General features: G+C 39.8%; 1 protein-coding gene and 1 long non-coding RNA gene across 2 annotated transcripts; one reads left to right on the top strand and one right to left on the bottom strand.

Moving 5' to 3' along the window:
* Positions 1-28344: 28344 nt before the first annotated feature.
* Positions 28345-32058, bottom strand: CUNH11orf87 (chromosome unknown C11orf87 homolog). The gene is made up of 2 exons (XM_089666096.1): positions 31861-32058; positions 28345-30632 (listed from the first exon to the last, which is right to left on the bottom strand). The coding sequence occupies exon 2, from the start codon at positions 30529-30531 to the stop codon at positions 30073-30075; it is 459 nt and encodes a 152-aa protein (XP_089522222.1). The 5' UTR covers positions 30532-30632; positions 31861-32058; the 3' UTR covers positions 28345-30072.
* Positions 30968-49218, top strand: LOC149470219 (uncharacterized). The gene is made up of 2 exons (XR_016309475.1): positions 30968-31682; positions 49083-49218. It is a non-coding gene; the product is annotated as an uncharacterized LOC149470219 (long non-coding RNA).
* Positions 49219-72089: the final 22871 nt, after the last annotated feature.

Genomic DNA, 72089 nt, shown 5'->3' with positions numbered 1-72089 from the left:
TTTCCATCCAGCCTCCCTTGGGGCAACAGAGATTTATGCTTGGATATTGCACATTCTCCAATTATTCATCTGACCCTCTGGATTCGTTTCTTAATTGTAAATTCCAATGATTTTGCTCTGGCCTGTTTTTGACCGACCTCTGTTCTCTGATTTTACTCAGGTGTTGACTAGCCTATCTTTGCCTTTGTCATCTGGTTTGAGTCCCACTTAAATCTTGGAAGCACACGAGTAAGAGTTAATGGCTAACATTTGCCTCAGACAGTGGCTTAGACAAGCCACTGTCTGAGGAAAATGGTAGCCATTGGTAGCCATTGAATAGCAGAATAGACATTAGTCAGTGAGATATATTTGGAAATGTTATCCTATCTGAGACCAGGTCTCCTAACCAGAACTTCACATGATCATTACAAAGCCAAATTACAACATTGTATAAATCATATTTCTGCAATGTGTTCTCTATAATGTTGAATAAATAACCGGAAAGCCCAGATGTAACTAACACTTTATTAATGGAATTAGGAAAATGGAGGGGATGGAGACATGGGTTGAAGAAATGCACTGATTTAGAAGCATACTAGAGAAATTCATGGGCATTGGTGTTCATTCTAAATTGAAATATGTAGGTTATCTGGGTTGAAAAAAGACACTTATCAACGCAATTCACAAAGGCATCAGGTAATATTTAAACACTTAAACACTTTAAAATCTTCAAAATATTGCTTGCAAGATCAAAACACCCCCATGTGAAGCCACCCACGCACGTCTGTGTGTGTATATATATATTTTATAATAATAAATAATAATAAAATAATTTATTGGTCAATAAAAGGCTGAGTTGGCCATTTTGACTCCAGAAACTTGTTTGCGTATCTTGTATAGCTGGGATGGTGGAGGGTATGGCCTATCAGGCTTGATTAGGTTGGATGCCGTATATTCTACCCTTGCAATGTGGCTGCACCCTAAAAATGTAAAGGCTGAATGCAGCTCCAGGCTGTTTGGTTAAATAAGGCTACAATGTCATTTTACTGTTGAAATCTCTGTAAAATATTTTTTGTATCTCTTAGGAATAAAACATTGTAAGTTGTGTTTTTACTATAAGGTAATAAATAAAGTACGTCTCTGGAATTATGTAGATGTAGTACTCATCAGAGGTCCCCTGTCTGAATGGAGTTTGACATTCCTGCTGTAGAGGAAGGAAAACAATACTTCCCAAAACTCCCATGTGATTAATGCTAATTTTATCTCATGGGGAAATATGTTTCCTAAACCAGTAATGGAAGTTTAATCAATTCCCAGGGTCAAAACCTTTGCATACCACACATTTAGTAATTAAAACTATGGAGACCATTGGTTGTAAGGAAAGCATTCAGTCCATTTGAAATCCCGCTATTGATTTTTCTTTACTATCCCATAGGATATAGCAGGAATATTAGAAAATTTCACAGCTTAAGCATACTTACCATAAAAGGTTTTTTCTTCTTTTTAATCTAGTGGTAAAACCATATTCTCCTCCTATACAAAATGCCACATGACCTTTGTACGGTGCTTGGAATGAATGGTCTAAATCTAGAATAATGCCACTCTAAACTAATAAGATTTGAAATCTAATTTTTTTTTTATAGATTACTTCATTTACAGTTATTTTTTTTTTTAATTTTTAGCTGCCTTAAAGGGACACTGTAATAGTTTATGGTCAAGTTTAGAGTTCTTAAACCAATGTTTTGCAACTGTCCTTATACATTTTTGTTTTACAATTACACATTTAAAGAGTATGTAAATCCTAAAAATGGACTTCTTTTATATGTTCATTTTTGGTCTATTAACAGCACAGCCTACATTGTACTGTTACATTGTTCCCAGTTCTCTTTGTGGACCAAAGGAGGATACATTTGGGGCAGGAGGAAGGAGATACATTTGGGGTAGGTATTCTGTAATACGTGATAAAGGATTCCCAAAATGTGGGTTTTCTATAGAGAGTGCCACAGAAACTACCTGTCTTCAGGTATGCTTTGTCTTATTTACACCTTGTAAAAGCCATCCAATAAGAGATGAGTCATTACACTGGCTCATTTATGTGTGTAAATTTCAGCATGCGCTATTGATATCTATAAACAGCAAACTATTTTTATCAAAGCAACTCATGAGACAAAGGAAAATGTAAAAAGGAACCTAAAACTCCACTTGCTAGCTGGATATAAGGCTTCATAATATTAATATGCAATATATTATATGTATCTATTTATAGAATAGAAAAACATTTTTTTTTACATTTTATTTTGTAGACATGATCATATTTACAAATAATGAAAATTTGAGCAAAGCACTATGCATTCTTTTCGATAAGCCCAAAAGTCCAAATGTGCAATAATTGATACTAGGATAATTGACTACTCTCCTGTAAAAGATCCTAATCAATTACTGTTAAACCTGGAGACATCTGTCAGTTTATTTTTGCAAGAGAACAAAAATCCCTTGTGCCAAAGAGTTAGGAAGCCAAACATCCTTAACTATTTATATAGTCACTAAAATAATTGCCATGGAGTAAAAGCAGGTAATTAAATGCAAACTGTATGTCTAATAATTTGCAAAAAAAAAGTCAGAATGTTTTTATTTCCTCACCTTCAAAAACCAAAATCAGAATGTTCAAAGGCAAACTATAGACATTTCAAGGTTTGTAGATACATGCATCTGTGTCAAAGTCAATGTGTGTGTGTGTGTGTGTGTGTGTGTGTGTGTGTGTGTGTGTATGTATATATATATATATATATATATATATATATATATATACATACACCATGCTCAGCATAAATGAGTACACCCCTTTTGAAAAGTAAGATTTTAATCAATATCTCACGGGAACAGTATCCAAAATTTTGACAAAACTGAGTTTTATAGAACATTTGTTTAGCTCATTATATGAAAGTAAGGTTAATAATATAAGTTAGATTACAAATTCTTCAGTTTTACTCAAATTAGTTAATGCAAAAATGAATACACCCCACAACAAAAACTACTACATATAGTATTTTGTATGACCTCCATGATTTGTAAGGACAGCACCAAATCTTCTATGCATTCTATGCATTGAATGAACAAGTTAGCAACATATTGCAACATCTATCTTTTTCCATTCTTCAAGAACAACCTCTTTTAGAGCCTGGATACTGGATGGGGAGTGATGCTCAACCTGTCCCCATTGGTGTTCCATTAGATTTAGATCAGGAAACATACTTGGCCATTGAATCACTTTCATCCTGTTCTTCAGAAATGCAACAGTGGCCAGTGATGGTAGCATCTTCTTCTTTCAACATAGAGCTGTACATCTGTGAATTCATGATACCAATAATAAAATGCAGCTTTCCGACACCAGCAGTACTCATGCAGCCCCACAGAAGGAAACTGCCACTACCATGTTTCACTGTAGGCACCATACATTTTTCTTTGTACATAGTACTGTAGTCTTCTTCTTTTTCAGCATGAACCATGGCAAATTCTAGTTGGGTTTTTTTGTGCATGTGCTTTAGGAGAGGCTTACTTCGTGGACGACACCCATGCAAGCCATTCCTCTGCAGTGTACGCCGTATTGTGTCACAAGAAACAATCACCCCAATGTGGCTTTCTACTTCTTTAGCTAACTGCAGTGAATGTGCATGGCAATTTTCTTTATCTCTTCTCATCAGAAGACACTCCTGTCGAGGTATTAACTTCCATGGACAGCCTGGATGTCTCTGTAAGATTGTTGCAGCTCCATCTTTGTTAAATATTTGTAACACTTTTGCTACAGTATTCTGACTGATAAGTAAAGCTTTGCTGATCTTCTTGTAGCCTACACCATTCTTGTGTGAATAAATTATTTTCTTTCTCAGGCCTTGTGACATTTCTCTTCCATGTGGTGCCATTGCTGACAGCATGAAATGGGAAGGGGTTTTTATTAAGTAACGCTGTTTTATAATCCGCTGTCTGCTGGACACCTGTTTAATGAACAATTAGACTTACCTGTAGTTGAATTATCATTAATTAGGATTTTGTTGTGGAAAATTTAGTTTTGTTTCTAAGACTTTCATTGGGGTGTATTCATTTTTGCAACATGATCTTGAATGAATTTGTTAGGAAAAATACTTTTTTGTGTGTGCAAATTAACAGATCTTGTGTGCAATCACTGGCCCGCATTTGTGGGAGTATTTTGTAGTTTAATGTTCCATAGTAAATGCTGATTCTGAGCAATATATATATATATATATATATATATATATATATATATCAAAAAATATCTTGATGTTAATAATCTTATCCATTAATAGAGGTCTTCATTCTTCTGGGTTAAATGATGCCTAGGATTATTCAGTCCAAAAGACTGGGGAAATAGTTTTGATTCCCAAAGCGGTATCTTACTGCACAGCGTTTTTCAAAAAGTTTTTTGAGATTCACTAAAAAACTGCTAAAATATTACATGAGTTATTTTATTAAGTCATCAAACACATGCAGTATTTTTTTACAGTAGTAAATACCACATTGTTAAGACCAGTAAACAACACAACTGTTGAGTCATCAGCTGGCAGCACCGATCCTTGCTGACAGCTGAATGTAAACAAAACAATTGTCAGCCTCCCAATCCATACTAGGTCCTTCTGGTCCAGTATAGATTTTAAAGGGAGCCCTATGCCAAAATTTAAAAAAAACAGCATGGAGCCCCCACCCCAAATCCATACCAGATCCTTATCCGAGCATGCAGCCCAGCAGGTCAAGAAAGGGGAGGGGTGAGTGAGCATTCCCCAAACCATACCAAACCACATGCCTTCAACTTTGGGGGGTGCTTTGGGGCAGGGGGGCTCCCCCCCAAAGCACCTTGCCCTCATGTTGATGAAGATAAGGGCCTCTTACCCACAACTCTGGCTGGTGGTTGTGGTGGTCTGCAGGTTGGGGATTATCAGAATCTGGAAGCCCCATTTAAGGCTTGCTCCCAGACCACTGCTCTGTGTGTCCATTCACACAAAGAGTGTGCCTCGGCCCCACCCCCCTTCTCTTCTCATTGGCTCACAGGCTGTGACTGACAGTAGCAGGAACCAATGGCTCTCACTGCTGTCTCAACCAATGAGGAGGAAGAGTCTCGGGAGAGCCACTGCTCTCATGCACATCATTGGAGCCAGAGGGGCTCAGGTATTAGGGAGGGCTGCTGCACACAGAAGGTTTTTTACCTTTCTGCATAGAATGCAGGAAGGTAAAAAAAACCTTGAGACTTTACAACTACTTTAAATTAACACAATTTCCAACCTAAATGGTTAAAGCCTTTTGTCAAAGAAGCTCCTAGTACAGATGTACCAGTAAGCAGGTTGGAATATCAGATGTGTTCAAAGGAGGAGAAAGCGTGAAATACCAAATGAAGATTTTTTTGTTTGGCTGACCTTTTATCACATTTGATCTGATATATTTCCTTAGAGTTCACAAAACCAATAGGTCTTCCAGCAAACCTTAAAGCAGATCTAAACCTAGTCACTAAAATCTCATGTAAGCTGTGATATGTCCACATAGTTTCTGAAGTTATTTTCAATCTTTATTTACCTGCAGCTTCCAATAATACCTGGTGATAAAATAATACCTGGTGATCTTGTCCTAAAGGTCCTTGTTCAGGTACTACCTGTTATAGGGTGACAGCTGCCTCCCAGTTGTAGTCCTGTGTTGTCACTCTGTTACATGCCCCCCTAGGTTAAGAGTTCAAGCGAGCATGACAACATATATTGTGCAGACATGGTCCATCATTGTCATCAGGAAGCTAGTCCAGAGAGATAATATGCAGCCAAAACTGGAGTGAGTGATTGCAGATAGGAGGTGGCTGCAAGTAGAAAACTATATGTCATCTGGTTAGGGGTTAAATCTATTCTAAAGTGTATCTAAAATCAAAAATCTTCTTAGTTTTGAAAAGAATGATGATAGCTTTGAACCTCCTCAGGTTTTTGTTGCTCTCTGTGTTCCTTCTGGAGATATACACCCCGGGGACCATTGTAGCAGGGTATGAAGGTAAGGGAAAATCCAACATTTTTTAATTTTTATTAACCAAAAAATTAAAAAAAGAATTTGGCTTTAGATACACTTCAATGAGCTAAGGGATGTAAACAAATCAACTTACCAATTAAAAATAAATACAGTTTTTAACTCATTTTCTGGAAAACCTTTTTGAGCTCATCTAGACAGTCAATGGCATTTGAACAGATATACTATCTATACATCCAGTTTCACTATCACCCATCCATTTATATAAACCTGGGATAAAACAACATATGACAGCTGCCTAACATCTGTAAACCATTTGCCTCTAAATTCCGTCGTATCCACTTACTATAATTTAATGTTTATATGATGTTTAGTGGAGAATACTTGTCAAAATATGTCATTTCTTGAAATTACAGAATGCATTTCATTAATAAGCCAGCTATTTTGGAAAAGAGAAGAGAGGAAAAAAGAAAAAGATCTTTGGCTATGAATAATGTATAAGGCAAGAAAACACGATCTATGATACCAAAGCAGAATGAAGAATGAATTGTTTACTAGAAAAGTAATACCCCGCAAATTATTGAAGTAAATCAAATTCAATTGCAATACAAATCAGCCATTTTCAGTGATGCCAGTTGATGTGAAAGATCACGGTATGTCTGACATTCGATATAAGACACGTGTCATTCACACTCACCCATTACTGACACGAACCAAATCATGCTGCTACTTCAAAGAATATTCACCTGTTGGTTTGCCCAGTGCTTTGGGATTTATATTCAAAGTATGTAAACAAAATAGATAATACACCAATTGGTTACGTTAATACTGATGAATTTTGTGTTGATGAATATCTAAATGGAAGGAAATCAAAAACAATTGGGTGGATTTACTGAAGGCAAATAGTCTGTACACTTTTCCAAGTGCAGCTGCACTCATTTTCACCAGAGTTTAATACATTTGATAAAGCTTCACTTTGTAAAGAATAAGAAAAATATATAATAGCGCCTATGGTCAAAATTATATAACTTACTAATAATGTACCAGCTGCAAAAAACCACCATATATAAAGTGTACAAATTAATAAATAATTTGCGCTAGTAAATGTATATAAATATAAAAAAATATATATATATAAAAAATCATCAAATCATAAGTCCAGAAAAATATATGCCAATACCACAAAAAAAGTGCAAAAAAACTTTAAAGTGCAAAAAAACTTTTTGTGCAAAAAAAAAAAAAAGTGTCTAAACTTGAAGAATTTCACCAAAAACCTTGATAATGTGATGGCAGATCAGCCATCACATTATCAAGGTTTTTGGTGAAATTCTTCAAGTTTAGACACTTTTTTTTTTTTTTGCACAAAAAGTTTTTTTGCACTTTTTTTGTGGTATTGGCATATATTTTTCTGGACTTATGATTTGATGATTTTTTATATATATATATTTTTTTATATATTTATATACATTTACTAGCGCAAATTATTTATTAATTACTTTGTAAAGAATACACAATTAGGTGCAAGGAAAATAACAAAAAAAAGCATTTTTGCTTGCATTTAATTGGATGATGGAATTCAACAGAGCAGGAAGATGCGTGCAACTGAATTTGCAAAGTGCACAGGCTATTTGCCTTTAGTAAATCCACCTCCATGTGTAAAGAACTTTTCTAATGGTAAACCCGGCTATATGTTCAATGGTGTGCAGCACATTTTATGACTTGATCCCAGAGTCACCAATCTGCGAGAAAACCTACTTTTCAGTCGTCATACAATGTTCTCTGTATGTACTGCTCAAAGTCTCAGCTGCATCCATCTCCGACTCCAATGGCAGGTCCAGGGCTTGTCCACCCTCAGATCTCATATCCGTCATGAAAAACAAAGCCACACTCTGGGTTTTCCAGCATCCCAAATAAACTTTATTGCACTAAACAGACCATGGGCAATGCAAAGATCCTTATTACTGGCATGGTTCATTCAGCCAATAAACTTAATCCAAAAGTCTCTTGCCTTAGCAAAAACTTCACTGATTGAGCTGCTTAGGCTAAATTTATTTGAAAAAAAAAATGTCTTCTCTTAGAGGATGTGGTTTTGTTTTTAAGTTAGTTGTGTTCATTTTATTTAGTGCTTGTATTTTTGTTTGTCTGTTTTGTTAGATCATAATTTTTGTCACTTTAATTTTTAAAAAATTTTAATTTCTTTAACTGCCTTTTTTTCATTCTATAGAGAAATCTTAAAATAATGGGGTAGACAAGAGACATTTTTTGGCACAACAATGTTGAAAGGATAGTTTAAAGGTGCTTCTGTAACCTATGGGAGACATTTAAAGCCCACTGGATCCAAAACAACCTTTCTTCCCCATTGCATCAAGATGGTGATATTTTGCAGTAATTTCTCATTTTTGAAGCTGCAGATTCAAACATCTATTTTCAGTGAATGATGGAGTCCTAAAAAGTTAAGTACTACAAAGTTCTTTGCAGATTGACAGGCAAAAAGTAATTTACAGAGGGAGGTAAAACAAGTTTCCCCCATGCATGAGTCTCTGATCTAGACATTAACAATTATATTGCAGTTTTTGAAGCTAGGAAGAGAAGGGTGCTATTATTATGTGCATTCCTGGATCCAACCATTGTTTATTGTCCATCCAAACCAAATAATTTAAATAATATGATTTCTGACCACCCTGCAATAGGATCATTGGGAGTGAGTGTAAGTCCATATCAAGACTTCTGAAGAGCAGGACAACTGGCTAGGTCAAGAGATCAGATATTATGATGTTCCTGATTAAGGCCTGATTAGCTATGAGATGCTGCAAAGGAGAAGTGGCAACACAAACTTTCTGATTTTTTTTTACAAAATGTAGAGTGACAGGGACCCAATAAACCATGCCTTTTGGGCTTTTTTTTTCTTTTTTTTTTTTTCTAAGAGCCCTTGTATTTTGACCACCGGGGTTATATGTGGCTGATTGCTATTGAGCAATACATTCTGAAAAAAAGGTTTCCCTCAGATATCTTAAAGTAGATGTAAATCCAATCACAAAAATCTAATATGATCTTTAAAATTACCCTGTTACTATTTTAAAATCTTAAATCAGAGCCATGTTTGCAAAAAACCCTAATACCTGCTTCTTGCAGTTTTTAGGACTTATGCCTGCTTTGAAATCCTCTGCATCCAACACATGTTCATGATCTTTATCATTAAGCCCTGATCGGTGAAATATGTTGGAGGGGTGGACCTAGGGTGGAAGTAAGCAGTATGTACTGTTCATTACTAAGGCAGACTAGCTTTGATTACACTGTTGAGTTGCTGCCTGTTGTCCTCACTGTGATATTTTGGAGTGTGTTGGATACCTGGTCCCCCTCTGCAAGTTGTGTTTCTACCTCTGACCCCTATATCACTATAGAACGCAGTAAAGGCATATAAACCACAGTGTGCAGTGGAAGACCATGTTTCCAACACACTTTGATCCCAGTCTTAGTCTGTAGAGTTCCATATTTAGTTGGCCCACCCTTTGCTGCTATAACAGATTCAACTCTTCTGGGAAGGCTGTCCACAAGGTTTAGCAGTGTGTCTATGGGAATGTTTGACCATTCTCCCAGAAGCACATTTGTGAAGTCAGGCACGGATGTCGGATGAGAAGGCCTGGCTCGCAGTCTCCACTCTAATTCATCCCAAAGGTGATCTATCGGGTTGAGGTCAGGATTCTGTGCAGGCCAGTCAAGTTCCTCCACCCCAAACTCGCTCATCCATTTCTCTATGGACCTTGCTTTATGCACTGGTGCACCATCATGTTGGTACAGAAAGGGTCCATCCTCAAATTGTGCCCACAAAGTTGGGAGCATGAAATTGTCCAAAATGTCTTGGTATGCTGATGCCTTAAGAGTTCCTTTCTATGGAACTAAGGGGCCAAGCCCAACCCCTGAAAAACAACCCCACACCATAATCCTCCCTCCACCAAACTTTACACTTGGCACAATGCAGTCAGACAAGTACTGTTCTCCTGGCAACCGCCAAACCCAGACATGTCCATCAGATTGCCAGATAGAGAAGTGTGATTTGTCACCCCAGAGGACAAGTCTCCACTGCTCTAGAGTCCAGTGGCAGCTTGTTTTACACCACTGCATCTGACTCTTTGTATTGCACTTGGTTATGTAAGGCTTGGATGCAGCTACTCGGCCATAGAAACCCATTCCATGAAGCTCTCTATGTACCGTTGCTGTGCTAATCTGAAGGCCACGTGAAGTTTGGAGGTCTTTAGCTATTGATTCTGCAGACAGTTGGTGACTTCTGCACACTGTGCGCTGACCCCGCTCTGTCATTTTATGTGGCCTACCACTTCATGGCTGAGTTGCTGTTGTTCAAAGTTGCTTCCACTTTGTTATAATACCACTAACAGTTGACCGTGGAATATTTAGTAGCAAGGAAATTTCACAGATGGACTTATTGCACAGGTGGAAACCTATCACAGTACCACACTTGAATTCTCTGAGCTCCTGAAAGCAACCCGTTCTATTACAAATGCTTGTAGGAGCAGTTTGTATGCCTAGGTGCTTGATTTTATACACACATGGGTGTTGAGGTGATTGAAACACCTGAATTCAATGATTTGGAGTGGTGTCCCAATACTTTTGGCAATATAGTGTATTCCAGACAGAAAACCACAGTACGTCTGGGTAAAGGGCAGTTGTGACAGTACCCTGTGCCTTCAGCAATGCCTCACCAGGCCTAAGTGCCATATACAAATGCGGACTTTCCGAAAGTCTTAATTTGCAGAGTCTTTTTTGGGATACTGAAATGGTTGAGAGGGTGGCAGAGTGCCATGTAATTCTATTAACTTTATTTTATTAACTGAATACAGGATTGCTTTAATCTATAAGGTGCATTGTTTTAAAACTTAAAAAATAATATCCTATTTAAAGGAACATATAGTTATCTATAATCAAATATTTCTTTATTGCTAACCCACAGTGCTTTTGGAATCATTCAAAGTTAAAAAAAATTATATATATATATATATATATATATATATATATATATATATATATATATATCTATATATATATATATACACTGTATCAAACAAGAATACCTAATAACAGCATGCAATGCCAAGATGCATTTTTTAAAGCAAGCAAAATACTTTCTTGTATTGAAAGAAGTATAGGTTCCAGAGAGAGAGGCTTCATTTTGCCTCTGTACAAATCATTAGTAAGACCTCATCTGGAATATGTGGTCAACTTTGAGCACCAGATCATAAAAAGAACATTGGGGAACTGGGGAAAGTACAGAGAAGGGCAACCAAACTGATAAGAGGCATGGAGGAGCTCAGCTATGAGGAAAGATTAGGTGAACTGAACTTATTCTCTCTTGAGAAGAGAAGATTAAGGGGGATATGATCAACATGTATAAATACATAGGTAGTCCATATAGTGAACTTGGTGTAAACGTATTCACTTTCCGGTCATTACAGAGGGGACACTTGGTACAACTGGAGGAAAATAAGTTTAACCTCCATATATGGAAAGGCTTTTTCACAGTAAGAGTTGTGAACATGTGGAATAGACTCCCTCAAAAACTAATTATTTCCAGCTAAGTGGATTGTTTTAGAAAATGCTGTTTGTATCCTGGAATGCACAGTATACAACTGGATATTAATATTTACAAGTAATAATACCAGAGATTGTTGATCAAGTAAATGAGTAGTAAATAAGTAAGTATGAGCAAGCAAGTCCCAAAATATATGTTTGCTTTGCCTTATCTTAATACTAATTTTGATCATGCAGCTGATATTAAATGGTAAGTGCAGTTTTTACAGAGCTTTTTCAAACCCCTTCTCTCACTTTGTTGTTGTCAAAACATTGTTTTCTCAAGATCTTCACTGTACAGTCTTCCGTTCCCCTTGATGAACTGCCTCTGCCTGCTGTGGAAGAGCTCTAAATAAGTGAATGGAGGTATGCATGTACAAATAATGTCTGAAAATTTTGTCCAGAGGCTGTGGGGGGCTATGCAGGCTGCACATAGCAGGTCTTAGGTGAGTGATGTTGTAGGCAAATATATACTGAAAGTGCTGGGAGTGTGGAGTGAAGAGATTAAAAATAGGGCAAGTATACTTAAAATGCACGTATCCCTCAACTGAACCTTCCTCAACTTTTTATTTTAGGTCTCAAGAAACCCCTAATAAAGATGAATATATCTGCTGCTAATGGCACATTCACATGATCAGTAAGTTGTACAAAGTTTCAAATACAAAAATAAAATACAAATGTAAGAAACCTAGCTTTTTTGACACAGGACAAATCATTTTTAATACCCCCTACTCTATGCACCAAAATATGTTAGTAATAACTTTGAAATAAAACAAACAATTATAATGATCAGAAAGGAAAATCACACTGTAAACATTGTAGTATTCTTTTACACTAGTCGTCAGTAGAAAGTGCCCACATTAGTGGCTAGTAGAGAAATGCCCCACTTCCTTTGGTGGTCTGTGTGGTGCCCCTTACATTGTTGTTCATTGTAGAAGGGACTCATTATTTTGCTGGTCAGTGTATGCAGGAGATTGGGAACTGCTTACATAACTCCTGGCACCTTAAGGGTATTTGTTTTGGAAAGGTTGCATTCATTTGACACTGAATGGACAGCAGCACACTGGTGGTGTCATCACTCTCCTCTGTACTCCTGTTACATAGTTAGTCCGGTTGAAAAAAATATACACATCCATCTAGTTAAAATGGGAACTACAGTTGATCCAAAGGAAGGCAAAAAACCCCCTGATAAAGCTTGAGTGTGTTCAGGCAGTACTGTAAGTGTGTTTAGGCAGTACTGTGCAAAGCAAAAGAGCCTGGATGGTTTAGAGTGCAGCGTCTTCCAGTCCAAGCCGTATCCTGCAGTACATTACAGATTCGAGGACTTATGGCAGTTGTATGTAAAGCATGTAAATAGTAATGGTTTTAAGGGCTTGTTTACACATGCTTCAAAATGTGGCTTCAAACAAGCTTTTTTAAAGCGCCCTGAATGCCAATCGAAGCCCTGTCTCTAAATAAAATGGTTAGCTTACAGTCCTGTTTACATGTTGCTTTTGCTTTGCTTCAAAAATGATACCCCACATCGTTTTAATGGTGCTTCAAAGTGTCTCCGAAGCCTCCATAGAAGTCTATGACAAAGCTCGCTTGCAGCACTTGTAGCTTTTTGTTTTGGAGGTATCCCAGGAAGCAGTGGGAAACCAAAAAGCGAACCTTTCCATCCAGATTTAAAGCTAAAAGAGCCACTCTGGACTTTTAATTTCAAAATATGTGTACTACTGAAGAAAATAATATATTGGAGAGAAATGCAATATATATTTACAAAAGGCATGTGGTGATGAAGTTTCTTGTGAATGAAGGTGTAAGACCCACAGATATCTACAGAAGACTTCAAGCACAGTACAGTGATGAGATTCTCAGCCACAGTAAGACTTTTTGAATGGTGTAATCATTTGATAGATGGTCGTATGTCCATCAGTGACAATCCTGTCCATGGTGGTTCCCAGCCCACAGCAGTCATTCCTGTGAACCTTCACTGCGTGGAAGGCCTGATACTGGATATTTGATGCATAACCTGTTGTGAAATTGCACAAGAGACAAATCTTTACGTGGGAATGGTGAACACAATTATGACGAAATGAAGCAGGCTATCCTAGGATGGTTCAGGCACACTGACAAAACTTTCATTGCCAAAGCTTTCCAGGCATTAGTTAAATGCTGGGATAAGTGTATAAATACACCAGGGGAGTATGTAGAAAAATACAGTTTCCACTTCTTGAAATTTTTAATATATAAATTCAAAAGTCCCTGTATGAGTTGAACACCCCTCGTATTATACAAAAGGCTATTCTGTCTGTGCATTCTTTCTTCCTTTTCACTGGATAACAAGTTATATTTTCAGAAGCAATGTAACATATATTTCTAGCTCAAACATTATATAGTTAAAGGTTTTTGGATACATGACCATAATACCTAGATCTTAGGTGAGTTTTTTAGACATCCCATTCCAAATCATAGGCATGTTCCCACTAAGCCCCCCCTTCCCTTGTATTCTGGGAAGGCTTTCCATGAGATTTTCAGATATTGTACGACAACAGCTGGCTCTCAGAAATACATAATCAGCAGTCATTTCCAGTTAATTTGTATATATTCTGGGAGTATCTGGTGGAGATGTTTCATCTGGTGTGCATCATGGAGCAGCAGGAAGATGAGTGGGGTCCAGAGTCCAGCGATGCAGAATGCAAACATGGTGTGCAACATAGGAACAGTATAGTAGAAGATGAGTGAGGACTGAGTGGCAGAGGATCAGTAGAGTTGGGGAGTTGGAGCAGGAGAAACTAGCAATGTCACACATGCTGCGCAGCGTGGGAGCAATATAACGGGAGGCGAGCAGGGACCAGAGAAAGAGGAGGAACAGTAAAACAGAGAACCGGCAGAGCTGGAGGTTACTACTGAGTGGAGGATTAGCAGAGCTGGAGGTTACTACTGAGTGGAGGATTAGCAGAGCTGGAGGTTACTACTGAGCAGGAGATCATCAGAGCTAGGGATTACTACTGAGCGGGGGATCAGCAGAGCTAGGGGTTACTACTGAGCGGGGGATCTGCAGAGCTGGGAGTACTACTGAGCAGGTGATCTGCTGAACAAGGGTAGTAATAAGCTGAGGATCTGCTGAACAGGAGTACTAATGAGCTGGGGATCTGATGACTGGGTGTACTACTGAGCTGAGGTTCTACTGGGCCCCTTTAAAATAAATAGAAAATTAACACACACCCAGGGCTTTTGCAAGCATCATTAAAGCTTCAGAAAAGCATCACTGAAGCATCATAGAAGCATCAAAAATACATAAAAAAAGCATGTTGAAGCGGTAGGTGCCTTAATGTCTGCTGAAGTGTAAATGAACCATAATGAACACATAACTACACTAAATTATGTTTTTCTTGATTGCTATTCAATATTTACATAACTGTTTGCTCCATTTTTTAGGAGGCACCATAAAATTGCAGAAATCTATGTATGAATCTGTTCACTACCATCTACTGGAGGGAGCATGAAACTAATGTATTTTCAGTAGTAGGTAGGCGTTTCAGTAGGTTTAGTAGGCAGGTTCTTGTTAGGTGCAAAGTGTCTATGTTATTTTTGAATAGTCAGTGTTGATGTTAAGTTTACATTTTACATGCTTGCTGTCAAATTTTTTTACAATTATTTTTCATGTACAAAATGTTGCATTCTCCTTCTAGTGGCTATGTGTATCAGAGTTTGTGTTTAACATATTTACTTAAGGATTGCAGAGATAAAATCAGTTGCGTAGCTGTATATTTTTTGTCACATTATCTCTCTTCTTTTTAGTTCACTGTCCTGAGTTTTTGGTTTTTAGTTATATTTTATAGGAATTGTGCATTTTTGTATATGTAGCGCAACACTTTTTTTCACTTACATTATTTCAGTTGTGACAAGGAGATTATGCTATTTTCAGCAGTAAAGCTGCCCTAATACGCATGAAGTATAGCTGTATGAACAAATGTTTATGTGGCAAGCTTCAAAAAGTTAGAATTCATGATAGACTAACCATCCAGAAAATGATTTTGTCCAAGACATGTAATCTGGCATGATGGACACAAAATTTGGGTAAAATCTGGGTGGTCTTATCAAATGAATAAGGATTCATCAAATTCCTTACACCCTGGCTGTTATAATAAAATTGTAGGGTGCCTTCAAACTACAAAGTCTTTTGCTAGCTGTTAAACACTATCAATGGTTCATAATTGTATGTGAAACCATTTTGTTTGTGTCATCAGGCCCAAGATCTGCTCTGAATGTTTTTATAAAGCCAATAAATATGATCCGATTATATAACCCTGACACAGCATTCTGTTTTGATGTCCTCACATTTCAAGATGACAATACCTACATACATATTTCTAAACAATTTTAAGAGTGAGTTAATGAATACCAGGATAAAGTAATTTACCTTCCATGCCATACCTCCAGCACCTTCCATAAGGTCTAATGATCAATAAAATGTTATGGGAGGTCCTGGAGAGCACAATGGACTTCCATCTCCTTCAGTCTTCAGAAGCAAAGGGTGACCATATTCTTCAAGGGCTCATTCAGACACATCTGCTGAGCAGCAGTGCATTAGTGGTAGGTTAACATGTGTTATATCATGCACTATCATGCATTGTGTTTTGGCAGTCCAGTCATCTGATTGGGTTGCTGGCACACTACAATGCAATAGAAATCTGAATTGCACTATTATTTCAAATGCAACACACTATGTGGCAGTGCATTATCATAAATAGTGCTGCACTACATTGCAGGTGCATTGGAGATTAATACTTATTGAATCACAAACAGCCTGGAAGCACACCTAAAAACTTTGAAATGGTACAAACAAATCCGTAAAAGTGGGTTTCACAGAATCAACAGTACAAGCAAAACAGTTTGATCAGATGTGACCTTTTGTTCATCCAACCACTGCAAATCTGAAAATTATCACACCTACCGGGAACTAATCAACAACCTTCAGCAGACTCATTCTGAGGCTCACAAATGAAATAAACAAACATCTTTAAAGGACTATATTATTGTAATGTATGTCTATTTTTTTGCCTGCAGTTCTCCCTCAAAGAATTAGATATATCTATTCAACGTTACGCTTACTGTAGCTTTAAATATACTTTTAGCACATTTTAGCATGCTAAAATCTTTTTTAAAGCCAGTAATCCTTTGTGTACTGTACATTGTTTTACAAGCCATGTGTAATTATATATCTATTCATTCAGTCTTGAAAACCAAGCTCTGAGTCTAACAACCCCACACTGTGTGGAGAAAATGGGGAAGTCACATTACACACAATGCCCTCCTTTATTTCACCAAAATGAACAAGTCTAAGGAAAGTAGGTTGGATTCAAATGCAATGTTTCAGGTCAGCAGCCAGAGATTGTGACACATTTCATAAATCCAACCAATAGAATACAGGCCAGCTTTAGACACAAAACAGGGAAAGTTAAATGGAAAGCAGAATCATCATAAATCCTCTTAAATTGGTCTAAGCATAAAGCAAAGCAAGATGTCATAATCCTGATCCCAGAAACATTCCTTACACTCACTGCAATTTGGGAAACATGCTCATATTTACTCTGTGTGTGGTTTGTCATCTACTGAGGGATGAGGAATGGGAGGAGAAAGCTTGGAGACTCAGATGTGATTCCCACACCGATACTGCTAGAATCATATCTGGGGACTTTGGTCTCATACTGTGCTTCTTCTGATGACACCCAGGATTCATAAACCAAATCCTCTGTATTGCTTAAAAGATGCTGGTGACATTTGGACACTTGGGGAAAAAAAGAGGGAGGAATGAGTTGGGATGAAGATGCATAGTTCTCCTATGAAAGAAGATGTATGACTGATGCAGAAAATACACTTGATGAATCAGATAACAATGTATTACCAGTCTATTTTGTTGCTGCAAAGGCTGCACTACTATAGTCACAGAGCAGGAGGATGGTACCCCTAGCCCCTTTCCTTGCTCTGATCCAGTGAACTATTGGCTGGGCCTTGTAGTGCCAACTTTGAGCAAGCCTTGCAGACCGACTCTTAAGTTTGGAGAAACTCAGAATCCTTGCTTCCAGGAGACAAACAAAGGGTTACTGGGACAATGAAAGCTGTACAGAAAGAATCTGCCCATGAAAGGCAGTAAGGTAGAAATGGTAGTAAGGCAGATATGGTAAAAGGCAGCTGACCACTTGTTAAGGTGGTGCACAAAATTCTCCTATTAGGTCACTTAGGAATCATTAAGACCAGTCTGGGTGATGTAGAATTTTTTTCTGACCTAACATGCTTACAGACGTAGCCAAATACTATTAATTCTGTTACATGCCAGTGGGTTGGCAAGACAGGAGATATTCACTGGGCTCCACTACAGTATTTGCCTGTAATTGATTAACTTTTTAAGAAGGTGGTAGTGGATTTCATTGGGCCACTAGCCATTCCCAGCAGTTCAGGAAAACATTAAATTCTGACAGTACTGGACTAAGTCATCTGTTACCAAGAGGCTGTGGAACTGTCCTCTCCCAAGGCAGACAAGGTGACTGATGCTTTCTGGGGAACCTTTAAGAGAGTAGAGTTTCCTGTGAAGATCCTCATTGATAGAGGCCTACAGTTTGGGTTTGACCTTATGCTGACTCACTGTCAGAAAATAGACATGACACATGCTGTAGCTGGTCTTTACCACACACAAACAAATTGCCTGGGTGAGCTTGTAAGCTGGAACATTGAAACAGATGCTGAAGTTGTTTGTGGAGTTACAGAAAAGGGACTGATATTTGTCCTACCTGATTTTTGCCTACAGAGAGGTGCCCCAGGAGTCTACAGGCTTTTCACAAGTCAAGCTGCTAAAAAAGGTGAGCAACGGAACCCTTACACCTAATCCGAGAGAAATGAGAACACATGATTGTTGGTTCTGATGATTTGTGGTGGAATATGTGCTAAGATCTATGAACAAAATGCAGGCACTGATTTGGATGGTAAAGGAGAACATGGCACGAACTCAAGCCAAACAAGGAGTTTAGGAAAAGGAACTGAAAGACAGAAAGTTTTTCATGGGAAAATGCTTAAGACGCAACATAAAAGGACTGTCGATTTGCAGCCAGCATGAACAGAAAAAGACAGACCCACTGTTATACTTGTTAGCTGACACTCAGGAAGTTTGGGGAGCAATTCACACCTTTTTTACACACAAAAAACTCAGCTGCCTAACTGTGCCCATTTCACAAGGGAACCCGGTAAGATGCAATCTTGCAGTCCACAGTGTAGACACAGGCTCACAGCCTACCATCCATGATTCTGCCTACCACATTTTACTGGAGGTGCAAACAGACATGAAAAAGAAGACCAAAGGAAATGCTGTGGTTAGACGTCATTTAGAAGTACCACAATGTCTGGGCATCACTTGTGGTCCTGTTCCCCAAACAGGATCAAACAACCAGGTTCCGCCTGCACTCCAGGAAGCTGAATGCTATCTCTGCTGCTGATGCCTACCCCATTCCCAAGGTCAATGGCCTTTAGGATAAGCTGGTGGCTGCTCTCTATCTAGAAATCATGGACCTGACTAGAGGTACTGGAAAAAGCCCTTAACACATGGAGCTTTGGCAAAATCAGCCTTCATAGTCCCATTCATGTTTATGCTAATGCTGTTTGAGATGAAGAATGTGCCGGAAACCTTTCAAAGGGTTGTAAATGACCAGGTGGAATGGCAGGAAGCATTTGCAGTTTCCTGCCTGGATGGCATTGCACACCTATCACAGATCCTGTACAAACTTGAAAAGGTGGCAGTCAAACCCAGCAAGTATCAGATAGTCCTTTCAGATGTCTAGTACTTGGCACACCAGGGAGAAGGGCGTACGCTGAGACCTGAGGTAGGGAAAATAAAGGTCATCATTGGCTAGCCTACCCTGTAAACCAAAAAGCAGGTCATAACTGTGGACAGCTAAGTATTTTTTTTGCAACTACAGTACTTTGACCAAACCCCTGACTGACCTAAGCAAAAAGAAACTACCTAAGTTGGATTTTTTAACATAAGAGTGTGAGATGGTCTTGAAAGAGGAACTGGCTACTTCTTCTGTGCTCCAGACATAAAAAGGTTGGATTATTCTGCCTATGGCTTAGGTTCAGGCCTGATCATGGTGGATTAGTTTCACTGCAAAAGTGAAAATGCACTTTAAAACAATCTGGCTTAATTTTTTTTACCAGAGCCAAAATCCATTTATATTCAATAATTCCTACTGTGATAGATTTATCCTCATAAAAAGTGATTACACTGATGTATAAGTAAACAATCTTTTAGACACCAAACAGTCACATAATATGAATAGCAGAAGGCTAAATGAACATATTTTATCACCTCTACTGTATGCATAATATACCCATCCAGTTTATGTCATATTTGGTTTCCACTGAATAGTAGTTTCATTTTATGCGATAATACTGTATGTTGGTTGTCAAACTGTGGACCTTGTGATTTGAAAATATAAATACAGTTAGAATAATTAGAAATGAGGGAGTGTCTGCTGGAGCATAGTAAAACACTTCAACATCCCTTTAGCACACCCTCCAGATCCTTTGATTGGTTGTGTTATGTCTGTCAATGCCATCTACAGGAACCTAAAAGATGGCTGCATTTGTCACCAGTGACTCAGACATATCACAATGGACTACTCTGAAATAAATTACTCTGCATGGAACCAAGGACCAAGTGAACTTTGCAAAGTATGTTTCACTTTTATTCCCATTTATTTTGCTGTTGCTTATTGTTTTGTAATTCCTTTTATAAAAATATTTTCTTGCACCATTTTTCTTATCATTAAAATGATATTTTAAAATCATTTAGCTGAATGCTTTAATCAAAAATCAAAGAATCTTTGCCCCTGTGAGGGCTACTCCATTCAAAAACATTCCTGTGTCTGCAAGCTAGTAAGTGTCAGAAAACATCAGAAATTCAACAGCGGGTGCTGTGAATGTTGCATGTTTCCATTAATACACATGGTGGTGGCTACTGTTTATGTGTTTAAAGGGTTAACTTTGGAGTCAACCTGCCTCAGTGGTGATCATGCTCAGTCTGCTGGCACTTAGATTGTTGTCCCACATTTCTGCACAGGGTGAGGCTGACAGTGTAATTTGTTGAACAAGTTGTTAGATTGTGAAACCACGCCCTAAATCCCCCTGCAAACTACACTCCAGTTGAGCAATAAAGCCTGGTACATAGTTACATAGTTAGTCTGGCTGAAAAAAGACAAATGTTCATCCAGTTTAACCATAGAAAAAAAAACAGGTACGGGGCCAACCAAAGCTTGTGACTGAATCATGAAGGAGCAGCAGGAGACCAATGAGTTCATCCCTGTTCTCTTGCCTACTGTAAGTAATACAGCATTGTCAGAAGGAGGCAGCAATGACAGCCTCCCTATTTCCCTAATTAGATGTCTCCAATAAGGTAAATCAAGTTTCAGGCAGTATGGCCCACAGCCTTTTGCTTATCCTTACGCTTCACACATATAAAGATATATATATATATATATATATATATATATATATATATATATATATACGTACACACGATATATACAGTCAGGTCCATAAATATTGGGACATCAACACAATTCTCACATTTTTGGCTCTATATACCACCACAATGGATTTGAAATGAAACAAACAAGATGTGCTTTAACTGCAGACTGTCAGCTTTAATTTGAGGGTATTTACATCCAAATCGGGTGAACGGTGTAGGAATTACAACAGTTTGCATATGTGCCTCCCACTTGTTAAGGGAACAAAAGTAATGGGACAGAATAGTAATCATAAATCAAACTTTCACTTTTTAATACTTGGTTGCAAATCCTTTGCAGTCAATTACAGCCTGAAGTCTGGAATGCATAGACATCACCAGATGCTGGGTTTCATCCCTGGTGATGCTCTGCCAGGCCTCTACTGCAACTGACTTCAGTTCCTGCTTGTTCTTGGGGCATTTTCCCTTCAGTTTGGTCTTCAGCAAGTGAAATGCATGCTCAATCGGATTCAGGTCAGGTGATTGACTTGGCCATTGCATAACATTCCGCTTCTTTATCTTAAAAAACTCTTTGGTTGCTTTTGCAGTCTGCTTTGGGTCATTGTCCATCTGCACTGTGAAGCGGCGTCCAATGAGTTCTGAAGCATTTGGCTGAATATGAGCAGATAATATTGCCCGAAACACTTCAGAATTCATCCTGCTGCTTTTGTCAGCAGTCACATCATCAATAAATACAAGAGAACCAGTTCCATTGGCAGCCATACATGCCCACACCATGACACTACCACCACCATGCTTCACTGATGAGGTGGTATGCTTAGGATCATGAGCAGTTCCTTTCCTTCTGCATACTCTTCTCTTCCCATCACTCTGGTACAAGTTGATCTTGGTCTCATCTGTCCATAGGATGTTGTTCCAGAACTGTGAAGGCTTTTTTACATGTCGTTTGGCAAACTCTAATCTGGCCTTCCTGTTTTTGAGGCTCACCAATGGTTTACATCTTGTGGTGAACCCTCTGTATTCACTCTGGTGAAGTCTTCTCTTGATTGTTGACTTTGACACACATACACCTACCTCCTGGAGAGTGTTCTTGATCTGGCTAACTGTTGTGAAGGGTGTTTTCTTCACCAGGGAAAGAATTCTTCGGTCATCCACCACAGTTGTTTTCCGTGGTCTTCCGGGTCTTTTGGTGTTGCTGAGCTCACCGGTGCGTTCCTTCTTTTTAAGAATGTTCCAAAGAGTTGTTTTGGCCACGCCTAATGTTTTTGCTATCTCTCTGATGGGTTTGTTTTGTTTTTTCAGCCTAATGATGGCTTGCTTCACTGATAGTGACAGCTCTTTGGATCTCATCTTGAGAGTTGACAGCAACAGATTCCAAATGCAAATAGCACACTTGAAATGAACTCTGGACCTTTTATCTGCTCATTGTAATTGGGATAATGAGGGAATAACACACACCTGGCCATGGAACAGGTGAGAAGCCAATTGTCCCATTACTTTTGGTCCCTTAACAAGTGGGGGGCAAATATGCAAACTGTTGTAATTCCTACACCGTTCACCTGATTTGGATGTAAATACCCTCAAATTAAAGCTGACAGTCTGCAGTTAAAGCACATCTTGTTCGTTTCATTTCAAATCCATTGTGGTGGTATATAGAGCCAAAAATGTTAGAATTGTGTCGATGTCTCAATATTTATGGACCTGACTGTACATTTTATATAAATATAATTTTATATATTTCCTTATTAGTTCAGAACAACAAATAATTTGTTTTTTATACTCGACTTTACATTCCTGCAATCAGTTGCGGCTCAAGACTTCCTTTACATGTTTACAATGTTTAATCTTCTTTACAAAAAAACCCTCTTGCTTACGTACTTCAAAAGCTCAAGCTGAAATATAAACAGAAAACTGAATGCGTCAGAGCTGTTGCACACCACATCTCTACCCTTGTTCACACAGAGGGTATATGGAAATTCAATAATAGTCTATTACTGTACTTTTTCTTTTTTAAAACCCATAATGTTGATATTGAAAAAAGTAGCGTAACCAGATACTGCCAGCTTGCCCATTCAGGGCAAAAGGATGTCTTGTCCCACTACTGATACTCACCTTGCCAGCACTCCTGTACATCTCTTTCATCTCTCTTGTCTGGCACTCAAATCCCCAGTGTTGTCTGATGCCAACTGCTATGAGAAACAGGGCTATTACTCCCTTTCAGGGGCGGACTGACCATTCGAGCACTCGGACACTGCCCGAGGGCCCGGGGTCAGTAGGGGGCCCCATAAAATGCCTCTGGCACCTTTTATAGGCTTTTTTGGGTGTGTTTTGAGTGTGGGCAAGGACAAAGGGGCCCCATGATCCCCAATTGCCCGGGGCCCCATGAGTTGTCAGTCTGCCCCTGCTCCCTTTGTTATTTGTCAGTATTTGGGTCTAGCCAATTGCTTCTAGATACAAGCATTCACATGAAAGGAGGTCACATGCTCTCCCATACTTGTAAGCATTGGGTACTGTGGTCAGTAGTGATGGAGAAAGAAATGGTGACAGAATGCTGGAAAAGTGAACATCAGTGGGTCAGGGGGAAGTGGGGGCTGTGCTAATACAGTACATAGTCACCTTTTCCTTGATGGCAAAGTGGCAATTTTTAAACAATCTGACCTTAAACTTGTATCTAGACATGGTTGTCAGGGTGTGGTGCTTCAGTTCTAGCCTCACTCATCCTATCACATGCAGTCACTATTTTGCAGCGCCAACAACTGCGGCTGCATGAATACAGTGCAGATTCACCCTGCCCTGCAATTTCGCATGGATAGGGGATTCAGTAGATTTTCTTTTTTGTACCTTGTGGGCTGGGTGGCTGAAAATTGCCCATCTATGCCCAGCCTTATGCTATCACTGCCCTACACTACTAAATATTCGTACAATCAATTAAACAAATGGATAAACATAGTACAGGTACATGTCCACCTATAACCTGTAACCCAGTACTGCTATATTTAATTCTGATACTTCATGAATGATAACTTTCTAAGTGGCATAGTGTAAAACTTACACTTACTGAAGTGACTAGTGAAACTAGAATGTTTTTTGTTCAATTGTATCCTACTGTTTAAATTTACAAACTGATTTTTTAGAGAATCCTACATAATTGTTTAAAATCCAGGCAAGATAGCCCAATACTGCCTGCTCACTTGTTGACTGTTCCTCACTAAATAAAAATTCAGAACATCACTTGTTGGGAGATTCTCTAACTCTGATATTGTGTTATTGAGGTATATTGACAACAATGGCTATTCATGGCTAAATCAGCTTGGTGATGGGCTCTAGATTAGCCTCAACTGTGTCATCTACTGGCTGCAAGTAGTAAATATGGAATATCAATATTCAATATTTCATATTTACCTAATTAAAATAATTTAAATCAATGTATTTTGTCTTTTCTGAACAAAATAAAAATCTAACTAAAATATTATGCATACAATTTGAAGCCTCAATTAAATGAGCGCTGAAAGAGGACACTTATCAGATGTTGAAAATGACCCCCAGTGATCAGGCATGAAAAAGTGTAGCAAGCCAAACAACTCAATACACACTTCTATTATTTTCAGGGATACATCTGAATTACATTTGCAACTTAAAACAAAATTCAGTCTAAGAGAAGCCAGTTATATAATTTATACCTAATTCACTTTTCTGCTGTCAAGTTAGGAATAAAAATAAAGAGTTTTAGGATTTTTGATTTTCCACTGCTGATTACTAACAGTGTGACTTTAAAGTCCCACTCTCAGTTTGAGTGAAAATTAATGTTGGTAGCTCCCAACACCCATATATACATCACATACTGCTTATTTCAACTAGGCAGCTTAATTAGAGACTAATACTTCACAGAAACAATGCTTCCATGGCAACCAGTGCTCCAGTCATTGCCTCACAGAGACAAAAATTTGAGCAAGCCTTCAACCTCGTTGTATACAATGCAGGACCCCTGGTCTACATTGTAGGTGATGACTTTTTGGAGGTGGCTGCAAGACCAATTAAAAGGAGTGGCTTCACATTGGAGGGAGCTTGCGGCACCATGTAGTAAGGTAGGTATTCCACTCATTAAGGTCTAGACTAAAAAAAATAGTATATAGGGTAATAATAATAATAATAAAAAAGGATGGGGGTGGCTACCATCTGAATTATTTGTTCTGCCCAGAGTTCCACTTTAAAAAGTAAAATGTGGTTTCTATATTTTTTCAGTTTGCTTTGACATCATAGATTACAGGTCTCCTTTCAAACATTTCAGTTTCCCCTAATGCAAAATAAATAAATAAATAATAATTAAAAAAAACATTATATATATATATATATATATATATATATATATATATATATATATATATATATCCTAGATTGTAAGCCCATAAGCTCTAACGTCCAGGGCCCTCTGTTTCCTCTTGTACCAAATTGTATTGTAACTGTCAATGTCTGCCTTCATTTTGTAAAGATCTGCACAAACTGTTGGAGCTGTATAAATCCTATATAATAAAAATGATATATATAATGAAGATTGCCTTTTTAAACTAATAATAATATTTATCATTTCCATTACTCTTTTAGATAGTATTTGTGAATCATGTAAATACAAAATGAACAAACATTATATTAAAACTTATTCTACTAAATGCATATGCAGCAAATAAACCTAGGTTTCTTAATGAAGGAAATATCATAGGACCATGCAGCCTACTGGACTGAAGACGTGACCAAAATAGCAATCAGACATCTTCCCTATAACTCCAGCCCCAGATACACCCTGCAACACTTCCAAGTGAGCAATCAATGTCTATAGATCTAAGGCAAACCCTGGCTTGATTTGTTACCACGCTGCAGTTAAAGTGTTGTAATGTACGAGCGTCATTCCAATGACATCCCCACCCTGCCCCCACCTGGCTCTTGAAGCTATCAGGTTTGAGGCCAGTGACATGTTGCCATTGATTGAGGCCACTGTATATCAGCCTAAATAGCTTATTACCAGAGCTGCTACTGGGATGAATGTATACATCATATATCCATATGCTTCCTATGACACAAATCTTACACAACAAATTTACTGACTGGAGCTGAGGAGATAACAGATAAAGCAGTACAAAGTATGAGGCTGTTGTGGAAAGTGCACAAACCCATAGCAATCAGACTTCCTATACATAAATGTAAGTAAGTATAATTTGTAATTGATATCTACAGGTATCTGCATCTTGAACTTTGAGTTATTACAGCATATTAGTCTATAGAATACCCTTTGTGAAATTTATGGTAAGCTAGCTATTGTTGAACTACAAGTCTACGTATACCATGCAGTCATACAGGAACAGGCAGCTCTTTAAACAGTAAGTGCACTTTAATGAAGTTTTATACAGTATATACATGAACATTCTTTATCTTTTTTCTAACTTTACTTTTTAATGCCAGGATGCCAGGAACTAGTGTTGTATTTATGTAAACCATTGCTCACAGTGTCCTCTGAAGATGCAATTGTGCCAGTCCTGGCAATAACCTGACAGTGTGATCTAGGATTATCAGAAAAGGTTAGCTATTTATATATGTACGAAACTTTGAGGAGGACGTACACCCTCAAATTACTGAACAGTCCATATTTACCTGCTACTCATACAGGACAGCAAGAATAATGAAAAATAAACTGCAAACTCTTTTGGGAACAATTAGCCTTAAGCCTAAACTTGGGCTACAACAGGTACATCTGCATCTGGAAGTCCATTGTGCATTTTGTGAAGCAAGAAAATCAGCTTTTTCTTCACATAATTTGATGTTTCAACCTCTAATAGGCTTATGCAGCTTGGAAAAGTTGAATTTTATTGATAGATTAACCTAAAAATTAGCTACTTATGATGTAATAGTACAAGCAATAATGCTTGTAGTGCACCAATTTACATTTACAACCAAAGGCCAGTAGTTTGAACATACCTGGGTTAAGTCTTGGAAAATCCCCCAGTGTACCTCTGGATATGATATTTCATGAAAATAATACCTGGTGACCCTGTCTTCAAGGTCCTCGTTCAGGAACTCACTGTTATGGGGTGACAACTGTCTACCAATTGAGCTCCCGTTTTGTCACATTCGTTGCACCCCTGTGGATGCTACAAATAACCATAATGATATACATGGTGCAGGCATTGTCCACTGCTATCACAATCAAGAATCCAGACCAGAGCAATGATGTATACCCAATGCTGAATGCATGTAGATAGGCTGAAAGAGGCTGGGGAGCACTGAGATGCAAAGAAGGGTGATAAAGGGTGAAAGTTTTATTTTATGAGAAAGAATGGCAATTGTCTATAATATACATACATTGCTTTAGCAAACTAAATGTCATCCAGTTAAGGTTTAGACCTACTTTGCTTCTCAGAAATATTATAATATATTGTGCAGTTACTGGCCCCAGTGAAATAAAGGGATTACTATTCTTGCACCCTGACTGAGCTCACTGAATAGGCAATATTTTAATTAATTTTAATAACTAGTGCTCTCTAAAATGAGTCTTATACAAAACTGGCAAAGACGGTGATTACAGAATATTTGAAGTATAAATAGATCGATCATTATCGCAATTGTGCACTATTCATTCCCACTACCAGATGCCAGATACCCATGTGGCAAATGCATTACATAAGGCCAACCATATTAAGAAAATTGCAGAAACACACAGCAACAAATCAGAAATGATCTTTTGTTGCTTTTACAAGTCTAAACTATTTGTACATTGTAATTACATAGCTCCCTACCTACCCTATAAAATAAGGAAAAACCAAGCAATTCTGATTCACCTGCCATAATCCGTAACATGCTAACTGAAAGCAAATACTGTACTGTATTGCAAAATCAGACCATAGAGTTAAATATTTGCATCCTAAACACAAACTGTGCACACACTCAGATAATCATTTGCCAAGTACTCCTGGCAGGCATACAAAGGGGATTTACTAAGACTGGAGCAGCTGTGCATTGCAACCAATCAGCTTCTAGCTTTAATTTTCAAAGCTTAACTGAACAAAATGAAGCCAGGAGCTGATTTGCTGACATGCGCAGCTGCTCCAGTTTCTGGCAGCTCCAGTTGTAGTAACTCCCCCCACACACACACATACACACACACACTTTAAACAGTATACACCCATTCTGCAATATACCCAACATCAAGAACAAAGAGGTATCCAAGGAACCTACCCTTATTTGTTCATGTCATTATAAAATCATGAAACGTCAAGATGCTAGCATAAGCTTAATATATAAAATTTATTCCTGTAACAATAGAAGCTAATCCATGCCACTGAATTGAGTTTGCTAGGTTTGCCCACCCCCCTCAGCAGCAGTAAAACAAAAGCATACATTAAAGAGTGCATAGTACAGAGCTATGTTCGCCTCAGTATCAATAGGAGGTAAAATAAGGGCACATGTCCTCCAACATAACAAGGAAAATCATATCGATATTTGGGATTAGTCACTGCATAACTGCACTTCAGGACTGCACTTGCACATCACCTAATAATTTTCTTTGTACAAAAGACTGTAATATCTCCGTGTACAACAAGTACAGGTCATAGACAGGAGTTAAGCAAACAGGACATTTGTTCAATGAAGGCAAAGGAGAAGAAAGAGAACTTATAAGAGAGCTGAATGCGATACTAGACTGTGCGGATGGGCTTCAGCACCACGCACAATGGACAGTTCCCCAGTAGCCACAAACAATACTGGACTGTGCGGCGGGGCTTCAGCACCACACACAGTGGACAGCTCCCATCTAGCCTCCAGGAATACTGGACTGTGCGGATGGGCTTCAGCACCACACACAGTGGACAGCTCCCATCTAGCCTCCAGGAATACTGGACTGTGCGGCGGGGCTTCAGCACCACACACAGTGGACAGCTCCCGATTAATCACCAGGAATACTGGACTGTGCGGATGGGCTTCAGCACCCCACACTGTGGACAGCTCCCGATTAATCACCAGGAATACTGGACTGTGCGGCGGGGCTTCAGCACCACACACAGTGGGCAGCTCCCGATTAATCACCAGGAATACTGGACCATGCGGATGGGCTTCAGCACCCCACACTGTGGACAGCTCCCGATTAATCACCAGGAATACTGGACTGTGCGGATGGGTTTAAGCACCACACACAGTGGACAATACTGGACTGTGCGGCGGGGCTTCAGCACCACACACAGTGGGCAGCTCCCGATTAATCACCAGGAATACTGGACTGTGCGGCGGGGCTTCAGCACCACACACAGTGGGCAGCTCCCGATTAATCACCAGGAATACTGGACTGTGCGGCGGGGCTTCAGCACCACACACAGTGGGCAGCTCCCGATTAATCACCAGGAATACTGGACTGTGCGGATGGGCTTCAGCACCACACACAGTGGGCAGCTCCCTATTAACCACAAAGAACCGGATAGCTGGAGTAGTAGCAAGGTGCAGCGCTTGAGATTACCTACAATACTTGATTTAAGCTCCACAAGGCAAATGTTATATAAGAAAATAAGAAATAAATTAGACATTATTTGCTTTCTATATGGTATTGTGTTCTGAGTTATTTTGTTCTCTCCATGATTAAAGCCTCCAAAATGCATTTGAAACACTAGGACTTCCCAAGCGTTTGCTGTCTTCTTTTGTGTCCAGTTTGTGCGTGGATTGATAGGATGACATAGAATATCATATAGCTCATACAGAGAGATACCGGTATCCTGGGTGACTCTTATATACAGCAGGATGGGATTCCTTAAGCAAGATGGGATTTTGGTCTCATTGTGCGCCTTTCGTCTCCAGAAAAGAAAAAAAAAATAAGACTAACCCCATTTTTCGTCATCTTGTATGGTAACGCAATATGGATTTGGAATCATGCGCTTTGTATTGATATTATTATTAATGATTTTTTTTTTAATTTTCCGGGACGGTGTCACCAAATATGTACAACACAGTGCCTCTTAGTGCCGTCAAGATCATGACAAGACCACGGATTGCAGCAAGTCCTCCTTGGCATTGTCCAAAATTGAAGCTTCCCTTTGAGGCTGCTCGGTCATCCTGGCATAGGGATTGAAGGGGCTCTGGTCTCTTCTCTGGATGTCGGGAGAGTCGTGGCCACCAGGGTCTTGAGCCTTACTTGGCTGTCTGTTGCCCCTTTGTGCCTTGGGGCTGCAGTGATCCCTCTCGTATTCCTCCTGGGCTTTCTCTATTTTACGTTTCTTCATCTTGCTCTTGTGCAGGTGGAAGGTGCTGAGGGACAAGACCACCAGGCAGAAGATCACAGTGGCCAGGACGATCAGGACCAGAGTGGAGGAGAAGGACTGGAACAAAGGCTCCACTTCGGTCACACAGCTGGTGGTGTTGGAAGAAGAGGTCCTGTTCAGCAAGCAAGGGGGCATGGAGAGCCTCAGCTGCTTGGAGATCCTGGCACTCATTGAGAAGGCTTGGGGAAGAAGGCACACCTCGCCTCCCTCTGATCTGTACAGGTGTGGTGACACTGATAGGGCTGAAGAAGGAAGTGATCATAGACATCAACCTGCGGACCAAAGATAAGGTTTACTACTGAGAATCTGACTGCAATATATATGTGTGTGTGTGTGTGTTGTGTGTGTGTGTGTTGTGTGTGTGTGTGTTGTGTGTTTGTGTTAGTTGTGTGTGTGTGTGTTGTGTGTGTGTGTATGTATGTGTGTATGTGTGTGTGTTGTGTGTGTGTGTGTGTGTTGTGTTGTGTGTGTGTGTTGTGTGTGTTGTGTGTGTGTGTGTGTGTATGTGTGTGTTGTGTGTGTATGAATGTGTGTATGTGTGTGTGTTGTGTGTGTGTGGTGTGTGTGTGTGTGTGTGTGTGTGTTGTGTGTGTTGTGTGTGTGTGTTGTGTGTGATGTGTGTTGTGTGTGTGTGTTGTGTGTTGTGTGTGTGTTGTGTGTGTTGTGTGTTGTGTGTGTGTGTGTGTGTGTGTATGTGTGTATGTGGTGTACACTCATATAGGATCCAACATACACTGTTCTATCTTTAACACCGACAATTGTAACCAACTGATACATTGTGGCACCTTAACCAATAACACCGACAATTGTAACCGACTGATACATTGTGGCACCTTAACCAATAACACCGACAATTGTAACCGACTGATACATTGTGGCACCTTAACCTACAACACCGACAATTGTAACCGACTGATACATTGTGGCACCTTAACCAATAACACCGACAATTGTAACCGACTGACACATTGTGGCACCTTAACCTAGAACACCGACAATTGTAACCGACTGATACATTGTGGCACCTTAACCTAGAACACCGACAATTGTAACCGACTGATATATTGTGGCACCTTAAACTATAACACCGACAACTGAGTCAGCCGAATTATACAGTCATGGAGCTCTTTATACGGGACATTTTATGCACCAATGTGCTTTAGGAATCCTTGATTCGGATGTCAAGTAATTTGCTGCCAAACCCTTTGCCTTTCTTCTAGCTCCCCCAGCCCTCAATTCACTATAGTGACACATCATTGCAAACTTGGGACAATAGGAAATCCTTTACGGACTGCAGTGACTTCTCCTGCAGACATACATGAGTGAGTGTCACCCTTCTCTTGCCTTACCTGATGTGCACCCATGGGTCTCGCATTAACCATGACATGCTTTGAACTATGCATACCTGCCTGAAAGGTGACTAATAAGCTTCCAAAGGTGGGTGTGTGCTGTAGAACAGGGGGTGCTCAGGCCGATGATCTTTCCATTGCAGGCACTTACCTGTAGGTAGGTTGGCTGCTGCGGCTGCTGCTGCTGGATTCCCTGCCGCTGGCTTGCTCCTGGCTGCAGAAGGCACTGAATGAGCGGACGGGCAGCTGGGGAGGCAGCAGCCTATTGCCAGTCTGCGCTGTACTGACGTCATCCTGCCACTGTCTTGGGTTTCTGCTCTCTGAGCTGCCGGTCCCTCCAGCCGGCGCCCGCAGCAAGATGTGCCTTCCCATTAGTACCCAGCCAGTGGGCGAGGACCCCACCTGCACCCCGGCACCGGCAACACCCTTTAAGGGTGAGCTCAGGATTTCAGAGCAGAGCATTGCTGGCAGGAGGCAGTGTGAGCCTTCTGTGCTGGAATAGATTTAGAAGGAGCTTTGTGGTAGAACCCTGCAGCTTTCCTCTGCAGTATTGAGCTATATTCAGATTACATTAAAATTCCTATTGAAGCTGTGAATCAATGATTATCTCTATCCTGGATGTTCCTTTGCTCATAAACTGCTAGGATTGGCACTACTGTTCCATGTTACACAGGAGGGTAAAAAAAAAGTTAAAAGGAATTGTTATTCTTATAGTGATCCATTTACCACACAATAGGATAGTGCAAAGAGCAGAAAGAAGATTCTAAGTCGTTACCAAATAGAAGAATTCTGGTCCCTTGAAAAGAAGAATTTTGTTTTAGAGTTGCTCACACCATTGTGTTGCGGTAGCGTGTGTTACACAAGTTAGGGTAACGTAGTGTCATCCATTCTGTAAGGCACAACAACAACACACCTTCATTAACACGTGCGCTTTAGTGCACTGCGCTCAGAAAATATCGCTTGCCTCTTTTTTTGGAGCCTTAGGTATCCTGTATAAAAGAATGGGCTGCCTTAATGTCTGTGGTGTATTTAGTTCATGTGCTTCCCTAGGTGACACTAAAATCATGTAAGTCCAGCATTTCATATTCCTGATACGTGCCTGTTGTACAATGTAACTGTATGAAAACATATCCTGTTCCCTTGGTATTGCTTCCTTTGTGTGAATTCCCTGGTGTTACTGCCATTCCCTCTCCTATCCTACTAAAAACTCACCACACTACTAAGAAGAGCACAGTGTGGTCAGTTTTTTTTAGAAGTTCTTGAACTGAACCTGTTCTCCAGTGATCAGACTTGTCTTGAACACCCTCCATGCATAGCCTTTCACTGGGAAGTTCAGTGTGCTGCTGTTTCTTCTCCACAAGCTTCTTCTGAGAACAGAGTGTGATCACTTATAAAAAAGGGGAAAAGGTGTTTTTAATGTATATATATATATATATTCATTTCTATTTTGAATTGAATGGGTTGTTTTACCAGGTGAGGGCTTACATATACTTACATTTGGTTCAGTTTGCTTACATCTGTGGTTGCAGAAATGCATTGTGGAAGCCTTTGATATGCCCCTCCTCTCTGCCTGGTCCAATCAGAGGACACCTTGTATTCACTGAAAAAAGTACAAGCCATCCTCTGAATGGTGGAGTGACCCATTGTATTCAGTATACATACGGCAAGTTGCTTGAGCAGCACCTGTAACAAGCAACACAGACTGCTGCAGTGTTTTTCTGTATCTCCATCAGCCCTCCAGATGTGAGCTATGAAGATATATGCTCCATAAACACTGGGCATTTAGCCATGCTGCATGAGGCTCCAACACTTAGGTGCAGATCTTAGATACAGGTGCACTGTCTAGTCCCACTGCCAGCAGCCTGTTAAGCTTTATGAGAGGTCTTGAGCTGCTAGGACTTAACTGGGCTGGACAGAACACTGAAGGGTACTTATGTTTAGTTCAGGGGTGCCGACTGCTTGCATTTCAGGCATTCATCCCATGATGCATACATACTGCTCAGTGCACTGTCCAGCCCTGTCCAGCCACAGGAGCTCATAGAATTTGACAGGCTGCTGGCATTGAAGCTGGACAGTGTGTCTGTACCTTCCACCTGCACCTAAAAGCTGGACTCTCAAGCACAATGGCTATTGCCCAGTGTGCATGAGGCCATAGATTTAACCAAGCTGTAGGTAAACAATACAGGACATACAGAATGTCACAAACATGCATACATACAAACAAACGCTAACTAACCTTACCGAGCAAATGAACATTGTTAATAGTATGCAGGCAGCAAGGGTATACTAAAAAATCACTTGGTCCACATTTTCCATAGCAAACAGGACTCCAGGCATCTCAAGCAACTGTAGGAAACCAGGTTCTTTATATGTATCTCTCGTAGTGTGGCTTGTAGAGATATCTCCTCTGGTAGGGTCTTCCCTCTTCTTGTAAAGTCCCTTCTGACAGAACTCTTTCCTGGTTATTTGGAGTCCATCTGTCAGCTTGTGTTGCCGGCTTTTTATTTAGAAAGCTTGGGTAACCCTTCCCATGTTAGTGTATCTTTTTTTCTTCCTTTGTTCATCAGTTTCTATGACAGAAGTAATTTTTACATCCAAACTCTAGATGTCATTGTAGTATCATACATACCATGGGTCAAATATGTCATAAGGTCAAGCTATTAATGCAGAAGGATGGACTTCAGACCAGTCTGATGATGCAGCTGTTCCCCATTAGCTGCAAGCCCAAGAACTGAACAAGACTGCTCAGTTCTTAGTCTTCCCAGAGCAGAGCAGAGCAGAGCAGAGCAATGACTGTCACTCACCAGAGCGCTGGGCTGGGGAGGGATCAGCACACACTCAGCAGTACACTGAAAGGCTGAGCCAGCTGGCAATTAGTCATCCAGGTGGATCCTGACAATATGTCCAGGATCCTTCTAGATCCTGGAGCAACTCTGTGACATCAGCTGACAATGGGCTTTAATCCACTGTCAACTGATTCTGGGTCACAGGAGAGCAAAAGAATGTGCACTCCTGTGACCCAGAACAGACATATGGCCAAAAAAGCTTTGGTCATAGTTGTCTTTTAATCCTTATTGATATAACATTGCGTCTAATGTTTGAAAAAGCTCCTCTAAAACATTGGCAATAGCTAAATATGTGCACATTGTCCAAATATACAACAATTGTACCTACTTCCCCACTGTATTAGAAGACAGCAAAACTAGTCACATGCAAACATTGTTCCAATTGCACCTGTTTGTTCCCACAAGAAAACGGATGTTGCTTACTCCTAAATACAACAAATGTGTTTATGTAAGTCTGAAAAATAGCAGAAATCATAACACATAACATATACTTCTGGCATGTGTGACATTCAGCACCACATAGCCCCTTTTGTCTTGAGATGGATTCAGGTGAGTAACTTAGCTGATGAGCATCACTTATGTTGGAGTCATCTACTTAGATTCACACTTAGCAATGTTTACAGAAATTGACTGACAGCTGTGGTAAGGACCAGTAGTCTGGTACGTCTGATAAGGTGCATTACTTCTGGTACATTCAGATTTTTAGTTTTCAGTTTTTTACTTCCAAACTTTTTGCCCAAGCCCTCCCATTCTAACTGTCTCACACACTGAACTGCGCAAGACCAAATGTCTTGAAGGAAATATAGTGCCAGCTGTATGCAAAGAGGAATGTAGTGGTCACTACTTATAGGTAAATGTGTTAAGCTATTTTAAAAAGTATTTTCATATAAAAAAAACTGAGCTTTGAACAATCTTCTTGTATACAAATTGTATTGTATTTATACTGCCACCCATAACGTATAACTTGTTGTGAAATTTCTCAAGAAACAAATCTTTCTGTGGTCAGCAATTCAGAACTGATGATGAAGTGAAGCAGGCTGCCCTAGGATGGTTCAGGCGTACTGCCAAATCATTCTACGCCAAAGCTTTCCAGGCATTAGTTAAACACTGGGATAAGTGTATAAATGTAGCAGGGGGGTTATGTAAAAAAATAAATACCATTTCCACTCCTTGAAATTTGTTCTTTTATTATATAAACTCAAAAGTCCTGGTTTGACTTGAACGCACCACGTAGAACACAAGTAAGACTAAACAAAACAGCAAGATTACAAAGCATATTACATTGTTTTAAAGAAGCAGTAACATTATTTTTTTTAGGTTTACAAACACTTTGATATTATCACTGCTTGTGTAACCACATGCAGCTATCAGAACACATTTTTTTCAGAATAGGGTTCAGTAATGGAAGTTTCCATTTCAGAGCTTGGATCTCTGGCAGGCACCTCTATGCATTTGGTCAGAGGGGTAGGGAAAGTGTGCCAGACTTTGTAAGTCCTGAGTTTGGAGAAAAAGGTCACAATTTGTATGTTGAACACTGACTCAGGGGATCCTAAGTCATTCAGGAAGGAAAGTGGTGGCACCTTGATGTAAGACTATGGTTTACATTTAAGACAAAAATGTGAAAACAATTCACTGGTTTTAAGAACATTTTTACTATTGTCCATCATATTCAAGCTTTAGAAGGAGTTTAAAACTAACTCCTGTTAGGATAAAAATAAATAGTAACTAGTTATTCACATTGTAGATGTATGTGTTGTGTAGAATTTTGTGTTTTGTGGAAAAATATACACACAATGTAAAAGATTGTTTTTTTTTCTAAAGAGAAATAAGCAAACATGCACTCAACACCAATGATACAAAAAGTTTGGTAATCTGCATTTTTCACAAGGCTTCCCTATTTAGTCACCACATCTAAGAACTGGTTAGCTGCAATATATTATATTTTGATTTTTGGGGATAGATATACTTTTAAGACATTTTTATGGGAAAAAGACCAACTTTTTGGGTACCTGGATGAAACAAGTTATAAGGTTAAAAATCACTGATTTTTTTAACACATTTAAACATTATAAAAAGCCTTGTGACAAATGGTTCCTGAAATAACATCATATAGAGCCTCAAATGAATGTTTTCTCCATCCAGCACCATTCACTATCCAGACGTGTGGTATTTTCATCAGTGTGATACAATGACATATTTCTCAAAGAGTTATACAGTTGCAAGAAAAAGTATGTGAACCCCTTGGGATTACGTGGAGTTTTGCATGAATTGGGCATAAAATGTGCTCTGAACGTCATCTAAGTCACAACAATAGAAGAACACAGTCTGCTGAACATAATACTACACAAACATTAGATGTTGCCATGGTTTAATTGCACATAACATGTAAACATTCACAGTGCAGGGAGGAAAAAGTATGTGAACCTTTGGACTTAATAACTGGTTGACCCTCCTTTTGGCAGCAATAACCTCAACCAAACGTTTCCTGTAGTTGCAGTTCAGACCTGCACAACGATCTGGAGTCATTTTGGACCACTCCTCTTCACAAAACTGTTTCAGTGTAGCAATATTCTTGGGATGTCTGGTGTGAATCGCTCTCTTAAGGTCATGCCACAGAATTTCAATCGGGTTGAGGTCAGGACTCTGACTGGGCCACTCCAGAAGGCGTATTCTGTGCTGTTGCAGCCATTGTTTTGTTGAATTACTTGTATGCATTGGGTCATTGTCCTGTTGCATCACCCATCCTCTGCGGAATTTCAGTTGGCGGACAGATGGTCGTATGTTTTCCTGCAAAATGTCTTGATAAACTCTGGAATTCATTTTCCCATCAATGACAACAATCCGTCCAGGCCCTGAGGCAGCAAAGCAGCCCCAAACCATGATGCTCCCTCCGCCATGTTTTACAGTGGGGGTGAGGTTTTGATGTTGGTGTGCTGTGCCTTTTTTTCTTCATACATAGTGTTGTGTGTTCTTCCCAAACAACTCAATCTTGGTTTCATCTGTCCACAGTATATTTTGCCAGTAGTGCTGTGGAACATCCAGGTGCTCTTTTGCAAACTTCAAATGTGCTGCAATATTCTTTTTGGACAGCAATGGCTTCCTCCGTGGTGTCCTCCCATGTACTCCGTTCTTGTTTAATGTTTTCCTTATTATAGATGTGTCAACAAAAATGTTAGCATGTGCCAGAGATTTCTGTAGGTCTTTAGCTGACACTCTGGAATTCTTCTTTACCTCATGCAGCATTCTGCACTGTGCTCTTGCAGTCATTTTTACAGGACGACCACGCCTAGGGAGAGTAGCAACACTGCTAAACTTTCTCCATTTGTAGACAGTCTGTCTTACCGTGGACACATGAACATCAAGGCTTTTGGAGATACTTCTGTAACCCTTTCCAGCTTCATGCAAGTCAAGAATTCTTGATCGTAGGTCTTCTGAGAGCTCTTTTCTGTGGGGCATGGTTCACATCAGACAGTGCTTCTTGAAAGCAGTAAACCCAAAACAGGTGTGTGTTTTTTAAGGGCAGGACAGCTGTCAGCAACGCATCCAATATCATCACACTGATTGGAGTCAAGGTTGGCTCACTCCTGGCTCCAATTAGCTCTGGGAGAAGTCATTAAGCTAGGGCCTCACATACTTTTTCCTCCCTGCACTGTGAATGTTTACATGTTATGTGCAATTAAACCATGGCAACATCTAATGTTTGTGTAGTATTATGTTCAGCAGACTGTGTTCTTCTATTGTTGTGACCTAAATGACGTTCAGAGCACATTTTATGCCCAATTCATGCAAAACTCCACGTAATCCCAAGGGGTTCACATACTTTTTCTTGCAACTGTATATTTCCTAAATAGGCTGCGGAAGAGAGATCTTTCACTACACATAATATACAACATTTTTAAATGACCACAAAAGTCTGCGGCACAGTTTTGGTGTTTGGACTCCTCCTGTGTCCCTGAGGATATATTTTTAAGTGGTCATATTCTGACAGAGCCCACAACCATAAATATATGTATGAAATTATATAACAATGCATATTCATTGCTTAAACGGTTATAATTTATATAAATTGTGTTTTATTAAATTTTATGTTTCATTTTGTGTTGTCCTTTACTACTGCAGAACAAAGGCCATACACAATGTATTCTCCCACAGATAATTGTTATGTAATTGCATGCTGCACTGCTGTGAGTCACAAGTCTTCCCCGTCTTCAGAAGATCCTCATGTATGTACAACAGTGGCAAATGATCCCTGAAAATCTCTATTGTGCTGCATTTAGTTTTTTTTTTACAATATATCATATGTACAGCAGTATATAGCATCTAATGAATGCACAGTGATATGGGAGAATGCCAAGGCACAGTCAGGGTAGCTGATGAATGGCGTGGCTTGCAGAATTGATTTGCAGGCCTACATTCAGCTCCAGAACGTGTTTAGTGGATAGAATACAACACTTTTTTAAAAAAAAATAAGTCTTATCTGTTACTAGCAGAAAGCCTTTTCCCTGTTATTTTAGCTTCAATTCATAATCTGAAGATTTCCAAAGTTAAGGCTGCAGTCATTTATTTTTCAAGCTCCTTTGCTGAGTGAAACTGTATCAAAATTAATCTGCATGGATGCGCATTTCACTGTGTAACTAAAGTTTAAAATAGAGTATAAAATTATGAGGCATTTAGAGGGTAATTGTTCTTTTATAGAGCAGTGCACTTTAAATTGTGGAACTGATCCCTTGGTTCAGTGCTAACACTGGATCTTGTTTTTAAGAACAGCCGTCTAAGCAACAAACAAGGTCAGTTAGTGAACTGATAAACATCCCAGAAACATTGGAACTGTGCAGAATATTCTCTCAAAGTTACTTTGTGGCTTGCTAATACCACAATCCCCGCATTCACTGTTCAGTTCCACATGCGTGTTTGCATGGTGGTGCATTTGCAGTGTGTTTTTGTCTCATTTGAAGTGTCTTTTTTTAGACAGTATTTATCATTTTTTTTACTGTGTTGCATTTACATGCCTTTGGGGTATATTCATGTGCGTTTGTGTTTTGGTATGTTTACATGCAAAGAAACGCAGCATGCTGTACTTTTTTTAGGGGTCACTATAATACCCGCGTTGGTTGTTTGTCAGTTGCTGGAACACAAGGCAAGCCATAGATAACCGCATAAAAAGTCACACAACAAAACCAAAGCATCCTTGCTGTGGTCCCTGGTGAAGACTTCACACCTTGTGAGAGATAAAACCAAACACAAGATGACATAGAGGGGTTCACTAATGTATGACAGTCGTGCCAGCAAAACTCTTGACTGGTATAATTTTAATACAGTGAATGTAATAAACTATAAATACTACATTTGGGCTCTAGATGGAGCTAAGTATCATAGAAAATGTTTATGATACCTAATGCCATCTAGTGGACAAATGTTATATTTCCTACTATAAATCAATGAAAAATGTTCATCTAGCACAGGAAACAGTGTAACATTGTTTTTTCCCCATTAGCACAGAAAGAGTGTGCATGCATTTTAATTGGGCATATTGCTGTGCAATTTTTTTTATACCCCTAACGGTCCAGGGCTGAGCAGACAAGATTAAAAAATAACACTTTTAAAATGTGCCTTTTCATACTTTGCTGCCCTGGGTGCCACCTTACTAGTACCTTTTGGAACAATTAGCTGTGCATAAACATATTGTACACTAAGCTCTCTGCATAGGAAAAATGTTCCCTATACTATACAAGGAAAATCTAATGTGCACAGATTACGGCCCATAAGTCCATACTGCTTTCCCCTCCAACTCACCTCAGGGGTTTTTCTGTTCCTTAGAAAACTGTCTCCTCATTGTCATTTTTCAGTACTGACATTGGGGCTGTCAGATGTTATATACCACCTGTGACAAGTTAAAATGGGTTCAGCATTCTGATATATGACCTAATATCACCACTGTTGTACACAGAGGATATTTGTTTGTCTGTAGACCATCTGTTACTCTGCATGAGTTCTGTCAATATTTGTTGGCCCTTTCATTATTACTATTGTTTTTGACCTTTACAGTTTGTTGTTAAGGTGGCACCCTTCACACTTGCAGCATGACAACTCTTGTATTGCTCTTGTTTCTGATACCCTGGTGCATGGTGCTGGTTTCCATGGCATATTCAAGTTTCCTCTAAAACTTTACAACAGTTCCTGCAAGAATTTATTTTTTTTTTTTTGCTATCAAAATCAAATCTTACTCAACAGCTCAGAATGGGATTATCTAGGCTGAGTGCCCTTTCATAGAACTGCCTTTATTTCTAAAACATGAATATATACTTTAGTGCAAAACTCAAGGGAGCACTCTGATGATTCAGTTGTTCAGTCTATTCTTAAGTCAAAGACTTCTGCACAGTCCCCGGGTGAAATGAGTCAGAGGGGCATGGCCAAGGGCAGGGACTGTGCAGAAATCGATGGCTTAAGAATAAATGGAATGGTTGACATCATCAGAGTTTGGCCTTGAGTTTTGTACTACAGCATTTGAGTGGAGTGGGATGTTCTCCTTTCTGGGACCAGCATCTAGTGTGGAGGTTTATTTGAGAGGTTATGTACGGGAGACGCTGCCTGGCTTGTTTTGTTAAAATGATCCATATTAGAGATTGAAATCTCAAAGTCTAGTAAATAGTCTGCTGGAGCACATTTTATGCTTTAAAACTTCCCTTTCTGATGGAAAATAAAAGACTGAGAGATTCCTTTGGGAAGAGCCAGCCAGGTCAGAGCTAAGGCTCATGGATCCATTATATGAGTTCCTCCCTCCAAAGAAGCCAGTGATCTGATGTTCCTTTCATTCTCACAGATACACTCACACTCAGTAAACAATTAAAGCCAAATTCCAGGAACAGAATTACATTTATGGGGCCCAGTCACTCCAAAACATGGTGCTAGAACGATGCATTCCATGCATGTTTCCCGCACCGCATGTGAACAAGCTGCCCTTACAAGATACCGATTATTTGTAATGGCACCCCAAATGCATCTCACAAGTGTGTATCCTTTACATTACCAAACTATATAGTCCATAGATGTGCAATCTGAAAAATTAGGGCTTGCACTACTTTTTTAAATTTCCTTGCATTTTGCAGCCCATTAAAATGAAAGGGCTGTTGAAAGCAGATCACACAGGAAACAATGGCGACATACACATTCAAATGTACGCTTTCCAGTGTGAACCAGCCCATAGAGTGCATTGCATATTGATTACTTTACACCTCTTAATTCCAAACACTTCTTACTAAGCCATCCTGCAGAATAATGGATTAAGTTAGTTTTCTCCATGAGCTAAGCTAATGTCATGCCTTGGGGACCACGTATTTGTCCCTGCTTCTTATCTTCTTGGACACAGGTACCCTCACTGCCCCCATGCATTCTCCTGCATCTCAGTGGTGAGTTAGAGAGGGGGTGGGAGGTTGAGGTGGAGAGGGAGTTGGACTTTAACCCACCAACACCTTAATTCAATGTGTATATTGCAATATAATGGCTTTAGGACTTTAGAAAGCTCAACTCCAGCTTCTACCAAACCTTAGATAGTCATAGCACCACCCCTGTAGTCTTTTGGACTACAATTGATGTAGCCACCAGTCTGCCAGCACTGGCAGGACATACAAGTACCTGCTATGTAAACACAAGTTCAGACCATTTGGGCATTTGCATAAACACTGAAACATTTGCTCATTTGGCGGGAGCTGAACATTATGTATATCAGCAGTATTACTACAGCTATTATACATGGTTGTTTTTCACTGTCAATGGATTTTAAGGATGCTAGCAGGTGCAAGCAACACCAAGTCTTTAACAACCAGTGATAACACTGGCCCCATTAATTTACATGACTGGGAATCCAATATTTTGCCAATACCTTGGCTATTAGCCCTAAAAATTGTGAAAATTGATTTGACAGATTTTACTCCCTTTGACTTCAGTGGGGTTCAGATTCAACATCTGAACTTTTTATATGTTTGACTGAACCATCAGAAACTGAGCCTATGGCTTATGAAACACACACACTGATTGACTGAAAATGTGTTGGAAATAGGAGGTTACAAAAGTGCCACTTGGAACATGATTGTCAGTTGAGGTACTCTACTCTATTGGATGGGCAAATTACAGGTTTTTTTTAGGTACTTCATTAACAACTGACCTTTAGTAACTATGCGGCAAATTCACTTTATGTAAGCACAGTATTTAAAATTAAACAGTGAGAGTATACCTAGCCTCCCTCCCACTATAACCCCATCAACTCTCCCCTCCTCTCACCTCGCAACCGCCCTACCCCCCACCACACCTAACATCCCGCACACTATAACCTCCCCAACACCACTGAGGAGGTCACTAAGGTCTTCTCATAAGCCCGCCTCACCACTTGCCCCCTTGACCCTGTCCTCACCCTCCTCCTCCATCCTACGCTCCCTCACCCACATCTTCAATCTCTCCCTCTCTACTGGCGCATTCCCCTCCCCCCTAAAGCACGCGCACATCACCCCCATACTCAAAAAACCCTCCCTGGACCCCACTGACCTGAACAACCTTAGACCCATCTCCTTGCTGCCATTTACTTCCAAGCTCCTTGAGCGCTTAGTCTATAATCGCCTAAGCGCCCACCTCACTGACAACAACCTCCTCAATCCACTACAGTCTGGCTTCTGTCCCCTACACTCCACCGAAACCGCCCTACTCAAAATCACTAATGACCTGCTAACCACCAAAGCTAATGGCCACTACTCAGTCCTCTTACTCCTCGACCTTTCCGCGGTCTTCGACACAGTTGACCACCCGCTCCTCCTTAATAAACTACACTCCCTCGGCATCAGAGACTCCGCTCTCTCCTGGCTCTCCTCCTATCTATCCCAACGCTCCTTCAGCGCTACATATAACGCTGCCACCTCCCCCTCTCTCCCCCTCTCTGTTGGGGTCCCCCAAGGCTCTGTCCTTGGGCCTCTTCTCTTCTCCATCTACACCTCCTCCCTCGGCAAACTGATACACTCCCACGGCTTCAACTATCACCTCTACGCCGATGACACGCAAATTTACCTCTCCACCCCTCACCTCACCCCTTCAGTCTCCGCCCGTATCACCCACCTACTGAACGACATATCAGACTGGATGTTGCTCCATTTCCTCAAATTGAACCTTTCCAAAACCAAGCTCATGATTTTCCCCCCAGCCTGCGCCCCCCACCCCACCCTCTCCATCACGACCAACAACACCACCATCAGTCCCACCCCACAAGCCAAAGTCCTAGGTGTCACTCTAGACTCAAACCTGTCCTTCCAACCCCATGTCCAATCGCTGGCAAACTCATGCAGGCTCCACCTCTGCAACATCTCCGAAATACGTTCGTTCCTAACCCCAGACACTACTAAACAACTCATTCACTCCCTTATTATCTCACGTCTGGACTACTGCAACTCCCTTCTCACCGGCTTACCTCATCACAGACTCTCCCCGCTTCAGTCTATCCTGAACTCAGCGGCCAGACTCATCCACCTTACCAACCACTCCGCTTCTGCCACCCCCCTCTGTCATTCCCTCCACTGGCTCCCAATTGCCCAACGCATTCAATTCAAACTACTAACACTGACATACAAAGCCATTCATAATGCTACCCCAAACTACCTCACCGATCTGATACCCAAATACCACCCTTCCCATAATATTCGCTCCTCACAAGACCTCCTACTTTCTAGCTCCCTGGTCTCCACCTCCCACGCCTGGCTTCAGGACTTCTCCAGGACTTCCCCCATCCTCTGGAACTCACTACCCCAATCCATCAGACGGTCACCTACCCTCCTTACTTTTAGGCGCACCCTGAAAACCCATCTCTTCAGGGAAGCCTATCCCGCCCTCACCTAACAGCCGATCTCCTCCACTCCTGCTACCACTCCTTCCCCCACAGCCACTTCCTCCTGTACCACTATCCCCTCCCTCCTAGATTGTGAGCTCGAAAGAGCAGGGCCCTTGACCCCCTCATATTTTGTTTTGTTACTGCATTGTCTCATGTTCTGTCCCCCACTATAATGTACAGCGCTGAGCAAACCTTTTAGCGCTATATAAATACTGTATAATAATAAGAATAATATAACAATACCAGCTACTCTATTGCATTGATACACAGTGTAAATATTATAAATTATATGGAGTATTATGAAATTACTAATTTTAAATTCCATTAATCCATCATCCATATAAACCTATACGAAGGGTCATCCAGGTTAGTTATGTTAAGATGGTTAACTCAAATATGATTATTTGCTGTTTTAGAACTCCTGCACTATTGTGACAAAAAATAGAACATGGCATGCCCAGTTATGTATTATATATAATTGGGAGGCCTCTTTAGGGTGTCTTTTGAAACCAAACAGATGGCATCATTCACAAGGAATTGCCAATGTGCCTTAATGGTTGGATGTCAGTCTGGAGGGGTGAGTGTTCCTAGGCAGACTACTTTTGCATGCAGACTACCCTAGGTAGCACCCACATATAATGCTGAGCTTCAGTTATTGAAAGAATGGAAATTCAATGAACGAAAGGGGTGGACCAAGGACAGTGAGGCTGGTAAGGATAGGGCTACATGCTGCTGGATGTCCTACAGCCAGAAAGTGAGGTGGACCCTATCTGACTTGCTGAAGATTAAAAAAAAAACCGTGAGAAGCTCGCAGTGTGCAGTGAAATCAGAGAAGGTACTTCCAGGGTATGCAAGACCAAAGGTAAATCTTAAAGTTCAGTTAAAAATGTTTTCAATCCTGTGTTTGAACCTGATCTATCTGAAGCTCGGTTTTTATAATGAAAAATAAAAGACCTTACTAAACTAGGGAACTTCCTTAACTGTGCCACCATATAAAATAGGTTTAAAGCACACAACCACTCTTTAAATGTGAAAAACACACAAAAAAAAAAAAAAAAAAAAAAATATATATATATATATATATATATTAAACCAAAACCGTGAGAACTCCGTGATCACTCCAATATTGTGTGCACTCTGTGATCCAACCAACAGTGATGCTAAATACTATTACCCTCTGTGAGTATTCATACTCACAAAGGGTAATAGTATTTAGCATCACTGTTGGTTGGATCACAGAGTGCACACAATATTGGAGTGATCACGGAGTGCTCACGGTTTTGGTTTAATATATATATTTTTTTTATTTTTATTTTTTATTTTTTTCGTGTTTTGCACATTTAAAGAGTGGTTTGTGATTTGCACGGATTGGAGTGTTATTTATATGCTTAAAGGTAATGCACTATAGATTATTTCTTTTTTCTGAGGTTTTCGTGGAATAATTAGGATTATAATCCTTCTTACTGGATTGAAGTTGAAAATTTGGATTTTGGACTTTATTGGACACATTTGAGACTGAAATTGAATTGGACACTTTATGGTTTTATTTTATTTTATTTATTTTCATATTTTTCTTTGGGAATTCACGTGGTATATCACAAAAAGGTATATTTATTATATTGTACTTTCTAGGGACAAATCATTGTCACACTATAACAAAAAGTATAACAAAGACCTTCATAGCATTATCAACAGGTATTATTTTATACTGGTAACTGCATATTTATACATTTGAAAACAGCTTTTGAAAATACATTGACATGTTAAAGCTTATTTAAGCTTTTAGCGATTAGATTTAATATAATTTAACCACTTCAGCTCCAGAAGATTTACCCCCCCTTTCTGACCAGGCCATTGTTTACAATACAGCACTGAGTTACTTTAAGTTTATAATGCAAAAATTAAAAACCGCAGAGGTGATCAAATACCACCAAAAGAAAGCTCTATTTGTGGGAAAAAAGGGCATAAATGTAATTTGGGTACAGTTGCGTGGGTACAGTGTTGCATGGCCACGCAATTTTCAGTTAAAGTAACGCAGCGCTGTATCGTAAACAATAGCTTGGTCAGGAAGGGGGGTAAATCTTCTGGAGCTGAAGTGGTTAAATGATATTAAATCTAATCGCTAAAATCTTATATAAGCTTTAACATGTCAATATATACGTGATTTTGCACAGGAGAGCCACCCAGTAAAACTGCTATGGGGCAGATGTGAAGTGGTTAATTACTGAGACTAATTTCATAATAAAGCATGGGCCATCCAGGGGTAAGACCTTTGACATTCTTTCAAATTTTTAATTTTCTTAAAGCATCGCTGTTGCTAAAATCAATGTTTAAAAGTATTGATTTCCTGCTTTGGGTTTGTGGTGTTCCTGTGCTTGGATCCCACTCCATGACCCTCAATCTTCTGCTCTACACATCTAGCATTACACAAATCTGGTACTGCCTTTAAATCTGGCACTTGTGCCACTCTGTGCCCACACACTCTCTGTCACTACCTTTAGGAGTGTCAGGCAGGAGGTACAAGAGGAGCCCCCTCATGTACATGGCCTCTACCAGGACTGTGATAATCAGCAGTTCGAGGAACAAGAGAAGTGACTAATCAATGTCATTTTTGCAGGGGACCTTTTATTCTAAACATTGATTTTGGTAACAGAGTCCTTAATAGGCATTCCTATCAACATCATCTAGGAAGACGTACCTCTTGGGAGAAGTACAATATCTTATGTCAATACCAAACTGAATTAGGAATCTTACCTGAAACCTCCGCTTTCACCAGAAAGATGACAGCACTGTTCTACCTGGCAGCTTTAACACACCAATTTTGCAAACCACCTTAACCTAAACCAGTGATTACTTTCTTGTGTTGCCCCCTTTGTAATAGTAAAAGTTGTTTTTGCTATCATTTAATATTCCAATAAAAAGAAAATTGAAATGGAAGAAGTACTCCTGTCTAAAAAGAAACATATTTTCAAGGTATCATATTACTCATCGCCTACATTTTTTTTAGAATCCGTCTGTGTACCAGTCTTTGCTTCCATGAGTGTTTCCGATGCTTTACTTCAAAGATTCACATGCCCTGAGCCTACATTTACTGATCTATGTAATTCCATCTGCCTCATTGTCATACACTTACCTGATTTCTTTGTACGCTGGCTAAACACCACCACATATATGTAAAATGTGATTGCCAGAGTTTTGGTCTAATAAACATTAAATATCCCCAACTAGAGATAGAGCAAAGCATAAGCAATCATTCAAGTCTACTCTCTAATATCTCTGTGACCATCATTCAGTGTTTCAAATGGTGTGTAGAGGATAATGTAAATAGATACATTTTAATTGTCTGTCTGTCCGTCCATCTGTCCGTTCGTCCGTCCGTCTTTCTGTCTATCTATCTATCTATCTATCTATCTATCTATCTATCTATCTTTGTATAGGAATAGCTGCTCTGGGTAATACTGATATTTTTCATATGTAATTAATAGATAAAGTGTAACATAAAACTTATAGCAATATATATGTATATTTGTTTATGAATAAAGGTCAATACTACCCAAGACTACTGCTTTAGTTTTTAACTGGTTTCTTATCTCTTTATGAACATCAAGCCAAACATTTCCACAACAATTTGCAACTTCCTCCTTAAAAATGAAGGTTTAACTCTCTTGCAGTTAAATTCTCAAGTTTTCCATAGAGACTTGATGGGCTAGTGTGACACCATTGGGGTTTATTTATTTACTAAAACCAGAATGTGAAAAATCTGATGCAACTCTGCATAGAAACCAATCAGCTTCTTCCAGGTATAATTGCTGAAGCCTAAGGGCTTGTTCACACTGGGCTCTTTTACCAATGCTTGCCAAACGTCCCTATAGCGTTTGGCAAGCGTTGGTCCGGCGTTTGCGGAGCGGTTTTTAACGTTCGGCAAACGCTCCACAAATGCCGCATGCGCGGTTTAGCGGAAGTTGCTAGGCGTTTGCCGAGTGTTAAAAATGCCCCACAAACGCCTATAATGCAGTTTGAATGGTGTTACCGCTCCGCAAATGCCCCGCAACCGCATCGCAACCGCACCGCAAATGCCGGGCAGGCGTTTGCGGAGCGGCACCAAGACTAGAATAGGAGGCTTCAACGCCTCCTGACTTCACCAGAGGCGTTCGTTTTGCTGCGATGCGACGCAAACGCTCCCGTTAGAACAGCACCATGTGCTGTAATGTGCAGAATTGGCAGAGGCATTTGGGAAGCGGTAAAAACGCTTCCCAAATGCCTCTCTGCCGCCTGCACACAACGCTAGTGTGAACGTAGCCTAACTGAACAAGCTGTCTTTAGAAGTGGATTGGCTACCATGCACAGCTGCACTAGATTCTGAGTTCTGAGTGCACCAGTTTTAGTAAATCTACCCCATTGCGTCTTTGTAATGGCTGCAGCTGTTGGGCAGAGCTAAACATTCTGGTAGGAAATAGAGTAGAAAAGCAACTTGTAATCGAATGAGGGGCTGTTCTTCCAAAACAGGACAAGTTGTGAGCAATAACTTCTGGTTACATGCTGTCATTGTGTTTGTTATATTTGACTTAATTTTTTGAATTATTATTGTTTTATTATTATTATTGTTCCAATGGATGAGATTAGGTTCCCACCTTATAGGTACATTCTTCTTTTTGTTTGCAGGTCTACTTGTGGTGTATGACGGTTCCCGAGAGAGGGGAGAAAACAGCCCTGCTGCTGACACAGCATAAAAATATCTCTTCAGGAATAAAAATGCATCTTTAGAAGAATACTTAAATAAAACATTATTTTAATGGAATTTTCACATAAATGCAATGTTTTATTAATGTCTGCCTGACCTCTATAGTGCTTAGTGTTGCAATGCAGCTGCATTTTTTATTCAACTGTGAAGGGATTTCTTTTATTAAACATGTCCATTTGATGTTCTGTGTGATCATAAAATCAGATAAAGAGGAATCTGAGCTTCTCATTCAGCTTCTGTTCCAGCTAAGGCCTCATGCACACTGGGCGTTAAAAACATCACTTTTAGGAGCGTTTGATGTTTTTGCTTTCTGCCTCTAAATGCCCCTCAATGTTAGCCTATTGGGTTGATTACTAAAACTGGAGAGTGCAAAATCTGGTGCAGTTCTGCATGGTAGCCAATCAGCTTCTAACTCAGCTTGTTCAGTTAAGCTCTGACAAAAAAGCTGGAAGCTGATTGGTTTCTATGCAGAATGCACCAGATTTTGCACTCTCCAGTTTCAGTAAATCAGCCCCAATGTGTCTATGCACACATTGGCATTTACAGGGGTTTAGAGGAAGGGGCCTTTAGAGACAGAAAAACACCCCACTACCAGGGCATTTAGGAGCAGCAGCATTTTGATAGGAAAAATACGTGACGCGTCTAAATGTGCTTACAACATGTGGCTTTAGGCGTGTTTTTGATGCTGCAATTCTCCTACCAGGAGAAATGCTGATGCAATATGCAGTTTATGTATCATATTATAATAATATCATTTCCATAATAATGATATTTCACATGTATTCAAGCTGTTTTACAACGTACTGCACTGTCCCAAATGGCTGACTGTGTCAGTGATACTGATAGAATAGGATTATAATGTCTTGTTCCATAGGCATAACTATTAAATTATATCTAATTATGGATAGAGAAGGGAATGGTTAAAGATATTTCTTCACTTGATGTCTTGAGACACAATAGAGAGGGGGAGGAGATCTAGCCAAGGGAAGGGAAATCCTCTCTTAGACATTAGCCACCATAACAATTGTTCCCATTGAAAAATTTGCACACTATTCATTTGTTTCCACGAGAACATAAAATTTGGGATTTTTTTTACTTTTAGTCTTGGTGATAATGTCTATCAGGACAAATAGACAGATGAATCTCTCTAGTAGGAACACAGTCTGCAATATACATCTGACAGTGCTTCTAACCTTTCCCAACACTATCCAAAATGGAAAAATTACTTTAAATACACTGGTATGACACTGGTCATACACTGTACAAATGTTGTCAGTTTCCATGGAACTGTACAAAATTCGATCAGTGGGTGGCCCTGTTGTGACCCCCGACCGTAGGACCTCCTTTGATTGAAAAATCAAAAGATCTGGGTGGAAAATAATTGAACAAACAATGCCTGCATCCAATCACATGTAGGCACTGTCTGAGTATTCTGACAGCCAATGGCACATCAGAGTTGGTCCATCTGTGATCTTTAGTAATGATGGAAGAATCTATTTGATTTCTTTGATTCAGTCCACAGGCTAAACTAAAAAAATCTATGGGTGTATGGCCAGCTTTACATGGAGAGTCGCTTAAGCCTGGTACACATGATGATTTTGCATACTAGTCTCATATAAAAAATGAATAGGTTATTAGAGTTACGAAAATTCTCATAAGACAGAATACAACTTCTCACGATGTTGTAACGTATTGTAAAGTATTCTTTCATTTATGAGCATGCGTAGTCTTGCTCAATCATTTTTTTATACAGACGAATACTGTACTGACTAAAAGAAAATAATCCATTCTGTTATCTTATGAAACAAATGGTCATGCTTGTCCCTTTGGATAATTTTTTTCGGCCAATTTTCTCATCATGGGTACTAGGCTTTAAAGTGATCCTGGGTGAACCTAAGAAGAATCAAATCACCTCACCTGTGCTTGCCTGAAGGTGCCAGTTGACAGTGGAGTATTGTTAGTGCCACTGCCACCCAAATTACTTGGTTTTAAACACTCTCTAACTAGTTTTTTGCTGCCAACAGACTCCTGGCAAGCAACTTTCCTACTGATTTTCCCTAGCTGACAGCCTCAACATCTGCTGCAGATGGAAACACACACATAGGTCTCTGTCTATCACTATTGACACGTCTGCATAACTGATGAACACTTGGTCCTTGTGCCTAATCACGCAGGAATGGATTATTGTTGTAGGGAAACCTTCTGAGGCCCAATGAGCATAATAGGTATACACTACTTTCCTCCTCAACTAGCAATGATAGGAGATAGGATTTACAGGACGAACACTAACATAAAGGTAGTGCTGGGCTTTCTAAATGGAAAGCCTAACATGCTTGTCATGCATGCATTTTGTAATAAATGTTCATTTTTAAAATAAACACATAAAAATAAGAAACAAATGATTAATTTTGGAACATGTAAAGTAAAATATAAACAAAACAAAATCGACAATGGCCTGTTGCGCACCCTCTTTGATGCTCCACTTCGCGAACATTATGGTTACCTACAAATACGTCACTTTTTTAGTTCCCATTTTGGTCTGACACTGACTTTACCATCTACCTATTTTGAAAGTATCTGCCTTGACTCTCCTAGAGGTAAAGGCTTTATTTCAGACCTATATCGCCTTTTCCTGGATGCTTATTATACCTCTCCCCCTCCTTATAGATTGAAGTGGGAGCTTGACTGTAATGTCACATGTTTGGAAGAAGACTGGGACTCCATGTTGGATAACATACACAGGGGTTCTAGATCCCTTTCGACTCGAGAGACGGCCCTTAAGGTTCTTACCTATTGGTACTATATCCCTTCCAGATTACATGTTATGTTCACATCTCTGTTTTACGGGTTGCGGCCTTGCTGGAACTCCCATTCACATGTTTTGAGCCTGTCCTGGTCTTTCCTTGATATGGCGTAGGATATCGGAGGTTGCTTCTGCTTTTGCGGGCTCTCTGGTTGTTCTGTCGCTACAGATTTGTTTATTGGGTTCACCCATCCCGGGTGTTCCTGCCAGTTTGATGAGGCTGATTCACACCATCTGCTTTCCACCCTATGGGCCATAGCCCTGCATTGGAAATCACCTGTAGTCCCATTAGCTTCTGTTTTACGGAGAATTGATATGGTCATGCTCATGGAATGTATCCATTAAACTTTATTAGATAGGATTCATTTATTCAACAATAAATGGGATGGTTGAAGAATACATCGATATCTGCTGTTAGATTGACTTCCTATCTAAACCAGATCTGTCTTCAATTCCTGTGAGTTGTGCCGTTGATATGCCAGCATTGTTATATGCTTCTTTCATGTACTTGATTTTTATTTTGTGATTGTCTTTCTGTCAATGAAAATTACCTGTTTGCTCCTTTCTCACTGTTCATTGTGCTACATTTTATGATGCACAGTCTTTGTATTCTGCCTTTTCAATAAAAAAGTTTGTAAACAAAAAAAACAAAATCAACAAGCACAGTTATAGAGTATAAGAGTAAAGAAGAATAATCTGATATATGGTATATTGGATTTGGTCAATGATGGCAACACTGAAATGTTGCCTAATAATCTGGATAACACAATCCTTCTGGTAGTGTGACATAAGAATATTTCTGTGTTAGGACTATATATATGCCATAAATCTGTCTTTAGTAATAACTGCAATGCATTATAAGCAGGTAGGTTTGAACTTTGTCCAGTTTAGAATATCCTATCATGCTGAAATCCTTCAAATAGAGAATTACAGCATCAGGTTAGTTAGCAGAGAAGAAATGGTAAAAGGGTTATTAATACTGCTGTGATATAAGAGTTTGTATAATTACACAATCCCATCAGCCTTTGGTATTTAATTTCACTCGGTGTGCTTGCCAACATAGTAATTTATGCATTAATAAAGACATTTCTCGAGAAGTTAAACACAAATGACATACCTATTGTAGTCGAGGTTTTTTTTTTCCTCCTTTTTTTAGCATATGACATTTTAAGTCTCTGTAAATTGAAAAACTACACGTATCCAGTAGGAGTCAAGGTTGGTGGTTTACATTTCTGCCAAGTCTTAATTTATGTGACTTTAGGGAAATTCATAAGTAAAGGGGGAGATTTACTAAAACTAGTGCACACGGAATCTGGTGCAGCAATGCATAGTAACCAATCAGTTTCGAATGCCAGATTGTTCATTTAAGCTTTGACAATAAAATCTAGAAGTGGATTGATTACTATGCAGAGCTGCACCAGATTCTGCCTGCACCAGTTTAAATCTCCCCCAAAGTATTACCGGTATATGAAGTAGTGAAGAACCTGTTGTGATCCTATGTCTGTTACAGGTGGACTAACAGATTTAACATATTGGTAATCTTTGCTTTAAAACCATATGTTCTTTCATCCGCAATGGGTCAGTGAGTTTTTTTTTCCCCAAATGTCAGCAGTAATGTGGAGATTTTGGTAAAATTTCACTATTTAACAAAATGTATTAGGATCAATATGAAAATCAAAAAGAGGTTGATTTAAGTGGGAAGCAGTCTTTAGATTAAGATCTATCACAATGCAAGACAACACACTAATATAATTCATCTCCAGTGCATCCACATTGCAGTGCTCTTCAACTTACAGTAATGCCCATGCAGTGCATTGTGGTGTGCTGTGTCTCAAAAAATGGCATATGTCTGTTTTTCACTGTGTTGTAGTGAATTTATATAAATGGGTTGCCCTAAAAGCTAAGTTCACCTTTAAGAAAAGTAATAAATGCACATGTTTTTGCAGGTAAGAAAAAAAGAAAATCTGCATTTATTATTTTTTTTACAAAGGAACCAGCAAAGAATTGCACTCTTGATCAGTGGATGGTGGGTGCAAAGATCAGGCTACTGCAGACCCTTTCTACATCTCTCTGCTTGTACCTTCCTACTGGCTTTCAGTTACTGAGCTGCAGGAAGTGTCAATGGACTACAAGTGTGTTGATCATCATTTTTGTAGCTCATTGAGAGCTACAAGTCCTCCATTGAGACCACCATGGCAGACAGGATTTCTAGCTTATTCATTCACAGATATTTGTAAATGAATTATGTGGCTGTATGGGTGGAGCTCCTCACAGCCACGTCAATGTAAAATGTGACAGCGGCTGTGGGGGGTTGAAGAACCCCCAGCTGCTATTACGGGGGGTGGGGCTCAGGGTATTACGGTTGGTGTGGTGAGCATTGCATTACATGTTACACCCTTAATACAGACATAACATGTAACATGTCACTAAAGGTGGAGATAACCTTAGAAGTACTACACACGGATGCTCCAGATAACACTTTTGATTAATGCACCACAACATAGTGCATAAAACTGAAAGACTCCTGAGGGTATGGAAGATCTTTTATTTCCCTTTAAGCAAACTTTGCCTAAACAGCTTTGAATTCCCACTTCAGCAAAATTTCACAGATGTTGAATAAATTGGCATTTTTATGGTAACTTAGGGATTGGCCCATGTGGGATTATTAAAATGCAGCCGGACAGCTTGAACATGTATTAATATTTGTATAAACTGGGAATCACTGTTTTAAAATGCTAAATTTGATAGAAGTGCATTATAATGTCTATAGCAGCCATTATCAACTAGGGGTTTCATGGAACCCTAGGGTTGTTAGGGGTTCCTTGAAATGCAACCGATTGACCTTTTGTCTGATGCTGTCACTTTAATTCTGGGTCTAATGCCACTCAGCAGTGCCAACAGCATGACACCAATGACCTATTTACAGTGGATATAAAAAGTCTACACACCCCTTCCAGATTTCTGTGATGTAAAAAATGGGACAAAGATAAATCGTTTCAGAACTTTTTCTACCTTTAATGTGACCTATAAACTGTACAACTCAGTTGAACAAAAAACTGAAATATTTTAGGTGGAGGGAGGTAAAATTAAAAAACTAAAATAATATGGTTGCATAAGTGTTCACACCCTTAAACTAATACTTTGTTGAAGCAACTTTTGATTTTATTACAGAACTCAGTCTTTTTTGAGTATGAGTCTATCAGCATGGCACATCTTGACTTGGCAATATTTGCCCACTCTTCCTTGCAAAAACACTCCAAATCTTTCAGATTGCGAGGGCATCTCCTGTGATCTTCAGATCACCCCACAGATTTTTGATCGGACTCAGCTCTGGTCTCTGGCTGGGCCATTCCAAAACTTTAAACTTCTGGTGAAGCCATTCCTTTGGTGATTTGGATGCATGCTTTGGGTCGTTGTCATGCTGAAATATGAAGTTCCTCTTCATGTTCAGCTTTCTAGCAGAAGCCTAAAGGTGTTGTGCCAATATTGACTGGTATTTGGAACTGTTCATAATTCCCTTTACCTTGACTAAGGCCCCAGTTCCAGCTGAAGAAAAACAGCCTCAAATCATGATGCTGCCACCACCATGCTTCACTGTGGGTATGCTGTTCTTTTGGTGATGTGCACTGTTTTTGTGCCAAACATAACTTTTGAAATTATGTCTAAAAAGTTCAACCTTGGTTTCATCAGAGCATAACACATTTTCCCACATGCTTTTGGGAGACTTCAAATATGTTTTTGCAAAATTTTGCCAGGCTTGGATGTTTTTCTTCATAAGAAAAGGCTTCCATCTATGCCATTCTACACCATAACCCCGACATATGAAGAATACAGGAGATTGTTGTCACAGCCAGATATTCCTGAAGCTCCTTTAATGTTGCTGTAGGCCTCTTGGCAGCCTCCCAGACCAGTTTTCTTCTCGTCTTTTCATCAATTTTAGAGGGACGTCTAGTTCTTGACAATTTCACTGTTGCACCATATTTTCTCCACTTGATAATGACTGTCTTCACTGTGTTCCATGGTATATCTAATGCCTTGGAAATTCTTCTGTACCCTTCTCCTGAATGAAACCTTTTAACAATAAGATCTAAGAAAATGTCAGGAAAGACCTACTAGAACAGCTGAACTTTATTAGAGTTAATCAGAGGCACTTTAAATGATGGCAGGTGTGTACTGACTCCTATTTAACATGATTTTGAATGTGATTGCTTAATTCTGAACATAGCTACATCCCCAGTTATAAGAGGGTGTGCACACTTATGCAACCACATTATTTTAGTTTTTTATCTTTACTCCCCCCCATAAAAGATTTCAGTTTGTTTTTTGATTTAGTTGTACAGTTTATAGGTCACATTAAAGGTGGAAAAAGTTCTGAAATGATCTTATCTTTGTCTTGTTTTTTTACATCACAGAAACCTGAAATTTTAACAGGGGTGTGTAGACTTTTTATATCCACTGTAGCTTTCTATAAGGGTGGTATTCTGACCAGCGTTGTCAGAGAGGCATTTTTTCCATTGACTATCAATATAAGAGGCATTTCCCTAAGGAGCATATCTCTTGACTGAGCCGGCAAGTAGAGCTCAGAGTTTCCTGTCCTCTAGTCATATTATGTGTGGTGTCAGTAGTCTATCTCCTTCTTGGCCTTATCTAGAGAACAAAATGGAAAAATAAAACCAGGCTGTATCAATGTAGTCTGAGGTTACAGCTGTGGAATACACTCCTACACAGAATATTAAGGGAAAATATAGACCAGACAGTGTCATTGACAAGTCTTGTATGTGATTATATTGAAATAACCTCCAGGCAGATATAAAAGGCTACCGTTTCATTCCAACCAGTGTTGTCAGCCTTGCCTGCTGCACTACAGTACACCACATTTCTCAGTCACTGCACACATGGATTCTACTGCACTGACTCAAAACAACTTACCTACACACTGTATTATCAAATGACTCTCTGGAGATATAGTTCTAAGGGATACACCTATGCCAATAGAAACTGAGTTTTAAGGAGTGCAAGACATGGCTATGCTGTCTGGCAGGAATGTGTGGATCACAAGTCTAATAGAACACAAACCTTTTGCCAGTTTCCATATTTGCATTTGCACAGCATATTTAGCTGCTTACATGGCGTTCAGCTTTAAACTGAAATTAGATTTTATTTACAAAGTATTTTGTATAGTCAAGTTGATAAACATAATTATTATTATTATTTCTCATAATTCAAGACATTGTGTAATCTATATTCACTGAGGAGAAATCAGAATTTCTAACAGCGGTCCACAAAAAGTCTTCTATTTTTAAGCAGCAGATTTAATCGTATGGCACTAAATTAGCTGGAAGGGAAACTTTTAATTAAATATTTATATATTTGATTAAGCCTAAATGAAAACAAGCCAGTTGCACTTGGTTTTTCTGTATGCAGCATAGATCATATCTGTTAACCCTTACCAATCCTGACAGAAGCTGCCTGACACTTTCATACAGTATATTGATGACCAGAAACTGGCTAAGTACCTCCAACTGTCCCTAAGCCCAGGTCTGTAGAATTCAGCATTCAGGGACCAAGTATATCATTTAAAATTTCCAGTGTCTACATTTGACATTCACAATGACAACTGGACTGCACTTCTGTCAAGTTTGCATTATGTTTATTTTTTTGTAGTAAAAAGCTGAATGTACCTGGGTTTGGTTCATGACATAATGCAGTAGCATTAGCTACACACAGTAAACGGCTCTGTTCTCTGGCAGCAGTACAGGGGACATCCCTTCTGCCACTGGAATCGACTCGGGTTGAATTCAACAGAAGAGCTGTATGCATATCTAGCATTGTCCTGTAGCCATTTGTAGTTCTGATATCATAGGCTGTGTCCTGCATTGCCATCTTGATCTCCTCAGCCAGCTATCCCTTCCAGGTTCTTGCAGCCCCACTGTTCTGTATATTGTATACTTGTTCATTTGACAACCTATTATTCAACAATGAAGCTATTTTTAAAAAAATAAAACCATGCACCATGAAAGTCATAGGCTGACAAGCTGTGAAAATGTGGAATAGACTCCCTCAAGAGTTGGTTCTGGCCAGCTCAGTGGATTGCTTTAAAAAAGGCCTGGATTCTTTCTTGGATACACAGAATATAACTGGATATAACATTTATAGGTAAAGTTGATCCAGGAAATATCCGATTGACTCTCGAGGGATCAGGAAGGGATTTATTTCCCTGCAGGAGCAAATTGGATCATGCTTTGCTGGGTTTTTTTATGCCTTCCTCTGGATCAACTGTGGGTGTAGGATTATAACTTTTTTTTTTTAATGGTTGAACTGGATGGATGTTTGTCTTTTTTAGGCCAGACTAACTATGTAACTATGTATGACATTGCTTTGGCTTTAGCATCTAGGCATTCATGTCTTCTACAGCATGGTAGTGTGTATAATCCTTGTGTTCCCGACAGAATTTTTGTTATCTTTGAGTGACCTATGGTAAATGTGTATGATAGGAGTACCCAGCATAGTTCCCCAAATTGGCTACTAGTTGTCACCATAGATAGGGTTGGGAACCCTGTAGTTAGAGTAGGCAGTATAAGTGTTTAGGTAGCCACTAGGGGTCCCCAGAGTGGTGAGTTGAGTGTAATATAGACATTGAGGTAGTGCCAAACTTGCCCCTGCCAGTGTGGGGCATCTTGGGTTAGAGGGATTTGTGTAAAAAGTCTGGTGGGTGCCCACCATTGGTCAGCTGGTCATGGGAAGCAGCGCAAGGACCAAAGCATGCAAAAAAAATAATCTTTGAGGATCTATTTTCTGGGGGCTTGCCCTTAAAGGGAAGCAAGGAAGGAGATGAGAAGGACTCATAGGACTGCTCAAATCTCTGTGTCAGGGGAAGTAGGGCATTGGCAAACCCCTAAAAGTATGAGCTGCTCCTTGACTTGGCTTTCATGTCTGCTGGTATTTGTAACTAAGGAATGTGCCATCATCAGAGGAGCATATGACAGATTGACTCATTTCTCTTAATTTTAATGAAAAATGCCACAGGAACCAGAACTCAAAAGTGTGAATAGGGACAATGAGATCCTTTGAGATCCAAGGGAAATAAAAAAAAAAACTGGATTTTGACTTGTAGACAATTGAATGAATGAAGTAAACATAATTTCACCTTATTTACTGAGCTAAGTAAATATTTACTTGGTAGATCAACATTCCCTATTGCTTAATAAATCACCTGAACTGACTAATGCAGAAGTCCTGCCATTTGTATCACTCAGCAAAGTCCTTCCTTGATATGATTTGGAATTTGCTTAAGAAAGTTAGGGCAGACACAGTATTGTCATTTGCTGCACAAAAAAAAATCTGCTTTCATTTTCTTTCATTATATTTCCACTTTTCTAACAACATGAGGCTTATTTCAATGAACAATAATAAATATTTGGAGTTATTATTGCAATGTTTACATTAAAGTAATTTTCGGTGTGACATATAATTTAAAGCAGAACTGAGCTTCACTATTTATAGTATTATATATTAAGATAAAAAGTGGAAATTTTGTTTTATCATTTGCCCATTTAAAAATGGTACTAAGATGCAGATTCTGGTGCATAAGCACTGCAAAGTTATTTACAAATGAAATAATGTTTTTTTTTTCAATGTTGAGCTTTTTTAAAATGACACAAAAAACAAAAAAAAATAAAAATAAAGTTTTACTACTAATGGTTAATAGAATAAAATAGAACTGAACAGAAAAAAAGGCAACAGGAAATGTATAGTAGAAGGGATAACGGGGAATAAGGGATTAATTAGGGCTAAATATGGTAAACTAAGGGTAATAGAGACAAATTTTATTTACATTATTATTTTACATGTCAGTTTGCTTTTACTGATATCATATGCAGATCCGAAGCTTTTATCTGTAGAATCATGGAAGAGTAAAATACACAAGTAATATGTTACTTAGTATATCTCCAGTCTGAAAAATGTTAATACATTGCAGGCAAGTGGTTGGGTGGAGGTAAGCAGAAGGACTGGATGTGCTGTGCATGCCATGTATATTTTGAAGTTTTTATGTGTGTAGCACATCAGTGTTCTCAACTGGTTAAATGTTTGTTGATTAGCCATTACAAAGAGCTCCTGTTTTTTCAGCCCCAAATGCTTAAAGTGTGTATTCATTTTTTAAGTCAAATATGAGAAAACCTCACTATATGTTTGTTATGTGTTCCCCAGTTTTCAAGGCTAATACACAACTCATAATGAGATTTACCAGCAAAATACAAACAGGGATAATTATAACACAAAAAGCTTCCCAGACCACTCATAAACAAAGAGATCTAAGTAGGATTTTTCAGTGCTGGAATTTTCAGAAAGGAGCATCTACAAAAAGGGTAAGCTGCGAATTTTAAATATTTTTTAAAGTTTTGCTATGTGAATGGGAACAAATTTAATAGTAGGTATTATCCCAATTTTGCCAGCAAAAGTGGAAATATACTTTAACAGCTCTTGAGATAAGCTACACATTAACTTGAATGCATTGATTGACACGTGGGGGTTGATTTACTAAAACTGGAGAGTGCAAACTCGGGTGCAGCTGTGCATGGTAGCCAATCAGCTTTTAACTTCAGCTTGTTCAACTAAGCTTTGACTAAAAACTTTTTGCACTCTCCAGTTTTAGTAAATTCCCCCATAGACTTGCACTATGGAAATGAGCAGTAAAGGACAACCATTGTGTAACACAGAAAAGCAGGAAACAGAGTATGTTGTGAAAAAAATATGTCTGCTTCTATGTCTATACAGTATATAATTACAATCTATACAATGGATCATTAATACATAACGATAAGATTATTCACACCTTACATATTCATTCCCCTTAAAGGGCAACTGTAACAGATGTATCTCTTCTTTTAATTGTTAAAGTGATTTGTTATATTCTGTTTTACTGTTGATGTAAAATGTTGCATTGTAATGTGGTATGCTCCCACGGAACTGGGGTCATGAAACACTGTTGGTGGCATTTAATAAAGCACTACCAATACTTTTCCTAAAGTATGGCCCTTAAAATGACCATTTCCAGATCATAAATCCCTTCCAGTAATTTTGGTAGTATTGCCAATGCCTGCAGCATCATGTCTGTCTTTATATGCTGTGTATCAGAGCAGCATGTTTGCCACAATTGTAGACACTGTTTTTGAATTCCTCTGTATGAGTTTTTCAAAGGTAATGTGGAGCAGAAGCTGTTTACTTTCAGATCTTTTTTCATAATGTGAATTTGTCATTTGTACCAGACCAGAGCATACAGCGCCAGCTCTCCTGTTCTCTGTGACACATAACAGAGAAATGATTGCTGATAATTAGCAAAGAGGCTTGCTCCCCTTCTGTTACTTAGGAGTAGCATCTGCTCCATTTTTGTATGCTTAGAAGAGTGGTGAAAGCATTACGCTTGCACCACTCTTTGTTAAGCCCCCTAAAATGTCTGCAAAGGTTCAGTATGTTGGGAAGACAAAACATCCTTGCATAAAAGGGTAAGCTCTACAGCTCAGGAAACAGAACTCCTCCTTCACCTCAAAGTATCTAAAGCTGGGCACGCACTCTACAATCTGGTTGTACATCCTCTGTACAAACCCCTTTAGATTTACCAAATTTACATAATAGAATGACACACTAAAACAACCCATCAACTCAGGCAAGACTTTACATTACATAACTGATGGTAGATCTAAACAAACGTGTACATATTGTATAGTGTATGTTGATGCTACAGCTATTTTCTTTTCATTTTAGATAGCATAGGGAAGGGTTAAAATACCTGTTAGGCTTTTTTTTGTTTGTTTGTTTGTTTTTGCCAGCTGTGTTCCATTGGAGAGATTTCTCATTGTTTCCTTTACACACAACAAGAAGTTGGAGAAAATATCCCCTGGATCAAGTATTCCCAGTAAAACGATTTACCCTCTTATCTGTTTTGGTGACATCTAGAAATTTTGGAATTGTCACCACCTTTTGTCCCAGTGACCATTTACACAGACAGCAAAACAAAAAAAAAAAAACTAATAGAGGTCCCTCCTCTGTATCAAAAACTAAAAAGAAACAAAATAGTGTAAGATACACCTTAAAGAGAAGGGGCATGCCATTTTAACATTTTGGAAGTTCAACTTCAATTCACACCTCCTTTAGCCTGGGTTCACACTGATGTGGTGCAGAATTTGCAGTGTTTTCTGTGCAAATTCCGCACTGCATCAGAATCGCACCCCGTTCATGCGAACTGCTGCGGGTGTGTATGTTAACAACACCCCAAAATCAGACTGCAAAACATGATGCGATGTGCAGAATTGGATCGCATAGGTGTGAATAGCCATTCTAGTGCGGACCCAAAGAAGGGTCCTGCACCTTTTCGGTGCAGATGCGATGCTATTTGAGCCATACATAATGTATGGCTTAAATCACACCGCACACAATTCGCATGTGATTTGTACAGTAATGCAATTTCCTGTGCAACTCACATGCGATGTACCGCACCGCACAAGTGTGAACCTAGCCTCAGCTATTTAATCCAGTTACCAAATGTCTTAGATTGTATGGCATTATGGGGATTAAATTATGGAAACAGAACAAAGAGGTTTCACAAACTCATGACTCATGATGATTGGGTGACTGATGATTGGGTGACTGATGATTGGGTGACTGAGTTTACCTGTGTGTTTATAAATGTCAGGGAGTGTTTTTGACACCCATTTGCAAAAAGCCTTCAACTTTACAGAACACGTCCAGATGAATGAAACTAAAAACTACTAGCATCTTCCATCACACCTTATTATAGGAAGAATCAGATAACCGATATAATGGAATATAAGATGCTGCATAGTGTTGGCGGGCACCCTGGTTTGGACTGAGGAGTGTGCTGTAATTGTGTCTTCCAGTAGATGTCACTGTTTTTACAATCTGACAGCCAAACATTAGCCATCCATATCAGTCTCTATAATGGCTTGAGAACAAAGCTTAAAGGATAAGTTCACCTTTTGGACAAAAATAATAAATGCATATTTTACTGCAGGTAAAAAAATGTGCATTTATTTTTTTTTGTCCAAAGGAGCCTGGACAGCATTGCACCATTGATGCCATGCAGGTGACTGCATGCCATGGAGGTCTCCTGCAGACCTGTCAGAATATCTGCTAGCCATATGGGATGTGCGATCAAGGTGACATTTTGACAGGAAGTGTCAATGAACTACCATGGCGCTCCACAGCGCCATGGTAGTTCATTGAAAACTGCAAGCCCACAGCCGCTAAGGGTGCTAGGACTTGTAGGCACTCATTCACAGAGTGATGCAGCTTTGTGGGCAGAGCCCCGCATGACCGAGCTGTTTTCAAATCTGGCAGATAGTATGGGGAAACGTCTTCCCGTACTATTTGTCAGAGGGAGGGGGAGTGGGGGCAGCTATGGGAACATGTTACATGTTCCACCCTAAAACAGGTAGTGGGGCAAAAAATTATTTAGTCAGCCACCAATTGTGCAACTTCTCCCACTTAAAAAGATGAGAGAGGCCTGTAATTGGCATCATAGGTAGACCTCAACTATGAGAGACAAAATGAGAAAAATAATCCAGACAATCACATTGACTGATTTGGAAAGAATTTATTTGCAAATTATGGTGGGAAATAAGTATTTGGTCACCTACAAACAAGCAAGATTTCTGGCTCTCACAGACCTGTACCTTCTTCTTTAAGAGGCTCCTCTGTCCTGCACTCATTACCTGTATCAATGGCACCTGTTTGAACTTGTTATCAGTATAAAAGACACCTGTCCACAACCTCAAACAGTCACACTCCAAACTCCACTATGGTGAAGACCAAAGAGTTGTCGAAGGACACCAGAAACAAAATTGTAGACCTGCACCAGGCTGGGAAGACTGAATCTGCAATAGGCAAGCAGCTTGGTGTGAACAAATCAACTGTGGGAGCAATAATTAGAAAATGGAAGACATACAAGACCACTGATAATCTCCCTCGATCTGGGGCTCCACGCAAGATCTCACCCCATGGGGTCAAAATGATAACAAGAACAGTGAGCAAAAATCCCAGGACCATACGGGGGGACCTAGTGAATGACCTGCAGAGAGCTGGGACCAACGTAACAAAGGCTACAATCAGTAACACACTACGCCACCAGGGACTCAGATCCTGCAGTGCCAGACGTGTCCCCCTGCTTAAGTCAGTACATGTCCGGGCCCATCTGAAGTTTGCTAGAGAGCATTTGGATGATCCAGAAGAGGATTGGGAGAATGTCATATGGTCAGATGAAACCAAAATAGAACTGTTTGGTAGAAACACAACTCGTCGTGTTTGGAGGAGAGAGAATGCTGAGTTGCATCCAAAGAACGCCATACCTACTGTGAAGCATGGGGGTGGCAACATCATGCTTTGGGGCTGTTTCTCCGCAAAGGAACCAGTACGACTGATCCATGTACACTACAGAATGAATGGGGCCATGTATCATGAAATTTTGAGTGCAAACCTCCTTCCATCAGCATGGGTATTGAAGATGAAACGTGGCTGGGTCTTCCAACATGACAATGATCCGAAACATACCGCCCGAACAACGAAGGAGTGGCTTCGTAAGAAGCATTTCAAGGTCCTGGAGTGGCCTAGCCAGTCTCCAGACCTCAACCCCATAGAAAACCTTTGGAGGGAGTTGAAAGTCTGTGTTGCCCAGCGACAGCCCCAAAACATCACTGCTCTAGAGGAGATCTGCATGGAGGAATGGGCCAACATACCAGCAACAGTGTGTGCCAACCTTGTGAAGACTTACAGGAAACATCTGACCTCTTTCATTGCCAACAAAGGATATATAACAAAGTATTGAGATGAACTTTTGATATTGACCAAATACTTATTATCCACCATAATTTGCAAATAAATTCTTTCCAAATCAGCCAATGTGATTGTCTGGATTTTTTTTCTCATTTTGTCTCTCATAGTTGAGGTCTACCTATGATGCCAATTACAGGCCTCTCTCATCTTTTTAAGTGGGAGAACTTGCACAATTGGTGGCTGACTAAATACTTTTTTGCCCCACTGTATACCATGTAACATGTTCCAAAGGTGAACTTATCCTTTAAGTCATTGCCCATCAATACATTCTGGTAAATTCCTGAGGCTGTATTTTATGTACTCTTTTCATAATATACTGTAAATATTGTATGTGTTCTTTAAAAGGAGGGAGAAGCATACCGTTGAGTAAGATTGCTTTGCGACTTCCCACCAGGGACACTATCTGCATGGAGATTGTACATGATCCCCATTGCTGTATGGGCTTTTCCAAGGTATTTAACTTTTCTCTATTAACCAAAAAACAACCAGAAGAGTGAGCTAGCTTCTACCTTAAAATAATTAAAGCCAAAATGTTATTTCAAAGTTGTCAGGTTTGCTGCAGTCTTTGTCTATGTTCAGGAGATTTGCACACTTTGTTTGTCCCAGAGGTGACCACTGTCACGAGTGCTAAAAGTGGGGCAAATCCAAAATTATGAGCTGTCACCAGATCAGAAACAGAAGTAAAACAACGCAATGGGAAATCCTGTTCTGGTGATGTCTGTCTAAAGCTGGCCATACACAGATCAAAGTTGAGTTCCCTGCTCTAGAGAATTTAATTGTATAATCAACTTCTGACAAAGGGACATGTAGCTTATCACCACTGATCAGTGCATTCTAACAGCAGCATGTGTCACTGTCAGTATACTATGTCCTGGAGGGAGAATCCCTCCATTTACCATAAAAAAAACTGGCCATGTATAAGCAGCTTCAGAGGGGACACAGCATGGCCCCTTTCATTTGCATTCATTGTGCCTGCTGGTGGTACTGCCCATCGAACATGACAGCCCCAGCCATTCAAGTTGATGTTACTTTGACATGTACCACCTACATTGTTGCTGACTAAGTACACTCTTTCATGGAAAAGCTTTTCCCTGATGACAGTGGTCTCTTTCAGCAGGATATTGCTCCCTGTCACACCGCAAAAATCATTCAAGAATGGTTTAAGGAACACAGTTATGAGTTCAAGGTGTTGACTTTGTCTCCAAATTCTCCAGAACTCAATCCAATACAGCATGTATTGTGTGCTGGAAAAACACGTCCGCATCTTACAGGACTTAAAGGATCTGCTACTGATGGCTTGGTGCCAGATACCACAGCGTACCTTCAGAGGTCTAGTGCTGTTCATGCCTCAACGGGTTAGGACTGTTTTGGTGGCAAAAGGGGGACCTACTCAATATTCAGTAGGTGGTCATAAAGTTATGGCTAATTGGTGTAAACTCATGTGCCTGAAAAGTTTTTGATTATGTTCGCAAACACAGATCAGCCCCATGCTGCAGTTTTACTCAGTGTGACTTCTTCAGTCTAATCACAGGGGGACTGAGGAAATCCCTCACTCCTGCCTGTAGTGGACTGATGGCATCATTTGAGCCTAGGCAACATCTCTGATTGGCACTCAAGAAGTGCTGAAATAATTATAGTTAAAAGATTTTGTGGAAATTGATATTGTTGCTGTGTATTATTTGTGACATGTCAGGAATTGATTAATGCAAACTGGTGAAGTTACTGCTAGATCCACTTTAATTGTTGCCTGAAGCTGTCTTTAAAACAAGGGCCAACTTGTACATACGCACAGATATAAATCTAATATATTTACAAAATGCTGTTTTTTTAAAATACTCTTTATTGCAGCAGCCAGCAAGCAGTTCATATTAAATTGGATGTAATTACATATGATTCATGCATACCTGTGTATGCGTTACCCTTTTACCTCTAATTAAACCACCAGTAAGCAGCAAGCAGACAAAGTTAATTCAAACATCTCCCACAAGACTGTAATAAACTTGTAAAATTAATGAGAAAAACTCAAATTCTGAATTGAGGTCAAGTATCAAACTGATTTCATAGCAAGGGTTAATAGTCAGGTCATAAAAACAAAATAAAAAATTGATATATCTAGATGGGAAGCAAGAAAAGCTCCAGGCTAAAATTTTTTATTATAAACATAAATAAAATATAATGTCATTTGGCCACTAAATAAGGAATGCCATGCAACAAAGTTGCCCTGTAAATGTTTACTGTATAACAGAGGAACTGGTAAATTAAAACTGAGCTATATATGGAAGCTGTGATGGCTGACGTTCTGTTGAAAATACTAGGTACAAATTTGTCCCTGGCTTCAGTCAGTCAGTAACCAAGAGCAAGCATGCAGCAAGTGAAGTCAGAGCTCCTGGTCTGCATGCTCCTTTGAAGGCTGTGCCCTGGAAAGCACTTAAGCTATTGGACAACAATGAGAGTCAGGCAGCTAGCATTTTTAAAAGAGGAAATCAGCAATAACAGTCTTCACATTCTTCCACTACTGTACAGGTTACCTTGAGGGCTGCTAATATGCAAACTAGGGATCTCCTTAACCAGGCACCCAGAAAAACGTGTTTCTCCTCCAGCCCTGCTTTATGATAATAGAGATGGGCCCTGCTGGGCATTCCTTATAATGGCATCATTAATGGAGGAAGCCTTATCCAACCAGGGTTTTGAGGTTTTGCAGTTTCTAAGAGTTCTTTGATCAATTTCTGTTTCTCAGATAAGATATTAAGCTGGCTATGCATGGATTGAAATTGAGCTGGTTCAGCAGGGACCTGCCAAATTTCAATCCATGCATGGGCAAACTAGTTGTACAGAAGTCAATCTACCGATCAAATTCTGTACAACCACTCTATCAGGTTACGGCCGGTCAATCAGTGCTGCTGGCTGCTGGCAGGCAGCACTGATCAGTGTTTTCTGATGGTGGGGAAGTCTCCCCACTATCAGAATGCCATCCACATTGAATATGGTGAACAACTTGTCTTACTGACACCAGTGATGTTTTAGCTATCTGTAAGAGGGGTATTCTTTCCACTGACAATCAATTTAACCTCCTTAGTGGTATTCCCGAGTGTAGTTTGGGGTAAAATTTGAGTACCAAGAGCGGTAACCCCGAGCTACACTCGGGCTTACCATGCGGCGTTGCTCAGGGATTCCCTGCAGCGCTTACCTTGTCCTTCGCTCCCACGATGTGTCCCTGCAGCGTCCCCGGCCATCTCCTCCGGCCGATGCCGGCATCCGGCTTCCGTGTTCCTGTCCCTGTGACGTCAGGACAAACGGGCGCCGGAACCGGCGGCAAATTTTTTAAAAATGTCATTTTTTTAAAAATGACTATTACATAGTAAAACATTGCTGTTTCAAAGCATTTCACATACATTTTGTCCCTACTGCTTTGTCCTGTGCCCTGCCTGCATTTTGACTGTTCTTTCTGCCTGGAAACTTAGAAAAGTCCATGGCGTCCAAAAAGCGTCCCTTTACGTCAAAAGCAGTTTTAGACCAGCTAGAGAACAGCGATAGTAAATCAGAACCACTTGCAAAATTAAGTGATAATGATTTGTGGGGAAATTCGTCATCAGACACTGAAAATGATTTTGCGACTTTTGCGAATTTGCCTCTGTATTTCAAATTTCAGTGTTTTTGGTTTGATTATATTATTGAATTAAATTTATTATTATTATTATATTATTATTTTTATGATTATTTATTAAATTAGAATTTATGATTTCATGTTTCAAATTTTATCATACCCGGGATGTTTACTAGACTCTTGTTCGTACAGATTTCAGTGAGTTATTCCTAAAAATTACAGCCTACAATAAAAAACTACATGTTTCCATGCAAAAAAATGGTACCGCTTTCAGCACAAAAAATCGGAAATAATCAGACCGCCGAGGAGGTTAAGGAGCTTCTTCGTAATGACCACCAATGTAAGATGCATTCTTCCCATTAACCACCAATGTAAGATGCATTTTTCCCAATGACCACCAATATCAGGGGGATACTTTCTTCTAAACACCAATGTAAGTACTGCATCATTCACCCCACTGACCGCCAATGTAAGAAGCATTCTTCTCAATAACCAGTAATGTAAGAAGCATTCTTCTCAATAACCAGTAATGTAAGAAGCATTCTTCTCAATAACCAGTAATGTAAGTAGCATTCTTCCCACTGACCACTATTGTAAGGATCATTCCTCCCAGTGGCCACCAATGTAAGTAGCATTCTTCCCAGTGGCCACCAATGTAAGCAGCATTGTTCACACTGTTCACCCATGTATGAAATATTCTTTCCTGTAACCACCATTTTAAAGTGATAATAAAACTTTTTTTAATAACAGACATGTTATACTTACCTGCTCTGTGCAATGGTTTTGTACAGATCAGGCCCGATCCTCATCTTCTGTGGTCCCCCGATGGTATTCCTTGGCTTCTCCCCCCTTCCAAGTTGCCCTCTAGTAACCTGCTTGTTAAGGGGGGTACTCCTGGGGGCTTTGCTCCTCCCCCACTCCCTCATTATAGGATTTGATTGATAACAGCAGGAGCCAATGGCTCCCACTGCTATCACTCTGCCCTGTGAAGAAGGAGAGAGCAGAGAGTGCCACTGCTTCTGTGCACAGAGCTGGATCAAGATCAGGTTCAGGTAAGTGTAAGCAGGTGAGGGTGGATCTTGCAGCACAGAAGACTTTTTAGAGAATGCATTAAGGTAAAACACATTAAGGCTTTAGAACCACTTTAAGGAGCATTCTTCCCACTAACCACCAATGTAAGGAACATTATTTTCCTTGACAACCAATGTAAGGAGCTTTCTTCCCAGTAGCCACCAATGTAAGTAGCATATTTCCCACTGACCACCAATGTAAGGAGCATTCTTCCCCATTTTTCTTTATTAAAAGTCTTGCAATCATTAAAAATAAAATCATATACAGAATATACAAAAAATAAATAATTATATACATATTTACACAAAAACGAGAATAAATATAGCAAAATCTGCTGTCAGACAAAGGCAAAACTCTCATAAATAAACACGTCATTACTGGGGGAAATAAATCTTACTAAGACTCACATCACTACACCAGACATCAAACCTGTGAGGTAAAAAAACAACCCCGCACCCATTAGGCATGCAGCACTTCTTCAAAAATAACATATTAACCAACAAAATCTAAGGGAGTGAAAATAACAGAATAAGAAAATAGACCCTCACCCAGAGATGGATAGTTCACCAAAGGCAGGTCTGATATTCCTCAACGCGCTTATCCAGACCGCCCGAGGCTCCCTGCTCTTCTCAAGACCCCGAATCTTTCCAACCTCACCCAGAATATCATGCACCACAACCTCAACAGGGAGGACTTTCCTCCGCCGGGTAATCTGACATTGTGCATTCCACGTGAAGTAATGAACAACTATACTAACTAGAAAAAGTATGATCAAATCAAAGTCCCGGTGAGCTGGGAATGCCCCGTACACCCACTCACCCATAACTAATGCGATAGAGAAAGGGGATGCCCAGAACCCTCCCCACTCTTTTATATACCTCTGTGTTAAAGGGACACTGGAGCAGAAATTGATCCATAGACTCCATTTTACCAACACATTCCACTCTAGGACAATCCCGATCATCCACAGGGTGATGCTTCAGGTTGCCTCTCACATAGAGCCTTCCATGGAAAGCGAGCCAGGCTTGATCCCTAAACCTCAAAGGGATTCTCTCCAAATTAATTAAATGCAACCCCTCCCTCATTACGGAGCCTGGGCAATCCTTTAAGGCCAGTGACACACTTAAAGCAGAAGCCAAAATCCTCTCCTGCAGAATCTTCCTGGAAAGGGACCTGATATCTTCCACTGTCACCTGCCACTGCCGAAGTATTTTCAGACACGGGGCAACATAACCCGGGAGCTTGCCATGTTGGACTCTCAGACTTTTCACTGGCCCTCCATTGTCCCAGCAATGCAGAAAAGGCTTAAACAAAAATTGAAAAATACCCACCCATACCTTTGGAGTCTCTGCTACCATATTACCAAGATTGTACTTTAAAAAGAGCAAAGAAAATAAAACTATTGGGTTGACCATTTCCAGACTACCCTCCCGCCTGGACAGGTAAGTATGATCAGGTTCAGCCTATTTCCCCATAACAGTTGGAAAAAAAGCTGTAGACCCTTGCATAGAGAGATACTGGCAAGATACAGACGAAGCTGACATATAAAAGATCGGAATCAGGTAAGTTTTAATCAAGTCAGCACTCTCCCTCAAGGAGAACCTCCATCCCTGCCAGCTCGGTACTTTGGCATTGGCATCCACCAACCTGCTTTCCCATTTTTGATAACATAGTCACTAGGACCAAATTTGATGCCCAACTCTGTAATTTCCTGCTGGGGCTGTGGGAAGGTGTCTGGAAGTTTGAAGCTTTCAATCTCCTCACCCATCCAGAAAACTTCACTCGTTTCATGGTTGATTTTAGAGCCAGAAGCCTCCATGTACTGCTCTATCACAGGGACCACCTCCTGCGCCTCCTCAGTCCCAGAGATAATAACAGAAACATTATCGGCATAGGCCACGATCTTCAAAGGTGGCACACCAGCAATGCCTAAAGGCACCCCACACAATGATCCACCCTCTAGCCTTCTTACAAAGGGGATGATTGTGAAAGCATATAGCAGGGAGCTCAAAGAACATCTCTGGTGCACACCAGAGCCAACCTCAAAAGGCCGTCCAACCCAACCATTAAGAAGTGGGAAGCTCTCAGACCCTCTATATAATGTATTTAGCCAATCTATAAACCTCCCCTGCAGGCTGTATCTACCAAGTAGCAACCACAGATATTCATGATTCACTCGATCAAAAGCATTTGCCTGATCCAATGCCAGCAAGTATTTTCTCCATCCTGCAGCCCTGCATCGCTCCAATGCCTCCTGGACAGCCAAAACTGTTGAAAGGTACGTCTACCTTGGACCAAACAGTGCTGATGGCTGGACAACAAATCGCCTGCTACTGACGACAAGCACAAAAAAGAATCTTTGCCAAGATCTTTCTATTAACATTGAGAAGACTGATGAGGCACAAATTCTCAATCATTGTGGGGTCTTTACCTTTTGACAGAAGAATCACAGCAGATTGCCTTATGGAGGGAGGAGCAAACCCTCTTCTAGACAGCTGTTAAAAACCTCAGCTAAAAAGGGAGCCAGAATGGACTTAAAACACTTGTAAAATTCAGCTGTCAATCCATCTGGCCCAGGCGATTTTTTGGTAGCCAGCTTGTCTA

Source organism: Staurois parvus, unplaced genomic scaffold, assembly GCF_062004578.1.
Source record: "Staurois parvus isolate SC_StPar_1 unplaced genomic scaffold, SC_StPar_1.0 ptg000050l, whole genome shotgun sequence".
Taxonomy (NCBI): Eukaryota; Metazoa; Chordata; class Amphibia; order Anura; family Ranidae; genus Staurois; species Staurois parvus.
The sequence above is the reverse complement of the archived record's forward strand: the minus strand, read 5'-3'. Positions and strand labels throughout refer to the sequence as shown.

Bases quoted from the DNA above. Each gene is read 5' to 3' on its own strand.
- CUNH11orf87 (XM_089666096.1), bottom strand. From the start codon at position 30,531: ATGAGTGCCAGGATCTCCAAGCAGCTGAGGCTCTCCATGCCCCCTTGC.